Consider the following 63,103-nt stretch of genomic DNA (forward strand, 5'->3'; position numbering starts at 1 on the left):
TGAGAGTTCCAGCAACGCATGCACATCTTTCTGTGGCATCTTGGGGATAATCTGAGCATTGCAGCGGGTGGCCTCGTGACTCCAAACCTGCTTTGCTCAGGGATGTACCCTAGGGAGACAGAGGGCTCCCATGGGAGATGCCTGAGCACCCAGATGCAGGACTGCAATACGCATGGGCACTGGGATGCACGTACAGACATGTCCGGGACAAGCAGTATGCTGGCAAGTGGGCAGGAGATGGCTCTGCAAAGGGTGGGGTGGAAATGCAGGGGTGATTTTCTCCCCAGTGTCTCTCTGGGTGCTGATTTCCAGCCTTCCTGGGCAGCAGGATGACGCTGTGGAATGGATCCTTCCCCTTCTACCCTGGTGCCAGTGAGTCCTTCCCCTTTGACACCACCCAAGCTGTCATCATCTCCGTCTTCCTCTCTGTATTGGCCACCTTCATCATTATCCTGCCGGGGATCCGGGGCAGGGGGGTAAGTGGAGAGTCTAGGGGATCTCAGCCCTCTGTTCCCTGACCTGTGCATCCCACATGCCTCCTCCTTGCCAGCCTTGACAACAGGGTGGGGGGCAAACACGCCCACAGGTTCATAGTCAGGGCTCTGGGATCTCTAGCAAGCCATGGGGGTGAGCTCCAGCCCAACCCAGCATGTACCTCACGCTGGAGACAGCAAACACCACCATCCCAAATTTACAAGGTGCCCAGATCTGAACTCAGCTGGATTTCACTGTGAGCAAGCCCAAGTGATTTTGCAGGAGTGCAAAAACAGGGTGAGGCTCAAAGACCTCACTCCACCTTCCCCAAAATCCCAATAAAAGAAACTGCTCATGGGGCAGCAGCCAACCAACCCTTCTGCAAGCCCACTGCTCACGTGCCGTGCACTGGTCGCTCACTTGGCTTTGCAGTGGGGCTGGCCAAGAGGCATCTCCCCTCCAGGGAACACACTGCAAACCCCTGGCCCCTGCTTTTATGTCCAGCTGTGGCCAGCTGCCAACGTGTCCACTTGGATAAGCGTGGAAATTCCAGCTGAGAACTATTAGAGGGAGTGCCTCCATTCTCCTTCCCAGAAAGGGAACGGCACAGCTTTCCCTAATGGGCTGTTTTGACCTTCTTGTTCTGCCTGGGTCTCCCTGCAGCCTCCCCCACCCCATGGCAGGAATGCCCCAGCCATGTGTCCCCACCATGCCACCAGCCTGCAGAGCCCATGGGGTGACTCCACAGGGGAGGGACAGACCTGTTTCTCACTGGTTGGAATTTCTAAATGACATACTTAGTGTTGAAGTCCCCATGGCAAGTCTGACTGAGACCTGTCCTCCCTCCTCTGCTCACCCATTGCAGCAACTCTTCTGGTTCCTGAGGGTGGTGATGGGTCTCTTCGTGGGAGCAGTGGTCCTCAGTGAGTACCAGGGTCCTGGATGGGAAACTCAAGGATGCCCGAGACACAGGGAATGGAGGAGCAAGGTGAGGGAGGGTGAACAGACCAACCAAGTGCCAAGTCCAGCCTGCAGGATGAGTTTATGGGGAAGACTGACCCACATCTGTGTCTGGTACCTGGTTCCAGCAAGTTGTGGGAAGTGCAAGCACCCATCTCTCTCCTCTCTGAAGGCTGGAGGTCATACGCACAGACCGCCTCCAGGGCAGTCATCAAAAGCCTACCACTAACTGCCAGGGGACCCAGACAAATTGACAGGTTCTTAGAAGAGGATCAGTGCCTGGAGGGTGCCCACACATCAGCCCCACTGCCGCTAGGGCTAGGGACTGTGCTGGGTCTGGGGAGAAACCAACCCAAGTGCAGCTCTCAAGGTCACAGGTCAGGATTGGTTTTAGGGAAGGACATACAAGGCTTTTGCTCCGTGGGTCTCACAAGCCAGGCCTTCCCTTGGGATGGGGTAGACAATGCTCAGGCCATGGTGACCTGGCCTGATGAGGTCATGACAGATGCTTCCAGCACTGGATGTCTCACTGCCAGGCCATGACTAACCTTTGAAGTCTTCACAGCTGTACAGTTCACCAGGGACTGGGAAACAGGCTGGGTGACAGCAAACACCTCCTACAAGTCCTTCAGTCAGGCTGTGGTGAACGTGAATGTTGGGCTGCACATTGGCCTGGCAGGAATGAACATCACACTGGTGGGTGAGTACATGTCTCAACAGGAGGGGGTTGAGTACAAGTTTGGCAGCCGTGCACCTGGGTACTGGGGCTGTGGGCCCTCAAGCCCCCACACCAGGAAGTCTTGAAGCTGCCTCCAAGGCTGAGAAAGGTTCTTAGTCTTCATCATCTGTCAGGAAACCCAGTGAATCAGGTCAATGAGACCATCAACTACAATGAGCACTTTGCCTGGAGCTTCAAGGCAGACTATGACCACAGCTATGGTGAAGGGCTGAAGAGGGGGCTGCCCAGCCCCATCCTCTATGTGGCAGAGAAGTTCACCACACAAAGCCCCTGCAGCATGCACATGCAGTACCGCATCTCCAGCCACTACACGTCCCTCACACTGTGGTAAGTTAGAGCAAGAGGTCAGCCCTGTCTCTGATCAGTGGGGAGGTGTAAAGAACCAGGTGGAGCAGAGGGAGTTTGATGGAGCCACCTTCTTCCCTGTAAGGCCATGCCAAAGCCTTGACTGGTCTCTGCCACCCACCTGTCTGCAGAATCAGGGATGCTTATGGTTACTGGCCTGCCCCATCTCCCCAGAATCTTATTCTGTCTTCTCTGCCCTGAATTTCAAAACTGCAGTTGGAGAAAAATTATTCTTCATTTAAAGGAAAGGAGATGCAACTGTGTGGGACTTATGGTACAAGGTCCTTTCCCAAGCAAGATGCAGAGCCCCAGTAAAACCAGCCATGGCAGAGTTCCTCTTGCTCACCAAAGAGGGCAGGAGACCTGCTGGTGGGGAGCAGGAGGGACCATCAAAATGGTGCTCAGAGGCTGTCGTGGTGTAAATCTGAGACCCCTTGTGTGAGCTGTGATCGTGGAGTCTCAGAGCATCCCCATATGTCTCTGAGGTCATGGGAAAGGCACTGCAGGGAAGAGTGAGTCTTGTGACTCCTCCTACTGACGTAGGTTCCAGATCCCTGCTCATATCTCCTTTTTTATTTTCATGAAAAATAACTAGCGCTGCCCAAACATTCCTGCTATTGAGAAGGAGTATTTCAAGGCAGGGATGTTGATGTAAACTTATTTTTTGTTATTATTCTTGGAATAAGAACAATTTGTTATGCTCACCTCCCTAGTGAGCTAAACCCTAAGCCCATGCACAGGGTAGGGCTGGCAGCTGGGTCCACTCCAGGTGCTGAATCAGATGTGGGCATGGCTCTTTGTGCAGTTCTCCAAACAAAGGTCTCCTTTGTTGCCATTCTCCCTTTGAACAGATGGGAAGTGCCTGGGAACAGTTGTGGAGGACCATGAGAGTCAGAGAAAGAGTTAATTTGGAGAGACCTCCAGAGGTTACTACTCCAGTCCCCCATGAAGAGCAGGGCTGATGTCAAAGCCATATCAAAGTGCCTGGGGCTTTGTGGTTCAATACTGCATGTCCCCAGGCATGGAGATCGCTCTCCACCACTGCAGGACCTGCTCCACAGCTCCACCATTCATGCAGACAGAATTGTTTGGGTTGGAAGGGACATCCTGAGATCAGACTGTCCAGCTAGAGCTCAAGCAAGGCAGGTTGTCCAGGGCTGTCCCTCCATCAGGATGTGGAGAGAAGACCCTGAGAACAGGTTCCAGGCTTGGTTTTGTGGTCCTTTCACAGGATGGCCTTTTGCACATGGCTCATTTCCATCCTATTGTTCTCCATGCCCATCCTGCTCTACGGTGGCTGCATGCTCCTGCTCACTGCCGTGCTGATGCTCTCCTCACTGATCTTCTTCACTGCAAGGAACACTCTGAAGTGTCCCATCCTGTTTGGCCCAGCTTCCTTGAACACAGACTATGGTGGATCCTTTTGGCTGACATTAGCAACAGGTGAGTGCTCAGCTTGCTTCTGGGGCTTTTTTTCTCAATCCCTGCAGTGATGATGCTCAGTGATGCCCAACAGCGCCTCATCCTTTCTGTCTTCATGGCTGGTCACAGAAACCATGATTTTTTTCAATGACATACAGGAATTTAGGATAACGTCATCGAGACTGGGGGAAAAAGAGCTGAGCATCCAGGAGATCTGAACGGGCAAACTAATCTGTCTGGAGGTGTGCCCAGAGGAGTGTCATGAAAGTAATGAATCACAGAGTCAGGGCAAGACCTGACCTGGAAGGACCCTTGGGGGTGTCTCTCCCAGCCCTTGCCCAGAGCAGGGTTAACCTCAAAGCCACATCAGCCTTGTTCAGTCTGGTTGTGGATGTCCCCATGGCTAGAGGTTCCCTCTTCCTTTCAGGACCTGCCCCACAGCTGTCCCACTCATGGGCAGCAATTATATTTCTTTTATCAAGATGGAAGTTCCCTTGTTACAACTGTGCACCTCCAAGAAGAGACTGGCTCTTTTTCAGTAGCAGAAGATGGCAATTAGTTCCCCTATAGAATCCTCATTTTCCAACTAAACAAGCCCAGCTCCTCCAGCCTTCACCCTCACACAGTGGGCTCCAGTCCCAACTCTCTTGGCAATCTGCTTCACTTCATTGACTTCTCTTTTGTACTGGGAAGCCCAAACTGATGGCAGAGTCCAGCGTGGAAAGGGAAATAACACCTTCCCTTGACCTCCTGGCTGATGCCACATACCGTTGGCCTCCAACCCCAGATCTGGGTCTGGATGGGGCTGGGACACAGCGGGCAGGAGGTGCTAATGAGTCTCCCCACACCGTGCGTTGCAGGGCTGCTGTGCCTGCTGCTGGGACTGGGTGTCATCACCCTGAACTCCACACAGCCGGAGAAGCTGAAGCTTGTCTTTAACCTGGACAAGGGAAAGGAAGAAGAAGAGGAGAGATGGGACAAGTGCTGCCGGCCAGCCGAGCCCAGCTCCTCTGCACAGGATGTGCTGATGGTGCCCCTGGGTGAGCTTTGTGAGGTGACAGCCACCCAGCTGTAAGGTACTGGGAGGAGGCAGAGCAAAGCCTGAGGACACCCCTCCTCCCCTCCTGAATTCATGCTCCGGTCCAACCCCACCAGGAGCCCAGGTGGGAAGAGACACAAGAAACCAGGTAACAAGAATATCCACATCTGGAAAGATGTCTCGATTATGACAGTTTGCCTTTTTCTTTTTTTTTCTTTTTTTTTTTTTTTTTTTTTTTTTTTTTTTTTTTTTCTTTTTTTTTTCTGTTATTTTACTCACCAGCAGCTGTAAGAGCTTTTGGGGCGAGGAGAATCCATGCCCCATCCCTGGCTGTCTGGTTACAGGTGCTGGGCTACTGCCTTTCCCCTGAGTCCACCCCCAACAAACCCTGAGTCCTCCCTAAAACACAGAGATTAAATCAGAACAAGCTGGAGAGAAACCAAATAACTGCAGATGCACAGTTATGAACCAAAGGAGAAGTAGAGACCCCACAGTGGCACCTCCACCCTGAAGGCCCCTGAGAAGTCCCCTCTGCCCGGGGAGGCTTTTCCAACCAGCGGCCAGGGAGAGCGAGTGGAGCTGTGTTCCACCATGGTGCCCTGTATCCAGCACCTCTTCCTGGCCTGGGGTAAAGAGCGGGCTGGCAAGGAGGCCCATGATTTAGTAGGATACTGGATATTGATCTTGGAGGCCTCCTGGATTTCAGACCCATCTTGACACCGCACAGCTCAAGTTCAATGTAAGTCTGAGTTGTCCTGGGCTGTACATTGGCCTTGAAACTGCACAGTCAGAGGGTTGGTTGGCTCCTGCTTCGTACAGTGCTTACAAACCACAGCTACCAGCCTGTGAGCAGCCTGTGAGTTATTGGTGCTCTCACAGCCCTCTGAAAGGAAGACAAAACATTTTAGTGGGAGGGAAGGAGAAGATGGTAATGGAGGTGCTACTGTGCCCCAAAGAGAGGCTGTAATCAATTAGCAAGAGATGAGCATCACACCCGGTCTGGGAGTCTCGGTTTCCTCCTGCTCAGCCGTGGAAACGCATGTGTCATGGGGCACGCCATGCTGAAATCCTGCACACCCAAGGTGGGTGCAGCCGCCCACTCCTGCCTGCTAACAGCTAGCAGGTACCTTGCCCATGCAGGGAGGGAGAGGAGGGTGAGCCTTTCTGGTTTTCATCACTTTAAAACTCTGTGCAGGTTTGGGGGTTTTTGTTGGGTTTTTTGTTTGGGTTTTTTTTTTCTTTTTCTGCTTTGTGCTTGCTTATTTTCCCCTCTATCTCAATAAAATAAGTTGGACCTGGTCTTTCTGTTGTCTGCTGATAGAGGCATCCCTCTGAGGGCTGTCAGGCTGGGGATGCTCTGTTGTGATATGGCAACCATAGGGAAGGAAAGAAGTCTGAGCCCTTTTGTGGTCCTGTATGGGGCATCTGAGCACAGCTAGTCAACCCAGGGCAATGAAGTCAAGTCAACACACAGTAAATAGGGTATTGGAGCACACCAGGCAAATGAGCAGGGGAGATATGGGAGGACATTAGCTCCTGGAGTAACCCTGGGCATGTGGAAGGCTTGATGGGAACAATCCCCAGCCCAGCAGAGAGGTTTGCAGAGGGACCACCATGGCACAGGCCCCTCTGCAGAGGGGATGCTCAGACATGGCATCTTGCCCCATCCCACTCAGAATGCAAGAGCCTTCGGTGAGGACCTAGAGGACCCAACAGACATTTAAAAATAGATTGGAGCTGAACTCCTTGGGCTTAGGAGACCTCAGCCAGGATGTTCCCAGTGGCACCTACCAGGAGATGCTTCAGCCTACAGATGGACTAGGTCCTAGGTGCAACAAACCCCTTTTATTTACTGAGTTGAAATTCAGATCTCATAAACCTCTGCCTTTCCCTGGTGTGTTCCCCCTTGCAGCCCAGCCTGAGGGGCAGGGGAGTGGGCAGCTCTGCTGCCTGCTAGATGGCATGGTGGCTGCATGCCCTGGTGAAACGACTGCCTCCAGGCGTGGAGACCACAGTCCTTGCAGAGCCCCAGGCTGTGCTCTCCGAGACACATACTGTGTTTGCTCCATTGCTGGCACTGACTCTGGTTAGATGCCAGGTTCTCTGGACAATGTGAGGCCAAAAAACACCTGGGCTGAGAGCCAGGGATTTAATGGCAATTATTTTACATCTTGTTGCCCAACAACAGTCCAGGCAGGAAACTGAGCTGGGAGCTGTGGTGGACAGAGGGGGTAGGACCTGCAGCAGCACAACCCAGGGGCAATATAGCCACAGCTATAATGTTCTTAGAGTGCATGCGAAGAAGCTGCTATGACAACATGTGAGGCAAAATAATCATCCCTGAGCAATGACCCTCCTGTGTGCACCTCCCTATGGTGGCAAGGGAAGAAGTCCTCCACCTGCAAGACTCCTTGCAGGCACCCAGCCCCTGTTGCCTGACTCCTTGCTCTGCATGAAATGCAATGAGTGTAGGGGTCTCTGCACACACCATCATGTCATTGCCACTGGTCAGCTGGCCCCATGCAAGGTCTGCTGCAGAAATCCCAGCTGTCCCATGTTTGCTAGGAAGTGGGCGAGACACACAGAGATCTGGTGTCCCTGTGCTTCAAATGGATTGAATTTTTTTGATGTCTTGTTTATTTGGGTTCATGCCCCTGTGTGTCTGATGCAACAGGCCAAAGTTTTTCTTCTGGTGAGGATGCTATTGGAGGGGGAAATCATACCTAAAAGCAGGAGAGGAGGCTGGAGAGTTCCAGATGCATTGCAGAAAGGATGTGAAACCCCCAAACCTCCTGTGTTTTCAGGCCATGGGATCTCTCCCACACCAGCCCAAATAACCTGTGTCTGGTTGTAGCATCTTCCTGTGATCCCTTCAGACCTGACATGTCTGGATGCAGGAAAGATGGAGAAAGGATCCTCCATTTCCTGATGGAGTTTTGTTGGTTTAATCTTACGGCTTTTGTCCTGCTGCTCAGCTAGTCAAAGCCCTTTTGAGGCTTCTTACATCCCTACAGCATGCTGTTCCCCATGACAAGGGTTTCTCAGCGACTCACCGTGACACGTGCCAGTGAGCCCCATCCTTCCTTGGGGGCACCTCTGCCAGGGCAACTTCCCCCATAGGAAGGGTGCTGCTGGTGGGACGTTGCAAGCAGTCACCTGCAGATATGCCTCACAACCTCGTCTTAAGAAACCAGACCCCCAGAATGCCCATAGTGTTTCAAAGGAGTGTGGGTTTTTTTAAATGAAGTTTTATTGAAGATAATAATACTTGTGCATAATAAATCACATTAGTGCAACACAAATATCATGTGAAAGAAATAAGTAACAGTGAGAGACTTTTCTCAGAAAGAAAAGAGCCAAAATACTGAAATTATGTCCTTTATGATTAATTGGACTGAGCCTTCCCAGGTCTCCAGCATTCAGATATGGCTCCTTGTGCCAGCCCATGGGGACTTCATCAGGCCAGTGGGTTTGGTGCCAGAGCCCATCTTTGTTTTGTAATAATGGAGCCTGATGCACTTCATTTCTCACCTTGGATGGGTCTGACTTCTGGCCTTGGGCTTGTGCTTCGTGGTGAGCCCAGCCAGCCCAAGTGTGCTCCAGATGGATAGGGGTAACTTCATTCTCCCCTCTCTTTCCTTTCTTGTGGCACCTTTTAGGCCCACACTAAGTTACAAGTCTATCTAATAAAACCCACGTTTAAAAGTGCCAGAGAGGATAAAGGTGATATGATTATTTTCAAATCTAATTCCACATTTACTCAGTTTATTTCTGGAGTGGATTTTTTACTCCATCTTGTGCAGCATCCAGCCTGATGGAGTCTGGGTCTGAGCCTGGCTTTTCTAGGTACACCTCAAGGTCTACACTCAATGTCAGTGCTTGGGAAAGAAATGAGCAGGTTTAATCACTGGCTTTTGGATTAGTGGATGTTCCCTGTGAGAAATCTTACCTGTGAGCTCAGTTTCTGGTGTGGGAGCTGGCCTTCGGAGACTCACTGCACCAGACTGTGCCAGGGCATGGAGCAGGAAGGGTATTTCTCCTGGCACAGAGATCCCCAGGTGAGTCACTGGAGCTGTGAGCTGCTCCAATTGCAGCCTGTAGGCTCTCTGCAAAGCCAGCCTTTTTCCAGAGGACATGATCAGGGAGATACAGTCTGCAAAGGTACTTCACAGCAAGTACCCATCCCAACATGCACTCCTCAAAGGCAGTTGGTCGGGGAAATGGGTCTCTGGGGACATCAAGAAGGATTCATGTTCTGCCCTTTCAGGTCCACCTTCAGGGAAGGAGTGGAAAAACCTTTATTCTAGATGCTGTTGGGGTTGAGTTTAGAGGGTTCAGAAGGAGACAGTCCTTCGTTCACAAAATGAGGGTTGATGTACACTTCAGCCATTTCCTGGTACTCCTCTGCTTTGTCCTCGCGGAGATCAAAGAAAGTTTTCAGTAGATCCAAGTTAAAGTAGTGCAGTGCAACAACAGTGATCCCAGCCACAAAACAGAGCAAGCCTGGAAGACAATGTGCTCTCTGAGAGCATTCCTGTAAACACCAGCACACTTCCCACCCAGCATGGCACCCTGATGGGAGACAATGCCTTCTCTTATGGATGATGGCCTTCTACTCTATGAGGTGACTTCAGCTGCTGTGTTGAGCATCTCAAAACACAGGCATGGGTCTTAAAACCCAAGCAAGTGATCTCCATCTTGCATTACTGCACCTCAGGGACTAAAATTCCCTCCATCACCCTTGAGATGGGGATGGTGTTCCCCCTACTGTCAGTCCTCTCCACATCGCTACAAATCATGTGCTTTGCCAAGGCACAGGCCAGGGCTCTGGTGGGCTGCACTCCCCATGCTCTCTCACCTCCATTTCTGGGGGAAAAACGCTGGGACTCTTGCACACCCAGAGGAACAAAGTAGTGTGCCCCAGTGTAGTGTCCTTACCAGTTGCTAGTGTGAGCCAGAAAGATCCTCCATAGCCTGTGCGCAGGGTTGCAATCCCAAACTGAATTGGGCACATCGGGGAGTTCCTCACAGTGGAGAATGAGAGCAATGAAAAGATCATGAAGGCCCCTGTCACCAGGAGCATGTAGCCTCCGTAGACTAGGACAGGCATGGAGAAGAGCATGTTGGAGATGAGCCAAGTGCAAAAGGCCACCCTGGAGACAAGAGAAGATGAACAGATGAGTTGTGCTAGTGACATAGAATAGGATGCTCTATATAAGGATTTCCATGAGGGAGGAGGACTCTGGGCTCCAGGTTGCATTGCATGAGGCCTGGAAGCTCTGTGGGCAGGCTGGGGTGATCCCTACCCTCCCAGGCTGACCAGGCAGATGCGCGATGCTTACACTGCCACATCCAGAAGGCAGCAGCCCAGATTTCCTCTATGCTCAGCCCATATATACTAGCCTCAAGGAGGCCACGGTGGCCCACTCTGTATCTAGACCATCTCAGCTCCCTGACCTTCTATGTATGGGGCAGTGCAGACCCCAGAGAGCAGCACACAGGACTAGGATAATTGCAGGAGCAGGCATAAGTCATTAGCAGCAGCTCTGGACTTGGCTGAGGAGCTGGGTGACAGGGGAAGCCTTCAGCTATGGCCAGGAGCTCTTGCTCCATGGCATTGCCAGGCCCCTTTCCTAGCTTCTGCATACCTGCTGTCAAACTCAGAGCAGAGGGAATAGCACTGCTATGACCCTTTCTCCCCGCAACCCATGGTATAGGGGACTGTCTCCTGACAGCTGTGGATCAGCTCTCCCTTGGCCCAAGTGAGCAGCAACGTGTTGTTGCCCAGCAGATCCTGTTAAAGAGTCCAGATTGACCCCACAATAACAGCATCATCAGCTTTTCCTCATCTAGTCCCACTCCCAGACATTAAATGCCTTCCCAGATGGGGATGAGAGAGTTCTGCACATGCCCATGGACCTCTCTGGGCCATCAAGGACAGCAGCTCCAACTCCCTCAGAGGGGATGGAACACTGCCGTCATCACCGCATCATGGCAAGGATCTGCATCGCGTTCCTCTCTCCTGTGCCCATCCCTGGTGGAGTTGACCAGACCAGGACTTCCTATCTTCTCACTCCAAGGTGCCTACGGGGCCACTGGTTTGACTGCAGATCCCTCCATGCACATGGCTTTTCTCCTGGCAGCATGCAGTCACCATCCATCTCAGAAGAGCCCTTCCCACATCCTCGCATCTCTCCTGCCCTGCACCAGGAGAGGAGGCTCACCAGAGAGTGCCCGATGCATAGTGGCTGGAGATGCGGTACTGCCTGTGCACGCCGCAGGGGCTTTGCTTGGTGAACTTCTCTGCCACATAGAGGATGGGGCTGGGCAGCCCCCTCTTCAGCCCTTCGCTGTAGCTGTGGTCATAGTCTGCACCAAACCTCCAGGCAAAGTGCTCGTTGTAGTGGATGGTCTCGTTGATCTGACTCACCGGGTTTCCTGCCAGAGGAAGAAGACGGAGGCCCTGCTGCGTCCCAGCAGCCTGGGTGTTTCCAGCCAGGAGCACAGGCACCCCAGGGGCAGCAGGGTCCCAGGAGCCTCCATGCAGACCAAGGCCACCCACAGGGCTCTGGGAGACCTCCAGGGGCCATGGCCACTCCAGAGCTCCAGACAGGGATATCAGACTCACCCATGAGCGTGATGTTCACCCCCCCCAGGCCGACATGCAGCCCGATGTCTGCCTTCACCAGGGCACAGCTGAAGGACTTGTAGGAGGTGTTTGCCTTCACCCATCCGGTCTCCCAGTCCCCTGTGAACTGGACAGCTGCCAGCAAAAGTAAAGCTGGGGTTAAAGTGGGGCTGGTCTCAGGCTTTGCTGTGCTCCAGGTGGGGATCACAGGCAAGGGAGTGTAAGGAGGGCAGAAGAGCTGACTCAGCTACCAGGATGTGCCTCAACCAGCTCCCACGCCCTGGCGGAGCTCATGTCCTCCCCTCGCTAAGCATCCACTCCCTCGATCAGGGAGCAGGAGAGCTCAGATCCCTCCTCAGACACCCTCTCCAAGACTTCCCTGCAAGCTCCCCACCACGGCAAGCACTGCAGCCCCTGGGGACGGGGCTTGGAAATGAGCCCATTCCTCAGCCTCGGGAACAGGGGTGAGTTTCATTCCAAATATTAAGCTCCCTAGATTGCACTATTTGTGAATAGTGAAGATTGCTTTCAGATGGAGGTGGTGAAGAGCAAGCTCTGACAGTCATTTGAGCTGGGGGAAAAAGAAAAATTTGAAGCATTTCTGGTATGTTTTTTGGAACAAAGCATCCTTTTCTGAAACACTCTCACCTTGGGGTGGGCTTAATTTTCCAGAACTGAAATGAGCTGAAAGTGAAGATGATGATTTAATCTCAGGCTGAACAAGAAAACCTGCCCCAAAATAAGTTCAGCTGCTGAATCAACTTGTAAGGGCACTGACCCAGTAGCAGCTCTGCAGGAACATTTTCTAGCTGCAGGGTCGAGTGTGCCCTGCTGCTGCCAGACAGAAAACCTGATATTGGCTTTAAAACAAGTAATTCCTCGTGTGTGCCCAAGCAGTACCCAGCTGCATCTTCATAGGGAGAGCGGTGCTGGATGGCTCTCCAGTGCTGAGCCGGTTAAAGTTGTGGAGCAAGCCCTGACCTCCACCCTCTGCCATCTCCAGCCTGGCAATGTGTTTCTGTGCAGCTCTGGTGGCATCTCCCAGTGCCTGGACATCTCCAGGTGGAGGGTGACCAACACATGCTGGGCTGGTCCATGTGTCAGCCAGCAGAGTCCCATGGCCTGGCTACCTACTTCTATTGCCTGGTCAAATTGGGAGCTGAATCATTTAGGTTGTACTTCATCATCCCTCTCCAAGCAGTCTTGTAATCTGCCTTGTCCTCCTTTGATTTAGGGTGATCTCCCCATCTGGTATCTTCTTTGCCCTCAGTACATCTTTGGCTTGCATGTCCTGTCACCCTTTCTGAGCTGGAAATTCCACAATCTGGTTTCCACCACCATTTATTACATAAGATTTCCTGGTTTTACTAAATCAAAGCCTCTCCTTCATCTCCTTCTGCCTTTCTCCTTGGAAGGTCTTTAGACCCCCACCCCTACCTCTGTTTTGCCTGTGTTTTATTTTGACCTGCTCTCTTCACATCACTGCAAGGCTGATCACAGTCTGAGCTGCCCAGCCCCGCTCCCTCAGCAGCAGGCAGCTCAGCGGGGCTTGGGAAAAACAGTGGTGAGGAGGATTGCAAATGTGCTCAAGTGACTTGCGGCTGAGGTGTAGAAAAACATATATATCATACTAATTGTTGTTTAGCCTCATGTGTTGGACCAGTAGAGAGTCTGCATTTAGATAACACAGGCCTGTGATATATTTAGAGATTCCTGCCCAGCTGCGGGAAAGATCAAAGCACAGTGGTGAAAGCCTGCATGGATCCCTGAAATACAGGTGAAAACAGCAGGTTTGATGATCCTCTAGACTGAGCTCTGCGTTCCCACCGGTGTGCTTCTGCCCAGGTGCTGCTTTGGGAATCACTTGGTTCATGAGGTAACAAAAATAAATTTACTCTGTGGTTGTATTTGTGGTTTCATGGTTGTTCCTGGGTCCCACCTGTGTTGGCTCACATACATGGTCAGAGGAACATGGGGCTGTGCAGCCCACTGGAGCTCTACAGTGTAGTTACAGCCAGCAAAGCTCCCTCTTGATTCAGAAGTGACCACGGGCACCTTCGGGTGCTTTCACAGCCCCGGTGCCAGGGGTGCGGAAGCCCTCTTAGGAAGCTGTGTGACTGCTTTGCAGAGCAGGGTAGACACTGCAACCAGCCTTGGCCAGGCCACAGGTGTGACCACCAGTTCATGTTTCCCAGACCCATACCCTGCCCCAGGGTTTAATCCTGCCCCCAGACCCACCGCCAAGCGCTGCGCAGCACTTACCAACAATCACCACTCCCACGACGAGGCTGAGGAGAACCCGGAGAGTCCAGTACAGCCTCTGTGAGAGAGAGGTGGGACATCAAGCAGGGAAGAACAGCCCTGATTGCCCTTCTGCCTCACCCCAAACCAGCCAGGAGTGTCCCAGCATCCAAAATGTGGGGAGCAGATGCTTGTCCCTAGGGAGAGGGGTCACGCACCACCCGTCCACGGATGCCTGGAATGATGAGCAGGAAGCTGCAAGCGAATGTTAGGAAGACCACAATCACTATGATGGTGCTGACATCGAACAAGAAGGCCTTCCTCTGCTGCGGGTAGAAGGGGTAGACGGTGTCAAAGAGAGTCATCCTGCACCTCCAGGAGCCTGCGGGAGAGAGGCAGTCACAGCAGGGACCCTGCACTGCCCTGCCCAGCTGCCTCGAGCCTCTGCTGGCCAGCCCCAGCTCAGCTCTGCAATAACCAGCTGCGGGAAGTCCACCTCAGAACTTCCCAGAGGGACAAGGAAATGGGCAGTGCAAGGAAACGGGCAGGGTGAAATACTGCCCAGTAGAGAAACATGCCACCCAAAAGCCCTCGATAGAATAGAGGAGGTGCCTGGGGCAGGGCTCTTCCAGCCTGGAGGGATGGCGGCAGCCTGGGGAACCACCAGCCGCTGTCCTGCTGCAGCTTGAGTAGCAGCCCAAGTGCAGAAACCTGTTGAGCAGCTCCTCCCCAGACAGAGCCCGGTCTTTCCCTGCAGCAGATGCAGTCAGAGCTTTCCACTTTGTGGCACACCCTTAAAGAAGTCCATGAGCAGGCAAACACCAGTAGATGCAGCCTTCCTCCAAAATGACAAGGAACCACTGAGAACACCGGTTTCACACCAGCAAAATTATCCCCAGCCAGGAGCCACCACTGCCGAGCAGGACGGAGCCCACCATCCCCATTTCTACCCCATCTCCTCAAAGAGCCTTGTCCCCTGGAGCTGCAAAGTGCCATCTGGGAAGGGAGGACTCTTCTTTTGCTTGGTCCAGAGGGGCAGGAGCAACCACTGGGGTTGGGAGGTGGGTTCAAGGAGCGCACGAAGATCAGGAGCACGTCTCAAGGCTAAAGGACATTGAGTTACATGAGACAATGCAGTGTGTAATTCCCACAGATGGCTTCAAACTCCCACCAACACTTTAGTTGTAGAGATTACAGAGCTTCCCCATTCCTGGGTTAGATCTTTTCTATCAAAACTGATTACATGCTTAGTCCTTTTATTTTCCTTATTTAATAGCATCTCTGCATGTAACTACCCCAGGAAGTCTTCTAAAGTCAGAGAATGCTGGAGCTAATATGACTCATGACCAAATACAATTTCATTCTGTCCCTGCATGAAGGAGTTGATTTTATTCTCATTTTCTGAAAACAGTATTAATTGTATTTTTAGGTAAGATCCAACCCAGAACAATTCAGCCACAAAAAGTGTGCTCCATATCGCTAGAAGTGGGTTAGAATTACAATAAATATAATAAAACAGGGCAGCTGAAATCACTTTTCAATGCATAAAGCAACATTTGGTTTCAGAATAATTCTCTGCCCAGTAACCCAGATCATTACAGCAAACAGTTTATCAGAGACTGGGAGATTTTACAACTGGCTCACAACTGATCTGGACCTGACCTTAGCTTGACTCTCTGCTCCAGACTAACAGAGTGATCATGTTTTTCTGTAACTGTTTTGGGCTATTTCCCTGGAAAGCCAAGCCCAGGGAAGGGCAGCTCTCAAGCACCACTCCTGCTGTCATTACCTAGCAAGCAGGAGCTGTAACTGCTTCCCAACACTACAATGCTGGACTGAAGTTCAGTTGTGGGGTCCCCAGCCCAGCAAACATGCACACAAAACAGTCTGAGCAGCTGTAAGAATAAATAAATGAACAGTTTAGCCTAGGACAAGTTAAATCTTGATCTCTTGAACTCCACTGGTTTCATTACATCTTTGCCCAAATTTCATACGAGATACAATGAGGGAAGGAATGATTTTCAAGTCTGTATTCACTGAAACACAACTCTTCACAGCTTAAAACAGATCAACAGTACGTAACAATTGAAAACCCAGAACATGCTGCCTCGTTAAACCTAAATTTAACATTAAAACAGTATCAAGGGACGTTTGCATTTCCTCGACACTTTGCAACTTCTGGGAATGGTTTTATACAGAATTTCCAGAGACACAACTTTTTCTGTTGCTGTCCTCCCGATCTTGGGCCACGCGTGGGGGGACGGGAGACGTCGGGCCAAAGGTTTCTTTCCTGCGTGAGGGTCAGGGTGGGACGAGGCCATGTGTCCCCGCACCGGCACGGGAACCAGGGTGCTGGGCTGCTTGTGCCCCTGCCTGCCCGGGGGACGGGGCGCAGGGTGAGGAGGAGGTGCACGTCCCCACCCACACGGGGCACCAAGGGGCCACTGGTGTCCCTGCCTGCCCGGGGCACACACCTGCCTCTGGCACTGGGAGGTTGGGGCCACCCATGTCCCTGCCTGCGTGGAGGACTGGGGGTTCTGGGTGGTGGGGTCATGCGATGAGTGGGTTCAGTTTTGGGCCCCTCACCCCAAAAAGGCCATTGAATGACTCGAGCGTGGCCAGAGAAGGGCAACGGAGCTGGGGCAGGGTCTGGAGCACAGGTCTGCTGGGGAGCGGCTGAGGAAACTGGGGGGGTTCAGTCTGGAGAAGAGGAGGCTGAGGGGAGACCTCCTGGCCCTCTGCAACTCCCTGCCAGGAGGGGGCAGAGAGGGGGGATGAGTCTCTGGAGCCAAGGACCCAGTGCCAGGCCCAGAGGGAATGGCCTCAAGCTGCCCAGGGCAGGGTCAGGCTGGCTCTGAGGAAGGATTTCTGTGCAGAAGGGGCTGTTGGGCGTTGGGATGGGCTGCCCAGGGCAGGGGGGAGTCCCCGGGATCCCTGGGGGGGTTGAAGAGTCGGGCTGAGCCAGCGCTGAGGGATCTGGGGGAGTTGGGAACGGTCAGGGGGAGGTTAATGATGACACTGGAGGAGCTTCAAAGTCTTTTCCAACCCAGGTGATTCTGTGTCCTTACCTGAAGGGTGCGATGGAGCCACGCATATCCCTGCCTCTGGGGGAGAACAGAGCAGGCTGGAACTGTGCATGTCCCTGCCTGCACGGGCACAGGACACCGCGGGGACAGGCAGGGACCCCCTATGTCCCACTACGGGAGGGAGTCCCTGCTGAGCATAGTGGTGGCACTGAGGCATCTGGCCCCAGGGTGTCTCCAGGTGGGAAAGGTGGAGACACCAACTGGTCCCTGTGTGCGTGTTGTCTGTAGTGTGCTCAGGTTTGGGATTTTCTGGATGGCATTCAAGGCAGGGGAGATGCAGCCTGTTCTGAAACCCCAGGGCTTGCTGGCTGATGGGGCAGGTGGCAGTCCCCCAGTCTGTCCCACCAGCACTGGGGAGAGCTAGAAATAAGCTGTGACTAACAAGGACCACAGGGATTAGGCTCCAGGCTTCTCAAAGGTCTTGAAACTGCTCTCTACTGCTACGGTCACTAAGTGCTGCAGGAGGGCTGCTGCTCTCTCAGGATGCTGATGTATTCCACAGTTCCAGCTGACATGTGGCTCTGAGGAGAGATCAGGAGACATTTGGAGGCTGAAGCCCTAACCGTAGGGTAGCCAAATCTGCTGAGATCAGGTGGAGTGGATGATCCTTGCTCTGGGGGAAGCCATGTGCTTGCACTCTCTGCCGCAGTTTTTGGAGGAGTGTGAAATTCCAGGCCTTGATAGGACACAGGGGTCCTCTCTGATGGGAGAAGTCAAGGCTGGGGAAGCAGATGCTTGATTTGACTAGGTGCAAAGGAAGGGAATGACTTTCCAATGGTGGCACAGGGAATCTGTGGAGAAGGAATCTGTGTGCAGAGGCTGGAGGGCTCATCAGACCTTACAAAATTCCTGGAAAGCTTACAGGTCTGTGGGACTAATCCAAGTTTGCATAGCTTTGCCTCAGCAAGCTGCGCCATGGGCTTCCAAGGTCATTCTGGTTTCATTATGCCAAGGAACACGCCTGGGTGGTTTGCAAGATTTGGGAGGCAGGTGTGAGAGTAGGGGGCTCTTTCTGGAGAAGGCTGGAAACTGATCCTCAACACGTGGGAGAGCACACTGGGGTGTGTGAAGCTGGAACTCTCACCTGAAGCATGGGAAAGGAGCTTGTGGGACAGCTGAGTGCCACTCATGAGATGCCCATCTTCCTTGGCATGAGGTCTCTAACCCGATGTGCATGTTCCTCTTCTTGAGTGCGCCCTGTAAGGACTGCTGTGACTCAGCCTTGCCTGTTTCCAGCAATAGCCGGACAATGTTTAATAGTCAGGGGAGAAATGGTATCAATGTCTTCTTATGCCTTTACAAACCAAGTTCTGCCAGGGAGAGCTGCTCCTGAGGACATGAAATAATTTTTGAGTTTTGATGGAGAAAGGCAAACTTCTAATGCCCAGTAACTTGTATGAAGACATAAAGGCAGTGTAGAAACATGAAAGAGAAGTTCCATGTTGGTAGGTAAGGCCCTCAGAAGTCTGTGGTCCAACCTACTGCTTAGAGCAAGACAATCACTGTCACTGTATCATGTTGGCCATGGTTGAGGCTGGAAAGCCTCCAGACACCCCCCACAGTCTTGGACTGACTATGTGGGCTTTCAGTGCTGGGCTATGGAGAGATGGAAAGTGCCTCAGAGCTGGCATGAGTCAAGAACAGTTCCCATGTCTGAGGAAATGAGAGGTTTGCTCAGTGACAGAAGGAATTTTAAAACATTTTCTGCTGGAGCCCTGTGGAAAGATCCAAGGGGAAGGGGAACACATGCTGTGCTGTGACTGTGGTGATGTAATTTGAGCCTTGGCTTTGCCCCATGTTTCCTGAATGATTTTGGTGAATCTTCCGCAGCACCTTTGGGCCTCAGTGCAACTCTGTACATTTTGAGCCAGCAGGAGTTTAATCCAGCTGTGTCTGTAGGGACTCCCTCCCTACGGTGTGGGAGGTCACGTGGACCTCTGTGCACAAGCAAACCACAACTGCTGCAGGCTGCTCAGGGTGTCTCCAGCCATGCAGCCCTCCACATTGGTTTCAGCAGCAAACAAGGCTGTTCCCATGGGGAGAGTCCCATGTGGTGATGGTGGCCAGGCTCTGCCACTCCTGGCAGAGGTCCTAGGCATCTCCATGCTTCACCAATTGGCCAAACTTTGTGTTCCTCCTACGGGATGGGGCTCAGGGAGCCTCTGGTTCCCACCAGCTGCACAACACAAATCTCGTGTCCCCAAGACCATGCTCAGCAGAGGGCTGTGGGATGGAAGAGCTCTGGGGCCCCTTCCACAGGGACGTGCTCCAGGAGGGTAGGGGTGGCACTGGGTGACCAGAAACACCACCTGATGCTGCTCCCAGCTCTGAGGGTTTCAGCAGCCCCGGCTCCCATGTGCATGGAGGCAAGGCCAGATGCAATCAGTGCAGAGGTATTTCAACAGTGATTTATCATTAAATCCATTTTATGGAAAGCTAACAGAGCAGTTTGCCTCTAATAAACATTTGTTAAATCTATCTTATGGAAAGCTAACAAAGCAATTTGCCTGTCATAACTTTTTGTGAGGTGTAGAGTGCAGGTGAGCTGTTGTGATGGAGGAGGAACATGGAAATGTCACTTCTTGAGAAACAGTTTGCTTTCTAATGCAAAAGGCCAAAAGTACAGAAATCTCTGGTGGAAGGAGTTGCTCACAACTTGGCAATCAGTTTTATGAATGCAATTAATGTGAGTACAAACAACAATATTTAATTCTCAAACCACTTCTATTGCCAAGTGCCTAGTGTATCCAGTGAGTCACATTTTACAATTTGCACTGCTGGTAGTTATAAGTGAAAAATCCCCACTGCAATTCCCAGTAAATAAAAAATAAAACTTACAGAGCTGCTGGCAATGTGTAAGCCTTTCTGAAACCGTAATTTCTTTAAGTTTTGATTAAAACAATGAAAAAAAAGAAACTAAAAGCATCACATATCTTGTGCCAGAGTGATGTAGGAAAAGCTGAAACCTGCATCACCACATGTCTTGACAACACAGCTCCTCTGAAACGGTGCTGGCCTTTGGATACACACCCACAGTGCTTGGAACAAGGGACAAAGAGACAGATTTAGCAGAAAAGCCCATCTTGGAGTTAAATCCAAGTTTGGCATTCCTGTGCATGGAAAGCCAATGGCAGCACTGTAGCATTTATGTAGCCTTCACTGTTCATGGCTGGGAATGCCTCTCTTCAGTCAGATGTTGGCTGGGGTTTTAAAGGTTTGGGTCCCACTGATGAAATTTGCTCTGGATCCAGGACCTCTGTGGAAAGTGAGATGGTAAAGCATCATGAGAAAGGCTGGTCATGAAAGAATGCTAGTGACTTGACCCAGAGGTGATGAAGAGGTCTCGATCTGCAGCACTAGCACACTTTGGGATGCCTGACTGCATGCTGAGGCTGTTCCCATCGCCTTCCCAGCTGGATTTTGCTTGGGAGGGACAATGTGTGAGCGGAGGAATTACAAACTGAAACGCATCTGTTTCTGTAACAAAGAGTGTGTTTCTCTAACGGAGCTGGCAGTTTAATGTCTGCTTGCTGTGGGTGATGAGTTGTGAGACTACGGCTGGGCTACCCCAAGGCAGGGGCACTGGTCCTGCTCCAGCTGAAAGGTCTTCTCTGGCCAGTTGACAAGTGCTGGCAGAGCCTTCCCAGGGTGATGGGGCACCGCCTGCCCCCGCCACCCTCCCACCACCCAAACCAGGAGATACTGGTGATGGATGATGAGGACAGAGGGTTTTACCAGGCAGCAGAAACCACAAGAGGGAGCTGAGATGATGGTCTGTGCCTTCCCAGCCTCTGCGAGCAGCCCAGCTCCAGCTCCCTCCTTCTCCTCTCCGCTTGCAGGTCGCTGCTTCCCAAGACCCAGTGGCTGATGCAACCCGCAGAGATGATGCTGAGTTTGTCTGAGGTTCTGCTGGTGACGTGGACCTTGGGGAGTAAGTATGGCTTCAGGCAAGGGGGTCCAGGGGGAGATCCTGGATAGTTTCTGCCCCTCAGAGGAATTTCCTCTAACTCATGGGGCATTATATCAGAGATGGGTGTGATTCAGTTTGCAACGAGATAAGAAAAAACATGCAACAAAAGGTTGAACTTGAAGAGCCTGCAGGGTGGGAGACTCAGCTATTTATATGAACTGGAGGTTCTTGCTAGTATTATAACAAAAGCAATAAAAATTAACACAAAGTATACTTAATGATACACAGTGCATGGAGCAGAGCATAACTCCAATGTCAAGGCCTTTGCTGGACTCACACAGACATTGTGGGGGTTGAAAGCAAGGAGACTTCTTCTGATACAATGAGAGAGAAGGAGAAAATGAAAATCCTGTGGGAGTAGTCTGGTGGGGGCCAGAAATTTATTTGGGGACATCAGGATCAGAAGCATGAATTTCTAATTTTAGATATTGCTTATCCCTCAGAAGGAGTGAAAAACTTGTCTAAAAACCAGTTTTTACATAAAGCTCTGGGAAAAATACAGGAAAATATCACAGTATAAATGTAATTCTGTAATGGAGATGCTTGATTCATACATTTCCTTTTTTGCTGCTCACCAAGTGGGTTCGGTCTCTTCCAGGGGCCCAGGAGAGCATCTCCTGGGAGCTCCAGCGCTACGACGGCTGGTACAATAACCTGCTGCACCACAGCTGCGGCTCAGTGGGTGAGTGCCAGGCCCGGGGATGGGGATGGTGAGATGGGGTGAGCTGGCACTTTGGCACCGGGCTCACTTTACAACTCTCTCTGACTTGACCCTGAACTAGGCAGGTGGCCAGGCAATGCCACCTCCCATGGCTCTGAGAAGTGGCTGTTTGCACTCAAGGTAGTTCTCCAGAGGCACCTAAGAGCCCCCTTAGATCTGTCTGGAGGGTCAAGCAGCCCAGCTTTGTCTCCCATGTCCTGGCCTTGCCACTTTTACCTGCTACTCGGGCACCATCTTCAGGTTGTGCTGGTGCTGGATAAGACCCAGAGCAGAACTGTGCCTTTGCAGTGCCATTCAAAATACCCAAGGTAGGGAGGACCCAGCTCTTCCCAGAAGGCATTTCACTGATGGACAGGGATCCCAGAGCTGGGAAAAGGCATCTCTAGCCAAAATCAGCATGCAGTTCAAGCAGCATTTAACATAAGGTAGAGACAAAAGAGTTCATGGTCCAGGCATGCTGGACCTACTCCTTTTCTGGTCTGACCAGGACAGATATTGCGCTGTTGGGCTGCTGTGCAGCAAGTACTGGGACAGTACCTGGGATTTCCCTGTGCCAGTGGTGACCTGCTTTCTTATGCCTACAATTAGCCCATGGGCCCACCTCCAGGAGAGGGACCAGGGCAGATCAGTCAGGATCTTATCTAAAATATTAAAGATTATGAATCCTCCTATTTCCAGAAACCCAGATCAGTCACCTACATGGTGACATACGGCACGGTGGCAATTACACATCTTCCTCCAATTCCAAATGGCTCTCCAACATGACACATGCGTCATAGCCCTTTGGTTACACCAAAGCCTGTCAGGGACATCCAGTGATTCTCTGGCAAACAAGATCTCCCTCTTCCAGCACAGACAGATCAGATGTTAACATTTGGAAACAAACCTATAGTAAATAAGCCTGAAACTAAGCCTATAATTCAGGATCTTCCCTAGCTCTGGGGAGCTCCAGCAAATGAAGCCCACCACACTTGTGAAGAGCCTTTTGAAGCAAGCTCACTCATCACTGAAATGACCTCCCACCTCCATGCTTTTCAGTTATGGGACAGGCAGATGGTGCAAAGTTAGGGTGTTTCTCTTTCATCTTCTCCCTTGTCTCTCTGCCTCTCTGGCTGTTCCCTCTCCTCTTTCCTGCGGTGTTGGCAATCACCATGCTTGTGTAGGACTGCATAGTCAACATGGGCATCTTAACATCACTTCAGTTACCCACTGGAGCACCCCAGACCTCCAGCAGGCAACAGGAATGCACATGGACCAGAGAAGGACAACTGGAAGGGAACATGCCCATGGAGGATCCCTCCTAGTTTTATGAGGACTGATCCCAGTGTTGCAAGAAGTTTTGGGTGCTGGTACCAAATCTTGCATATTCTTGGCCACTATAAGCATCTATGCCATCCTCTTGCTCTCTTTTGGGACCCTCACACCCCACTATTGCAGTGTCTCCTGTCAGTTGGGTGCTGCCGGACATGTGTCCTGTTGCTTTGGTGCTGCAGGTGCCAGGCTGCTGCGTCTCCTACCAGCCAACTATGCGGACGGGGTCTACCAGGCACTGCAGGAGCCCCGCGTGCCCAACGCTCGCCAGCTCAGCAATGCCGTGGCACGTGGACCCTCTGGGCTGCCCTCCCGCAGGAACACAACTGTGCTGGCTGTCTTCTTTGGTAAGAGCTGGGGCCCAGCACTGGGTGAAGAAATGTTGGTTTCAGTGGAAAATGTTTGTTTCTCATACTCCAAGGCCATGAGTTGGAGCACTCCTCACCCACTCCTTCATATCAGACCCACACCTGAAAGATAAAGCCTTGAGTATTGCCAAACCAAAGTACTGTCCAGTCAAGAGAGTTTGCATGAATTTTCAGTGACCTTTGGCAGTTGCCCCAGATGTTGATATTTGTCATTTGGGAACTTCCTCATTTGTTTTAGTGGTAGAGTTACCCTGTTGCAAAATGCCTTACAGATGTGATAAGAGCCGTGCCATGAGTGATTGCTGGGCAAAATTGCTGCAAGTCAGAGCAGTTTTTGCTGTCGCTCAGGAGCCTGGCAGGGTCTTGGATCTCCAAGCCCAGGGATGTCTGCCTCTGGGAAACACCCTTGGCTCATTGGGAAAATGAGTTTGAACTTGTCAGAGTGGAGACAGTTAGCTCCCCATACAGCTTAAGGTTCATACACATCCCCAGACACATAAGCCATGGTGCTTAGCCCCCAGATGTACCACAGGAGGGGCAGACACTAGTGCAGCATTGTTTATCTCCTCTCTGGAAGCAGTTTTTCCCATCACACCAAAGCTTAAATGGGCAACAGCAGCCACCAGGCTCAGCATCAGTAGCAACCCTTGGCCTTGAAGGCCACAGGCAATGAGGTCAGGGAAATAGTGTCTAAATGCAGAGCCTTGGTCCTGGTGAAGTGGTGGCCAGCCGATGGTCCAGCTGCCAGTGCTCTCTGAACACTCGCTGGCTGAGTTTCTCCACCCTAGTCCCTGAATGACTCCACCCTACTCATGAGGTCTGGCGGGAACCCCTGTTCCTGTGGACTGGAGCTCAGCACATCTGGGCTCCAGCCTGAAGTGACTTTTTCAGAGTCATAGAGCAGTGAAGACAGGAAGGAAACCACTCTCGCTGCACAGGCTGGTCCCCTCAGCCCACATATGGCTCAGATGCCCACCATAACACCCTGTTCCAGGGGCTGGTGGCAGTCCTGCTGGCTGCTGACCATGTTTGGGTCTTTGGCAGGTTTCCACGTGCTCTTGGACATCGTGGGGACAGAGAAACCTGGCTGCCCTGCTGAGTTCCTGAACATCCGCATCCCATCTGGAGACCCTGTGTTTGACCCTGCAGGCACTGGAGATGTGGTCCTGCCCTTCCAGCGCATCCACTGGGCAGTGGAGACGGGGCAGAGCCCCAACAGCCCCCGGGAACAGGTAGGTGGGGTTTCCTTTGCTCTTTGACTTTCAGATAAATTCCTCTTCACCCAGCATTGGGGTCTGTGGCAGCCAAGATAGTGTTTGCTAAAATAAAAGGGGATCAGCACTGTTTCCTTAAAAATTATACATCTCTCAAGTGTTTGAACCAACTGCAAATGAACCCAAAGCACAACCTCCAAGGTACTGGTTCACACAGAGCATTTGTTGTTGCTCAAGGTCAACGCTTTTCTTGGCCAAAGAAAATGTAATTACTCTAGATCTGCCTGTGTCATCTATTTTAAATGCAAATTTTAGGATCTTGCATGGTTTTTGGAGGGTGGAAGAGGAAAAGGTAAAGCAGGAGCAACTCACAGTCTTCCTGAGCTGCCAAAGTTTTTATCACTTTAGTCCAAATGAGCAGAGATAAGGCTGTCTTTATCTGGTGAAACAAGTGATAACTGGGGCTTTTGGTGCAAGTATAATGAATGTCCATAACCAACTTATACAATTATGCCGCTTTAGAAGGTCAGGAATTACAACACATTTTGTTAGGCACCAACTCTTATCTTTAATAATGTATCACAAAACTGAACTGGTACTGTTATAAAGTTGTAAAGCTTCATTGACATTCAGTCATTTTGGAAAAAATCCCTCTTTTCCCCCAGTTTCTCTGTATTCTGCTGTGCTGAAGCTGGGTGTGTTCCCAAGCCCATGTGCTTTTTCTTTCGTGCTGGAAATCTTCCCAATCAAAATTGCTGCAGCAAAATACCCCCCTGAGCCTTTCACATGACAAACCATGATGAGACCAGATTAACAAGTCATGGTTTTAGCAGCCAGTGAGTTTTTAGACTAAAAAGGTTGTTTTCATGAAAACATTTGGCAGGGGAGATATTCAACATGCTGGCAGGGCAGTGGGACTCTCTGCTCTCAGGACAGGACTCAAGGGGACAGCTCGTGTTTCCAGTTTCCCCAGAGATAGGTTTAGTCCCCTTCCAGCCTGGTCATGCCTACGTAGGGATTCACAGATGTCTGCTTCTGGGCATAACTGAAAACAACAGGGAAAAGAAACCCAAAGTGTACATTTGAAAAACCTGTGCCTGGGATTTTCCCGTACTTGGCACTAATTCCTGCAGTTTGCATAGAGATTGTTGGTGTATATAATTGCATCCTGATAGCTCTTGTTAAAACGGGATGGGGTGGCTGCTTTACAAGACCAAAAGGGATGGGTTGGGGCTTTTCAGACCTTTTTTTTGCACCTTTCTGCCGAGACCCCAGTGCCAATTAATGCCTGTTCCCTGTGCCTGCCCTAGACCAACGAAGTGACGGGCTGGCTGGACGGCAGCTCCATCTATGGCCCCTCACACTCCTGGAGCGATGCCCTGAGGAGCTTCTCGGGGGGACAGCTGGCATCGGGGCCTGGTAGGCGCCTGCCAAGGGAGACAGATGGGAGGATCCCCATGTGGAAGGCGCTGGATCCATCCACAGGACAAGGTGGTCCCCAGGGAATCTACGGTAATGGTGGCATCCTCAATAGGTTTTCACCTGCTTGGCTCTGTCCCTGACCGTGAGCGGGGGGAGCAGGATGTCCCTAGACCCGAGCCTGGAGGGAACCACAGGAAAGGGGATGTGGTGGGTCAGGCGTCCCGTGGGAGAACAGGCAGTTTCCCAGCCCAAGGGGGTGGAAGACGCAAGCCCCAGAGAAGACTTTCCAGCAAAGACAGATGCCACATCCCCGGGAGGCAACATGTCATTTCCCAGTCAACATACAGAGACCAGCTGCTGGACCCTCTGATCTAAGGTGATCTCCTCTGGGGAAAGGGTCTGCCACCAATAAAAACCTGCTCATCTTGCTGTGAATTCCTCACCTGCCCAACCATTGGTCTGTGCTGGGGGCCTGGTGTGCTTCTCACTAGCTCACACTGCCTGTCTCCCTGGGGAGGAAGGAAGAGAAAAGGGATGAGGGGATGCTGGGCAGCAGCCACAGGGCTGGGTGTGCTCCTCTAGTCACAGGCAAAGCTAGACCCAGCGGTGGCATCCACCACTGATGGTCCTGGTGGGTCTTGCAGACCTGGGGAGCGCCTGGGGGAATGAGAACCGCTTCCTGCAGGCTGAGAGCATCGCCTGGTTTCGGTACCACAACCACCTGGCCACGGCACTGGCTCAGGAGCACCCGACCTGGTCTGATGAGGACATCTTCCAGCATGCACGCAAGCGGGTCATTGCCACTTTCCAGGTGAGGGATGGGACCTCCCAGTCTCTGCTGGGACCTCTGACACCACAGGGCCAGAGTTGGCCCTGACCCAGCTCCCCTGTGCCCTAGAGCATCGTGTTGTACGAGTGGCTGCCGACCCTGCTGGGGACACGCATCCCAGAGTACAAAGGTGAGGGGCACGGCAGATGAGGGTGTGCAGGGAGCAGGGGTGGGGGGACCAGGGGAGCCAGGGATGGGGCAGGAGGGGGAGCTCAGCCCCCTTTCCCTCCAGCCTGGCTGCTGGACCATAGCTGCTGCCCCACAGGTTACCAGCAGCACCTGGACCCCAGCCTCTCACCGGAGTTCGTGGTGGCTGCAGGGCAATTCCTGGCCACCATGTTGCCGCCAGGCATTTACAAGAGGTAGGAGCAACACATATGGAGCAGTGCCATGCCAGGGAAGGGGATGCCCAAGCTGGGGTGGTGGCCAGGGACAGTCCCTCTCCCTTCACTGCATCCTGCCCCTCACTGGGACAGCCAAGCCCTGCCAGTTCCAGGCAGTCCTGGCTGGGGGCTCTGGGTCCAGCTCTTCTCTGCTGTTCCAGAGGCCCCAAGTGCCAGTTCCAGAAAGTGCCTGGCCCCAATGGTTCATTCCCAGCGGTTCGGCTCTGCAACAGCTACTGGAGCAGAGAGGTATGGGGAAGGGAATGAAGGGTCCTGAGGATTGGCCAGGGGGGCTTCATTCCTTGCTTTATGTTATAGAGGACCCCACAGGGGTGTGAAAGGGGAATTGGGTGCAGAGCATGACAGCCTACCGAGGCAGGTGAGGTCGTCCCCATCCAGATATCCCCAGATGCTGCCTTCAGCTGCAGCAGGCTCAGACCTCAAGGTTGAGCTGACATAAAGAAAATGAGCCTGGAAGTAGTCCCCAGTCCCCTTATGGCCAAGGTCTGGACACCTATGGGTACCAGTTCAGGGTTGTAGGGCTGCTCCATGTCCTCAGTCCTGGGAGGAATCACCTGTTCTTCCCATCTCCCCTCAGAGCACTGGGCTGCAGCAGGCAGAGGATGTGGATGTGGACAACCTCCTGCTGGGGATGACCTCACAGATTGCAGAGCAGGAGGACAACATTGTGGTTGAAGATCTCCAAGGTCTGCACTTCCTTGCATGTCAGTGGGGGACCCTCTCTCCTGGGCTACATAGGGGCCAAGGTGGGGAGGCAGGTCCCATCACCACCACCATCAGCACCCAACCACATGCTCAACCTTATTAATGGAGATGCAGAGAAGCTGCAGGGCATGTTAAGCATGTCCATGGGACTGTCCTGGCAAGGGCATAGAGATGATTTCCATGTTCAGCATGGCCCATGGCAGAGGGATGAGGCCAGCCCAGCAGCTATGGCAGCAGGTGTTGCTCTTCCAGCTCTGCCTTGCCATCACCACAGCTCTGAATTCACTCACAGATTACTGGTATGGGCCCTTGAAGTACTCCCGCACTGACTACGTGGCCAGCTGGCTCCAGCGCGGTCGAGACCTTGGCTTGCCAACCTATAACCAAGCCCGGGAGCGATTTGGGTTGGAGCCTCTCCAGAACTGGTCGGACCTTGCCCCACACCTGGAGCAACAGGTAACAGGGAACTGGTCTGGGCACAGAAACTGTATGTGTCAAAGGATGTTGGGGCAGTTCAGGCAGTAATTGGCTTCTCCAGCAACATAGGAAGATGGACATCAGTGCACATCCCGACCTAGCTTATTTTCATGCCTGCAGGGCTGTTGCATTGGGGTAACCGTGTAATTACATGACAGGAATATCCTGCCCCAGTGTTGAGCTCCCATGCCGCAGGGTGCTCTGCTCCTCCTGGAGCTGAAATGCTCTGGGAGTAATGTTTAGTTACTCAAGACCAAGCCATGAGCTCAAGGCTGCGTGGGGCTGAGCATCTTCCCAGCCCATGGATGTGTGACGCCTGGAAAATGCACATTCCTCACTCCTGCTGAAGCTTGCCAAGAATTTCTGATGCCCTGGCAGAATTTCCTTTGCTCACATGTGTGCTGTGGGGATTTCTGGCCAGGTTCTGGAGAAGATCGCTGCCCTGTATGCCAACAACACAGCTGGGCTGGAGCTGCTCCCTGGAGGCATGCTGGAGACTGACAGCTCCCTCTTCAGTGTCATCATCCTGGACCAGTTTGTGCGCCTGCGTGATGGTGACAGGTTTTGGTTTGAAAACACCAAGAATGGGTAAATGCCTCTTCCCCACCTGGCAAGCTGCCCACTGCTCTGCAAGTCCCAGTAAAACACAAAAACTGGGGCTGAAGGAAATAACATCCTTCAGCTTCCTTAGTTCCTAAAACAGTGCAGGGAGTACAGCCCTCCTGCTGCTGGCCAGTGACACTTGGGGCCACCACTTGGCCCCATGTCTTCTTCCCCAGGCTGTTCACAGTGGAGGAAACCAGGGAGATCCGTAACACCACCTTCCATGATGTCCTGGCTGCTGTCACCTATGCAGACCCCACGGACCTCCAACCTCATGTATTCGTCTGGAGTGAAGGTGAGTGCTTCATGCATCAGCAGGGCGCAGGGAGTGAACAGCATCAGCAAGTTAGGGAGGAAAACAGACCCATCTCAGTGACACAGCCAGTGACTCAGTGACACAGGGCTGGCAGTTTCTCAAGCCTGACACCTGCTATGCCCCTAAGCCAGCAAAATGTGTGCAAAATACAAGGGCTGCTTGTAAGCAAGGTGGGCAGTGCTGATCTTGAAATTGGCTTGAAGTCCAGGCGTATGGAAGTCCTGGAAGGATCTCTGGGTACAAAAATGCAGTTGATGTCCTGGAAGGTCCTGCTGGGGTTAAAACTTGGCCTTTGCCTACCCCACGCTGTCATGTTTCTCACTGATGTGTCCTCTAGCTCATTTGATATACAATCACACACAGGTCAGCAGGGAAAATGGATTAATGACCCTGAAATATGACAAAGTTTGCAGTTAAGTTTTGTGTACTGTAACTACATAATGCTACCTATTTCTGCCTTCAATTGCATCAACCTCTGAATATGTCCTGGGTGCTGCACTGCGAAGCCCGCTCCTGCCCGGCTGCTCTGCCGATGGGGTTGTTAGTTAACCAACGCTGTCAGAAGGGCTGGCCAGGCTTTTCTGCAGATGTGGTTGCAGCAGCAGCATGAGCTGCACCAGCCAACTTTCAGCCTGGGTCAGGGCTTGTGTCCCAGCATGTTTTGGTTTCCCAGCAGGCTAGGAGCAGCCTAGTCCTGTGCTGATATGCACTCCTCACCCTGCTGCCCTCCTGTGCTGTCCCTGAAATGAGCTTTCCCCTCCCTGCCAAGACCCAGACAGAGTACTGCTGCCGTGCTCAGGGTGAGGTGTGGCCAAACACAGCACTATGCCTTTTCCTCTTGGGACCTTGCCACGCTCTTCCCATTTACGGAAAGCATTTTATTTGGTGCACGTTCTGGCCCTTGCAAGTTGTTTTTGTTCCTTTGGCATATGCTCCATGCAATTGCACCAGGAAGACTCCCTGGATTTGCATCATCCTGATGAACAAAGGCTCTAAGCCCCAATTTGCCATGGCCTGGGGTGCTTCTTGCTCAGCCCCTCCCATTGGGAGAGGTGATAGTGCTGAACTGCCAGAGCACTCGAGTCCAGTTCTGTGCTTGGTTTGTTGTGGCAGGTAAAGGTTAAGTCCAAAACCAAGGCTTTTCCCCTAAGATCTGGAGTTTAACTTGAGCATCCCAGTTTTGCAGCGCTCCCTGGGTCACTCATCAATCACCCACCAGCATCTTAATGCAGATGTTCCTGGGGACTATGGAGGTGAGATGGTAAAAAGTCCATGACACCTACAGCCCATCTCCCCTCACGCAGGGGATCCATGCCCCCAGCCCCAGCAGCTGACAGCTCAACACCTGCCCAGCTGCACACCCATGATGGTTCTGGACTACTTTGAAGGCAGCGGCGCAGGCTTCGGGATCATCATCGTTGTCCTCTGCTGTCTTCCTTTAGGTTTGCCACTCTTTCTTTACTCATCTCCTCTTCTACCAGGGAAAGGGGCTGAATGCCCATGGACGAAGCACCTCCCAGGTGCCGAGTCTTGGTCACCCCCGAGGTCCTTGAGGTGGCAGGGTCCTTGGGCACCAGGAGGGGGCAGGGCTTTCATGGAGCAGCCCTGATTTAAATAAATCCATGCGGCATTGAACTGGGGGCGAGGGGGAAGAAATAAACCCATGTCTGCCCAGTCACACGGGTGATGCTGCCAAAGTGGGAAGGAGTTTTGTGATACTTCATGCCTCCTTCTCCCATGTATCCCCAGTGACTCTGTTTGTTGCCTGGATTGTTGCTGTTTTCCGCAAGAGAGATTTCAAGAAGCTGCAGAAGAAGCAGAGCACCAGTGTGAGGAGAGAGGTGACCGGCGAGGCGATACACGGTGAGGTGGCACTGTCAGTCCTGCAGTGGTGTTTGATGATGCTGCTGGAGTCAGGGCACATACCAAGGCAAGGCTGGGCTTGAAGCTCATATCCATACTGGATGTAAGGAGAAACTGTTTCCCCAGGAGGATAGTCAAGCAGTTGAGCAGGTAGCCCAGAGAGGTTGTGTAGTCTCCATCCTATCCGAGACCTGACCAGATAAAGCCTTGAGCAGACTGGCCTGACACTGTAGCTGGTCCTACTTTGAGCAGAAGGTTGGGCAAGAGACCCTTCCAACCTGAGTCATCCTATGACCTTCTAATTCCAACCCTCTCCAGTTCACACCTTACCCGAAGGAAACCTATGTAGGGTAATTGCACCAGTACCTCCAGGACAGGGACTGTATCTCCTTGCTCTGGACACTGGAAAAATCCTACCTCCTGCTCAATGGTCTGTACCCCTCTTAAGCTCTGAAGTTGGGAGATCATCGTTTTTCCCTTAACATGTGTCTGGTCCTGAAATCACTCCCAAACCACATCTCAGTGAAGGAGGTGCTGGGATGAATAGGAGTCCAGGTGCACCTTTCCAGCTGAGTCCTGTGCTTTCACCCATCAGCCATGGAGTGGCACGGTCCCAAGACAGACAGCTCTCACGTCTACATTCAGCTCCAAGCAGACAAAGTGCTCAAAGTGCTGGATTGGAGAGGGTCTGTGCTCCGGAGCATCAGCCTGAAAGCCCACCAAAGGGTGGAGGTGATCCTCTCCAGCAACAAAGGGAACAAAGCTCTGCTCCTGAAGAGCCCCAAGGAGTATGACCTGGTGAGTACCATGACGCCTGGGGTATGATTCCTTCCCCTGGACCCTCCACAGTCCTCTGCCACTGGTCACATACGCCCTGTACCACTCAGTCCTGGGCACTGGGAGCAGTGTATGTCCCTGAAGGGTGGCTGTGGCCTCCTGAGAACCACCAGGTCCAGCTCATACCAAGGAGTGACCACTGTGGTGAAGAGCAGAAGCACTTACATCCCATCTGAGCCTCTGCTGCTCACAGCCATTCTTTTGGGTCTTTTGCAGGTGCTGCTTTTCAGTGAAGAGGCAGAGAGGAGCAGCTTTATTGGGAAGCTAAGAGGCTACTTGGAGGAGAGCAACCTTGATCTGCACATATCTGAGATGAAGGAGCAGAGCCTGATGAAATGGGCAGTCACCCAGGAGCAAAGAAAACAAATTCTGGAGACTTTCTTCAGGCACCTGTTTGCTCAGGTACGTAGAGGTGTGGCAGGCTCTGATGCATGGAGGAAGGTATTTCTGTATTGATTAAGCAATGAATGTTGCTGCCATTGCTCTCCGTAAGAGCTGGCGAGCCATGCACAAGGAAGCTGCCCATACTTTCAAGACCAAGGGACATTTTCCCTTGTGGAAGACAAAGTTCTGCTGTGGTGATACAAGTGTCTAAAGTTGCAAAGAGACTTTTGGATGATGAAACTGAGGTCTCCATAGTGGTCACTGGTGTTCAGTGTGTAGAAAAGACAGAGGACTTCCCCCCTGTGTAGGAGAGATATGGGACTTCCTCATTCACATTGTGTAGGAGAGACATGGGACTTCCCCATGGTATCTGCCATGAGTTTTGTGCCAGGGGAGACACCGGTCTTTGTGCAAGAGGTCAGGCAAGTGAGCACCAGCCTTCTGCTCTGCCAGCACTCATGGGATTTCTTTTGTGGGACACAACCTGCAGGTGCTGGAAATCGACAGGTCCAATGCCGGAGAGCTCAACTTTGAATCTTCACAGAAGGCAAAGGAGTCTCTAACATGTGAACTGAGCAGGGCTGAGTTTGCCGAGGCCCTGGGGCTCAAAGCCCACTCCATGTTTGTGGACTCCATGTTCTCACTGGCCGACAAAGACGGCAATGGCTACATCTCCTTCCGGGAATTCCTGGACATCTTGGTGGTCTTCATGAAAGGTGGGAGCTGGAACTGGTTAGTGTCTTCATCTGTTGCCCTCAGACCTGTTTCTAGGCTCTGGCAACGCCATCAGCAGAGTGAAGGACAAGATCCATCCAGCAGGTCAATCCGTAGACACTCCTACAGATTAAAATTCCTTTCACTTAGGACAGCTTCAACTTGAGTTATGGGGCAGTGACAATGTAATTATATTTTCTGAAAGACTGTTCATGAGAGGAGCTATCTTTTGTCACCATAGAGAAGTCTGCCCTGTTTCCTGAACAGACTATGCATCCTGTCCTTGAGAGCTGATAATAACTGTATCTGATATCATACGCGATCCTCCCTAAATGACCACTTGGAAAGGTGGATTCATAGATGGAGGTGGTGAACACCAGATTCAGTCAAAGCAGCTCTCAAAAGAATCATTGCTATGCAAAAGCACATTTTGAGTTTGTAAAATAATACATAAGAAAGAATGTGTATCTACCTGATTTTTCACCTTACACTTGAGAAAGTCAAGTGGAAGGGCAGCACACTGTTCACATTTAGTCGATATTCAAGCTGCAATCAGCAGCATGCTTTCAGTCTTTTCAGAGCTGAGTGAGGCTTCACTGTTGCAGGTCCAGACTCTCAAAGACAATGTTTGACAGCATCTTTGTTGATGAAAATAGGATCTTGTTCTTACTTCACCTCTCTTCCTCTCCACCAGGGTCCCCAGAGGAGAAGTCCAAGGTGATGTTCAGGATGTATGACATAGATGAGAATGGGTTCCTCTCCAAGGAGGAGTTTCTGAGGATGCTCAGGTACTTCTCATCTGTCTAGATGTTTTCACAATGTCTGTAAACACAGATGTCTTCAAAAGCAGCTCCCAATTTCTATGCTTCACTCTGCAGGTGTGTTGTGTGAGAGCCTATGGGCTCAACACTCACTACTCATTTCTCCCATGAAACTGGTCTGGGGCTCTGCCTTGTGTTATTTGAAGGACTCAATCTGTTGTCCTCTGAAGTTCCCATCTCGCCTTCTTGCTCCAGGTCCTTCATTGAGATCTCCAACAACTGCCTGTCAAGAGACCAGGCAGAGCAGGTGACCGAGTCCATGTTTCGGGCCTCAGGGTTTCAGGACAGGGATGAGCTGACATGGGAGGATTTCCACTACATGCTGCGGGACCATGACAGTGAGCTTCGTTTCACCCAGCTCTGCATCAAAGGTCAGTGGGCAGGAGCATGGGGTGACCCCAGGCCCTGCAGGGCTGGAGGTGATGGGCAGCACCCAATACGTAGATCTCACATCTTGTCCCATCAATCTCTCCAACCCAACTGCAGTAATGGGGATTCAGCTGTCACTCCATGCGTGACAACTTTGGGTCAGCTCAGAGTCTTTCCCCACCACACTCCCACCCAGGGGAGATGCCTAAACCTTGTCCGCTGCATCTCATACACACTGAATGGCTGTTTGTCCTTTTGGTTTCTCAAAGGTGTTCCAGAGGTGCTCAAGCAAAACCTGCACAACCGTGTCTCCTTCATAAAAAAGAAAGAGCTGAAAGGGTAAGCTGTCCTCCTTAGTCTTGCTGCTGCTTCTGTTTCTTCTTCTCCTGCCCTGATGCACTTCCATTCTTCACCTCAGTCCCTCCAAGAAAACCTCTCACCAGGTGTTCACACGCGCAGTGCTGGGGGAGGGGGGTGACAGTGCTGGGACATGCCTGTCAGCAAGCTGGACGGTGTGGAGGGGCTGTTGCCCTTCTCCCCTGGCACCCAGGCAGGCAGAGCAGAGGAACTGCCTCCTGCAGAGCTCCTGTGGCATCCACTATGTGGGGATGGGAGCCCTATCTTGGTTGTCAGAGGGGCAGGTTATCTTGAGGTGAATCCAGCCTGTGTGCCATGCAACTAAAGTTAATGCAAGTGGGTTTGAAGGAAAGAGCTGGACACCTTCTCAGCTGAGCCCGAGATGGAAAGTGGAGAACTGGAGAAAATTTTGGTAAGCCCTTCCTGAAAGTATATCTTTGAGCTAGACATAACTCTTTCCAACAGAACCATCTCAGAGGAGGAGAAAGACCGAAACCTGGACACCACAAGCCATTATGTGGAGCGAGAAGGGCAAGAGCTGCGGAAGAGACCAGGCAGAAAGTCAGTATGTGCTCTCCTCTCCAGATGTGCTCAGCCTGTTTGATATTTCTCATGTTTCTGTGTCAGACTGGGCATCCATCTGGTTGAACGGCACTGCAGCAGGGAGCCAGCACCCCCATGATGGGGTGCAATGTAGGGAGGGGATGAGAGGTTGTCCCTGCAGGAGATGCCCCAGCCCAGGCAGGCACATGAGAGCCTCTCACTGGCTGCAGAGCTACGGGAACAGCCCTGTCTTGGGGACAGGGCCATAGCCGAGTCTGGGTTATGTGCATCTATTGAAAAAAAAAAATGAAGTGGCCAAGTCCAGAGCCTGGGATAGTGATTTTTAGAGTGTATGCCTTGTCTGCAGAGAGGGCCTTTGCCTGGCAGATCCTGACTGCACTCCTTTGCCCCTTGGGATGCTGCTGGTTCACCCCTGGGCTGCTTGCAAGAGCTGCAGGAGAACACTCTGGTCCTCACTGCTGTGGCAGCAGCAAGTATTTCTACAAAGAAGCCGTTAAGTGGCTGTTACAGCCGGAATATCCTAATTTGCCTTAATAGCTCTAAGGACCTTCCCCTACCCCAGGATCAGTTTGGAGGACTGAATATTACTATGAAAATTATCTTTTACAGTTCTTATCTACAGTTTCATTTATGAGTCATTATCTGCACACTTGTTCCCAGCTTTCAAAAGCATGTAGACTGTGGGATGACCTGAGATCAACTGCTGACACTGTACTCTGCAGGTCACTGCTGTCACGGGTGTGCAGAGGTGGTGACAAGTACAGGAAGGAAGACCCAAATCTGGGCATCACAGCCATATCTGGCTGGCTAAACCTCAAAATGACCCCAGCCCTCTTGTATTTGCCAGGGTGAATCAGTACCAGCTGCATTTATACACTGAAGCGCAACGGAAGAAGTACCAGCAGAACAAAGTTCAGCAGAAGATCCAGGAGTTCAAGCGGTTTGTTGAGAATTACCGGCGCCATATCATCTGTGTGGTCCTCTTCTCTGCCATCACCGCCGGCGTGTTCGTGGAGCGAGCCTACTGTGAGTGCCCATCCTGCCCTACTCCCCAGACGTGCAGGGTGTGTGGGCTTGCCTCCTCAAAGCTGCTGGTTGCATGGGGCGTGCTGGGGTGTGAAAGGTCCCGGCACAGCTTTGGGCAACAATGTTGGTCCTGCTCTGGAATAACAGAGGTTGGAAGGGACCTCTGGAAGAGTGTGGTCCAATGCCCTGCTCAGAGCAAGGCCAATGTCAAAGCTGAATCAGGCTGCTGGAGGCCTTGTCTAGAGAAGGTTTGAAGGGCTCCAACTTTGGAGATCCCACCACCTTGTTGGGCCTGTGCTAGTTTTTGACAGTTCTCCCTGTGAAGTGTTTTTATTTTACATAAAACTTGAATTTCCTTCAGTGAAACTTGTGCTGTTGCTTCTCATCTTTTCACTGTGCACCTCTGAGAAAGAGTTTGGCTCTTTCCCCTCTGTAACCCATTAAGTGGTTGCAGACAACCACAAGGTCTTCCCTCACCCATCTCCTCCAGCCTGAACAAGCCCATTTCCCTCAGCCTTTCCCCTATATGACATGATCCAGCTTCCACCCACTCTGGTGGCCTCCACCGGACTCATTCCAGTTTCCTAATGCCTCTCATACTGGGATGCCCAACTGAGGACACAGTACCAAGGTGCAGTTTCACAGTGCCTGACAGAGGAGGACAATCTTCTCCCTTGACCTCCAAGAAGACTGTGTCACCCAGCAGTTCTGGGAGGGTCTGACACAGAGAATCCTGCCCTCGTCCTCACACAGCCCCATCCCTCGTGACCTTTTCTGGGTGGACCCACACAAGTAGCTGTCCCCTTGTTGCAGGAAGGGTCATGGCCCTCAGCACTGCGCACTTTGACACCCCCTACACTCTCTCTCCCCAGACTATGCCTTCGCATCCCCCAGCACTGGAATCGCACAGACCACCTTTGTGGGGATCATCATCTCCCGGGGATCAGCTGCCAGCATCTCCTTCATGTACTCCTACATCCTGCTTACCATGTGCCGCAACCTCATCACCGTCCTGCGGGAGACCTTCCTCAATCACTACATCCCCTTCGATGCTGCTGTGGACTTCCACCGCTGGGTTGCCATGGCAGCCCTGATTTTCTCAGGTAGGTGAGCTGCTGGGGGATGTACTGCCAAGCAGGAGGACCACCCCATCATGGCACAGCAGGACCAGGCAGAAGCTTGAAGACCTGTGTGAAACCTGCAGACATAGAGACTTTGCACAAGAGAAGAGGAGGAATTGTGGGGTCCCTGGGAGCATCAGTAGCGTCTGCTGCGTCTCCATCCACAGCAACAGTGATGCATTTCTCTCCTGGTTTCTGTCTCTTACAGTGCTCCACACTGCAGGTCACATAGTGAATGTCTACATCTTCTCAGTCACGCCTCTCAGCATCTTGTCCTGCCTCTTTCCCAGTGTCTTTGTGAATGATGGGTAGGTGCAACTTATAGCACAGTTCAGAGAGAGTGTCCCGGGCACAGACAGGAATGAAAGTGGAAGCCAGGAGTTTGGTCTGGTACAATATCTTGTCCCTCTTCAGGTCACAACTCCCACAGAAGTATTACTGGTGGTTCTTCCAGACTATTCCAGGTGAGACCACCTGCATGCCTGTGTGCAGGAAGGGCAGTCCTCTGCCCAGCCCAGGTGGAGCCTCTGTGGGGCTGCCCTGATCCTGACAGACCTCCTAACCCCTTCTCTCACAGGCATGACAGGAGTGCTGCTGCTTGTGATCCTGGCCGTGATGTATGTGTTTGCTACCCACCACTTCCGACGAGTCAGCTTCCAGGGCTTCTGGATCACCCACCACCTCTACGTGCTGCTCTATGTCCTGGTAAAGCATTTGAGATGGGAGGGAGCGTGGTGCAAATGCACTGCCAGCCTCTGGGTCAGAAATAGCTGGGGAGGTCCCACGGGAGGTGGTGGCTCCAATCCCGGCTCCCCACTGCTGCTGAGCTCTCACCAGAGCAGCCACAGAGGGATGGCTTGCCGTGCTGAGCACTGTGCTGATGAGGGCTGCTACTGCCCAGGTCATCATCCACGGCAGCTACGCACTGATCCAGCAGCCCCGCTTCTACATCTACTTCATCATCCCAGCTCTCATCTACAGTGCGGATAAACTGCTCAGCCTGAGCAGGAAGAAGGTGGAGATCAGCGTGATGAAAGCCGAGCTCCTGCCCTCAGGTACAATACCCCTGGACATGCATCACCAGCTCAGCCCAGGCTCTTTGCAAGAGCATCGGGGGCTGCAGCAATGGAGGAGCCTCCGCTGCTCAGTGTCTCCACTTTAACGAAGTCCCCATCCCCATTCATTCCCCCCAAGGTGTCACCCACCTCCAGTTCCAGCGGCCGCAGGACTTTGACTACAAGTCCGGGCAGTGGGTGCGCATTGCCTGCGTGGCCCTGGGCACCACTGAGTACCACCCCTTCACCCTGACCTCTGCACCACATGAGGACACGCTGAGCCTGCACATCCGGGCCGTGGGGCCCTGGACCACTCGCCTGCGGGAGCTCTACTCCCCAGAGAGCCTGACCCTCGTTGGCAAGCTGCCCAAGGTGAGCCCCGCACTGCTCCTCTGGGTACAGGGACCGCCAAGCCCCAGAACATCTCAGCAATGGGCTGTGCCCAGCCCGAGGTGCTTCTCCAGCCTTGAAGACAGACAGGACCTGGGCATGTGGAGGGAGGAGATGTTCTGCTGATGGCTGGCTCCCTTCCAGCTTTATCTGGATGGCCCCTTTGGGGAAGGCCACCAGGAGTGGAACAAGTTCGAGGTGTCAGTGCTGGTGGGAGGAGGCATCGGTGTGACACCCTTTGCATCCATCCTCAAGGACCTGGTCTTCAAGTCATCCATAAGCTCCAAGCTGCTGTGTAAGAAGGTAAGAGGAAGCATCTGAGAGACAAGAGCCCTCCTGAGATGCTTCCTGCTGCTGGTGGCCTCTTTGGGAGTAAAATCTATAAGCCATCTGGGAAGGAGCCCCATGGACATGGATAAGGGTGCTGGCTCCACTCTGAACTTCATCCCCATGTGCCACAGATTTACTTCATCTGGGTGACGCGCACACAGCGGCAGTTTGAGTGGCTGGCTGATATCATCCGTGAGGTGGAGGAGGCAGACAGGAATGATTTAGTCTCTGTGCACATCTACATCACACAGCTGGCTGAGAAGTTTGATCTGCGTACCACCATGCTGGTGAGCCTGGCCACCCACCAGGGAGGCTGCCATGCTGCGCTGGGCCATGCGGGGCCATCTGACATGCACTGATCTCTCTTCCAGTACATCTGCGAGCGGCACTTCCAGAAGGTGCTGAACAAGAGCCTGTTCACAGGGCTGCGCTCCATCACCCATTTTGGGCGTCCTCCCTTCATACCCTTTTTCAACTCACTGCAGGAGGTGCACCCCGAGGTCAGTGCCTGGCTGGGGACAGGAGGAGGGGCACCCACCAACCAGTGTGGGGGACTGGTCCCAGCCTGTCCTCGAGGCCCTGGAGACCTTGGTGGCATCCATACCAAGGGCAGGGCAGAAGGGGCATGAACCCCACTTTCCCTCTGGAGCCAGGATGAGCTGCAAGAGTCAGCAACACCCCACACCAGCCAAATATCCCCAGTACCGCAACACATAAGAGACAGGGAGGGAGCAGGGGAAGCTGGTACTGCTGGGTTTGACCCCTTTGGCTCCCTCCTTCCCCAGGTGCAGAAGATCGGGGTGTTCAGCTGTGGCCCACCTGGGATGACAAAGAGCGTGGAAAAGGCTTGTCAGCAACTGAACAAGAAAGACCAGACCTACTTTGCCCATCACTATGAGAATTTCTGACCCTACCCCATGCCGTTTCACCCCCGAGCTGCAGCCTTCACTGGAAGTGTGTGTGCAGCCCCAGCACCTGCACAGCAATGCTTCGGGTGGCCACAGGCCTGGGCTCCCACCACTACTGTTGGGCTGCCATGTCCCAATCCAGAAAACCCAGTGTTCGAGTTAAACTTACCTCTGCCACCTTAATCCTGCAAGACAGAGCTCGTGCTCTGCTGAGTAGCTTGGGGAATATCTCTGAAGAGCTTAGGGGAATAGCTTGGTGCATGCACAACCTGAATTCACAGCACTTTGCCCCAAGACCCGGGTGGCACGCATATGGGGGTGAGGAGCCAGAGACCGCCTCACCATCCTTTCTCCTTGGAACAAGCTCAGCTTTCCTAACACACTCATTTGTGTCTGCTTGCCTTCCCGAGGTTGCATGGGGCCTTAGTTGTGTTTGTGTTGGCTTCTTTCATCAGTGTCACCATTCTTCGGTCATGGATCATTTGTGCTTGTTTTAACTAATGCCTGGCTTTGCATTGCTGGGCTGTTGCTCTCGCAGACTGTAACTGGGTTTAAATAAAGCAGACTGAAGTTTTAAAACACTTTCTTGCCTCCTGTAGTTGGGTATCGGTTACCTGGAGACATGCAATACTCGTGGCAGAGTGCTGGCCTTGCTCCTGTTACAAAGTATTTACATCAGCCCCCAGGAAATGGGTTAAACAGGAGTGAGCTTCCCCTGTGCTGGTGAGGTGGAGGAGGCCTTGCAGATCTAAGCCCAGGCACAGCCCCTAGATTGTGTCCTACCAGACCCATCACCCCCAGCAATGCGCCCCCAGTGGCAATGTCCCCACCAAAACCTGGTGCAGGAGCAAATTTCAGCTGAGGAGACCAAAGAGGTTGAGTCGTGGGAATAGCTTCAGCCCCTGGGCTGTTACACAAGCCCCCCTGGACCACAGGGAGTAGGTGTCCATTTCCCAGTCACAGCAGGGTCCTGCAATTGCCAGCAGTCCCCCAGCCATGCCCATGGGCCTTCCCCCAGCACTGGAGCCGGGGGGCAGGAAAGCCCCAGGACTCAAAGAAGCCCCAGCTCAGCCCCACAGCTGACCGCCGAGCAGCCTTCCCCTCCCGTGGCCATTGCACACCCTTCAGCACGGTGCACTTTGGCAGTTCCTGCATGGACTCTGCTACCACCACATTTGATTACGGGGCCAGGCTCCCAGGCAGGTTTCACACTGACACATTAACAACCTGGTTTACTCTGAGCAGTACTCTGCTTTTCTTTCTGGCTATGGAAAGTTCCCCTGGGTTATATCTTAGCCCTGTAAAATACAGCACGGACTTGCAGACTTCCGCCTCTGCCAAGACTAACTTGGCCACCTCTGCAATAAATACAAGCTGAGGATTTGCAAGCAGTTAGGTTGTTTAAGGTTCCATGGTCCTGTCACCATCAAGCTCAGCTGCAGCCTGGCAAAACCCAACAGCGCAACAGCTGAGGGGTCTGCACAGTCCCCAGGGCCCAAAGTCACAGACCCCTTCAAACCACCCACCCAACACTTTAACAGACACAGACACATCAAGTAGGTGACATTTACTGAGGAAGGTTCAGTACCCAGCCCAAGAAAGGGACTGATCTCTCAGTACAAAAATTAACATGACTGTAATCAGATCAGATTTTGTTATCTTCAACCTGCTACCTCATTAGTACCTCATTCATGGCTCACAAACTCAGCAGGAAGGCCAGATATCCCCCCCAAATTACGGTTCGTTCACAGTGGCAAAACCTTTGAGTGATGCTGTCCCCTTAGTTCTCACCTGTGCTCCCATCCATGCTAAAAGCGAGCTGTGCCCCAAAACAGCAGCCCCTCCGTGGGAGTGACATAAGGACAGGGCTCCCTGCGGTCCCAGCCACAGACAGGGCTGTTTCCCTGGGAGCACATGGCAGCCTGCCCTGCGGTGCTCCTTCTGTTCCACGAGGAGCTGCTGGGGGGTCCCAGCTGGTGCCCAGACTAGCTTCTTCAGAAAAGCTCTGAGCTTTGGGTCTGCAGCGTGCTATTTGCAAAGAGCATGGAGAGAATGATCTGAATGTGTAGATGCTTCCGGTAGAGGTGGGCTGGCCAGGCTTTGTTCCACAGGCTGTTACAGTCCCCGAGCATGCCCGAGGGAAGGTGCAACTGGAGGGCCGAGTGTTTACCTAGAGCCACCCCACAGCCAGGGACTGCCACGCGGGAAGAGCTGCGGCAAACAGAGCCCTGGGGCAGTGCTGGGGCAGGAAGGTGGAGTGCCAGCATCTCCACCCTCCCCTCTCCCATGCGGCTGGCAACATCCTCCCCCAAATCCCACGGCCACGCAGGCAGCTCTGCCTGGTGTGTGCAAAGACACCCAGGCTCTTCTGCATATGAGGCCAGCGAAGAAGAGCCAGCTGTGTGAACCATCTCTAACCAAACAAACAGCAACGTTTTGATTCAACTATTCCCTATTGGTTCTCCATTTGTAGTTAATACCTGTCAATACTCTAATGGTGTATCCCTCAGTGCCACTCACCCTCATTATTGTTTGATTTTCTAGCCCTATTAGAAAGTGGTGCCTGCATAAGGTGACTGTGTAAACATGCAACAGCCATACATCAGCCTCCTGTGGCCTCATGCTTCATCTCAGGCAGGCAGTGTAAGGGGCGAGAGAGCCAGGCACCGATGCATCTCAGGGGTTGTGGTCGCTGGGGTCACACTTCAGCATGACTTTGACCCCCTCACCCCTCTTGGTGGTCTTGAACGCCTCAAGAGCCTTTTCCAGGGGGAAGCGGTGCGTAACCAAGGGCTTGACATTAATCCGCTTGGATGCGAGCAGAGCAATTGCCACAGGCCACCTGCAAGGGAAACAGAGAGCAGATGTGAGTAGTCACCAGTTCGGAGCTTCAAGGAAAGAGCACGGAGGAGCCTGGTTTCACTAGAGTCATTTCCTTAGCCAGGCAACCAAGGGGACGTTTGCCCACAATCTTCTGGAGGGGGAACCTCAAGCACCAGGCATAGGAGATGCGACAAGCCAACTGTTTTGGGCTGCCCAGCACCAAGACAGGCACTGCTACACACATCAGTTGGCTGTGCTTCACCTGCAAAAGGCTGAGTAACGATTGCAGGAAACAACTGTACTTCTGAAGCAGCAAATGAAAAACAAAACTGCCGTGCGCCATTCTACTCTCGCCCAGCCTCCCTGCCTGCAGACTGATCACTGCTGGCGTTCAAACTCACAGACTCGGTACAGGGAGAAGAAAAAGCCTCAGTCAGCTTCAAGTCTCTTTGGCAGAGACTCACTAGATTGCCTTGCTGTTCCATTTGAATGGACAAATGAGACTGATGAGGATACAAAGGAATGCAGAAGCTAATCTAAATCCCAAACTGCTACTTAAAGACACTTCTCCTTTTAAGGAGCTTGACTACATCTCATAAATCCTTCCTGGCAAACAATCTCTACAAACTAAGTGAAGTTTCTTGCTCCACTAGCAAGAAACTACAGCTCTGAGAAGAGCAAGAACCAGGCTGTAAAGGTGCAGTGCTGGATCTCAAGCCTTGTCTCCTGCCTTCAGGATAATGCCAGCTTTCAGCACACTCACAGACCTGCCTGTCCACCAGCCATGCAGTTCAGCTCTCTGGAGAGAGCACATACGCCCTCAGCCTGGTTCAAGACATATCTTCAGCTCCAGCAAAATGATGAAAACTAAACAAGGCTCTTGCTCATCCCAGCAGTCGCTGATATCCAACAAAACTGACAACGTGATTTCCTTCCATGACGAGCAAGGAGAGCAGAGCTGGGTAGAGCTTGGAATAGGATGTGGCACTTGGAATTTTGACTTTTTGCCCAGAATTAAGATTCCCCATATCCTGTGCCTCAAAATGGACAATATAGCAGTTAGGAAGGTGGATGCCAGGAGGCAGTCAGCTTTTCACAAAGCAGTGTGTCAGGTCAGGGCCCGGCCACACTGCTGCTTAGAGATCTCCCAGCACAAAGGGTGGAAGCAGCTAAAAGCTGTGTGCTCCTCCCCGCCATGCCATGAGTCAGCACACTTGTGGACAAGCCACTCTCTCCCAAAACACCCCCAGCACCTGGCCTTTCCCTTCTACAGGGCATAAGAGTTGAAGGCACAAATGTTAAATTATGATTTTTCTTTCCATTTTGGCCTGATTGCTTGCAGCAGAGTAAGGGTTTATTGTATCTCTTCCTTTCTTTGCACCAAATGCTGCATGAAATGGGACAGTGGGACAACCCAGCTGGGCTACTTTGTTGTTCTCAAGTTTGCACTGCAGGTCTCATTCAGGAGCCAAGGCATGAAACACAGGACACATGGGTCAGACTGTCTGCACTGCAGCACTGGCATTTGGAGTCACATAAGGGTTAACGAACTGTAAGGAAAACGAGACTTTTCCACATCCTCTCTCCTTGTGGAAAGCAAGTATTTCTTAAGGACAGACTTGGAGACACATCAGCCCAGGCTACACAAGACTCACGTGTTGCAGTAACGGAATATCCCCCGGATATCCACCTCCCGCACAGCGGCATTCACAATGGGCACAGTGACCATATCGGGCCCCAGCCCCACCAGCACCAAGGTCCCACCAGAACGAGTGGCCTGGAGAACAAACACATAAATACGTTCTGTTTTGCAAAATACAGTCACCAGAGCCTGTGCAGCAGTCTGTAAAAACCATAAAGCCATACTTTGTGGCTGTAATGGACGGCCCAGGGCACAGCGGAGAAGCCAGGGGAGAGGCAGGATGCTGTCAGGAGCCCATAAGTGTGAAACACACAATAAACAAGGCTTAAAAAGCAATCTTTCAAAAACCTCTGAAGGATTTTAGTATCTAAATCTCATTCTGAAAAATGGCCAGCACTTACGAGTACAAAAAGTACTTTCAGATTTCAATGAGAGAGATTTAAAACTAAGAGCCTCATGCTCCACTGGAATTTCTCTTTGTGCAGCTTGTCCCATTTGTCTTCAGTCCTTGTGAAACTCTGCACTACCTTCTGTTAAGTAGTTCATGACAGCAAAATATCCCCTCCTTAACTGTTTTCTTCACCTGCTAGAATTAATTTTCTTAATTATTCTCCTTATTTGGTCATAACTTCAACTTAATGGAAGATGCTGTCCTACTTGCACCAGCTCCCTGACACTGCTGTGTAGCCATGCTTGGGTTTTGGACTCTTACTCTAGTCTCCTGGTAAGTGGTAAAGCACCTGACCATCAAATCAGACAATTATCCCCATACTGCCTGCAAAGACGTTAACTCTTGAACTGTCTCTCTTAGTTTGTCATCTAACGAGAACCTTCTCTCCCTCACACCAAGCCCACTGAAATGAAGCACTCTGGGAGTGAAAGAGCCATCATTCACTGTGGCGTCTCAGAAACAGAAAAGCCAATGCCATCACTGCTCTACCCTGGGGACGGGTGGTACTCACATAAATGCCAGCCTGGATGCAGGCTTGCACTCCCGTACACTCCACAGTTATCTCAGGCATACAGCCAAGCAGACTTTCCACTTTGGAGGCCACCTCCTGCGGGGTCTCGTTCTTCACCTGAATGGTGAAATCTGCCCCCATCTCCTTGGCTTTTTGCAGGCGAGAGGCAGATAAATCTGGGGAAAGACGAAACGAGTCAAGAACTGGAGCATTATGTGAAACAAAAGGGGAGAAAGAACTTGAGCCTGCAATCTGCTTCCTAGCCCCACCTAACTCAACAGAGCCACCTCGTCTGGTGGCCAGGTGTCAACTTCCCAGGAGAGAAGACAACATTTGTAACATGGTAGGACAATGGGGGAAACTGCAGCCTGCTAGTACCTTCTCAGGAATGTATGTAGACCACCTAAACCAAAGGGCTTCCCACCCCTGATGCCAGTGGGCCATCATCAAGGAGTCCTGATGGAAGCACAGATGTCTGGGGTCTGAACACATGTTCACAGGGCAGAACACAACCAGTAGAGCAAAAGGTCTCTGTCCCTCATGTTCACACAGCCTTCAGAGAGGAGGCAGGGAGGAGACCGGATCACTTTTCTGGGCAGGCAGAGAAGGATGAGTGATGAGGACAACTTAAAGACACAGGAGGTGCCAAAGGCTTTCCAGCTGCAGAAGAGGGTGTGCTTCACAGAATCACAGAATCATTTGGGTTGGAAAAGACCTTGAAGCTCCTCCAGTCCAACCATGAACCTCACCCTGACCGTTCCCAACTACACCAGATCCCTCAGCGCTGGCTCAGCCCGACTCTTCAACCCTTCCAGGGATCCCGGGGACTCCCCCCCTGCCCTGGGCAGCCCATCCCAACGCCCAACAGCCCCTTCTGCAAAGAAATCTTTCCTCAGAGCCAGCCTGACCCTGACCTGGGCAGCTTGAGGCCATTCCCTCTGGGCCTGGCTCTGGGTCCTTAGCTCCAGAGACTCATCCCCCCTCTCTGCACCCTCCTGTCAGGGAGTTGCAGAGGGCCAGGAGGTCTCCCCTCAGCCTCCTCTTCTCCAGACTGAACCCCCCAGTTCCCTCAGCCGCTCCCCAGCAGACCTGTGCTCCAGACCCTGCCCCAGCTCCGTTGCCCTTCTCTGGCCACGCTCGAGTCATTCAATGGCCTTTTTGGGGTGAGGGGCCCAAAACTGAACACAGGAATGGAGGTGCGGCCTCACCAGTGCTGAGCACAAGGCTCAGATCCCTTCCCTGTCCATGCTGGCCACGCTATTGCTGACACAAGCCAGGATGCCATTGGCCTTCTTGGCCACCTGAGCACACTGCTGGCTCCTGTTCAGCCGGCTGGCAATCAACACCCCCAGGTCCCTCTCTGACTGGCAGCTCTCCAGCCACTCCTCCCCAAGCCTGTAGCGCTGCTGGGGGTTGTTGTGGCCCAAGTGCAGCCCTGGGCATTTGGCCTTATTGAAACTCCCCCAGTTGGCCTCAGCCCATCGCTCCAGCCTGGCCAGGTCTCTCCGTAAGTCTCTCGAAGAGCTTAAAAGCATAAACTCACAGCTGAAATCCACACCATGCAAAGCAATGTCTGAGTGAAGGAACAGCTGCCACTACTAGACTCAAGAGGTGTCTTCTAATACCATCAGTCTGTAGATCTCTCGGTTTCTCTTTGGTACTGCAGGAATACTAAGAGCATGCCAAGACAAACTAGAAGGTCAAGCTTAACACAAAGGGCACATCGATGCTACAGTCAGGAACCTGAGCAGGAACAGCCATGGCCCAGCACTGGTGCGCTGCTGTCCCATCGCTGCAGAGCAGAGGAACCTCAGTGCAGGCAAAGACAAAAGGCAGCAGGAGGGCAGGACAGACAGAACAGTGCTGAGCTACAGCACTGTTTGAACAGCACCATTGTGTCTTACCAAAGCTGCCACTAAGCCTGCACTACCCAGTGTCTCTCTGGCAATGACTCTTTCATGAAGCAGCTTCACCAACTAATGCAGGACCGTAATCCAGTAGTGAAAACAGACTGTAAAAAAACACGTTATACACACACTCAGCAAGTTAACCTAGGGATGGGCCTATAATGAGGCAAAAAAGCACCACTCGCTTTTGCATTTTCCTTCTGTGGCTCTCAAGATTAGTTCCTATTGCTCACACCCTCAAGGATACCTCTCAAAGGGCACTAGGCAGAGGCAAGGTTGCTCTGACCTTGTTCCCTGATGGCTCAAAAATCACGTGGCTATGGACAGCACGGCACCAAGAAGTCTTTCTGACAGGAGACATCAGGCTCAGAGGATCATTAAAGCGGCCAACTGACTTCTAATAATACCAGATGAGAGCAGATCATGAGCTCTCTGAGGGCTTCCTCAGTGAACCCCAGCAGACTTTTTCAGCTGAGTGAACTGCAGAATGCATTAGTTGTCAACACTTAGTGCGTCCCTGCTGTTACAGACCTCTCCCATCCTTTTACCCTCCTTGTAACAGCACTTGGAGGCTGTTGAGCATCTCTCAAGCAATTTCTTCACAGATGAATAAGCAAGCAAGCCCATAAAAAAAAGGGGAGTGGATCTAGGAATATGGTGGATCTCAGATACTCCATTAACAGAGCAACAAAGCTGGTGATCATAAATGTCTGCGAGGGCATGGCTGTAATCTGGTACTCTGTCCAGAGGGATCATGGAATTCTAGAATGGTTTGGGTTGGAAGAGACCTTGGAAGAGATCATTCAATTCCAGCCCCCCTGCCATGGGCAGGGACATCTTCCACTAGCCCAGGTTGCTCAAAGCTCCGTCCAACCTGGCCAACACTTTCCAAGGATGGGGTAGCCACGGCTTCTCTGGGCAACTTGTGCCAGTGTCTCATCACCCTCACAGTAAAGAATTTCTTCCTTATATCTAACCTAGATCTACCCTCTTTCAGTTTAAAACCGTTGCCCCTCATCCCTCATAGACTCCCTGATCAAGAGTCCCTCCCACCTTTCCTGTAGCCCCTTTAGGTCCTGGGAGGCTGCTCTAAGATCTCCCTGGAGTCTTCTCCAGCTGAATCGCCCCAACTCTCTCAGCCTGTCCCCATAAGGGAGGTGCTCCAGCCCCCCGATTGTCTTCATGGCCTCCTTTGGACTTCCTCGAGTAGGTCTGCCTCCTTTTGCTGGGGCCCCTTGAGCTGGACCCAGCACTGCAGGGGGGGTCTCATGAGAGCAGAGTAGAGGGGGAGAATCCCCTCCCTGTACCTGCTGGCCATGCTTCTCTTGATGCAGCCCAGGACACAATTGGCTTTCTGGGCTGCGAGCACACACTGCTGACACATACTCAGTTTTCCATCTACTAATATCCCAGAGTCCTTCTCCTTTAGGCTGCTCTCAATCCACTCATCACCCAGCCTGAATTTGTGTTTGGGATCACCCCAACTGATGTGCACTTGGCCTTGCTGAACTTCATGAGGTTTGCATGGGCCCACCTCTTGACAGCACTGTAAATACCTTCTGAAGATCCATAAAATGGTTTGTGCCATGGTGTGAGCTGCCCTGGCAGGTAGCCACACTGTCTCTTCTCTTCCACGTCTCCTGGAAAGAAGCCACCCATCCTTCTCCAGGCACCACTGGTGACCAGGACATACCTGGAGGTAAGGAGGTGGACAGCAGAGAAGAGTGGCATTTCCCAGGAAGAAACAACCTCTTTGCCTTACACTGGTCTACAGGGGCCTGTGTGCTGGCACTGGAAAAGACATCTGGACCAAAGGTGGAAACTGAGCTGTAACCAAGGTTTCCTAGAGCCAAAACTGAGGGGTGAGCAATGTCACCTGCTAGAGGGCCTAGGCTTAAAGACTTAGAAAATGATGCCTTTGCCAGGGGCATGCTCCTCTCCAGGACACACAGCGCACCCATCCGCCACAAAGAGGGAAATACCCCTCTCACCAGCGCACTGTCTTCAGAGAAGTCAGAGATGGGGGTGGGGGAAAATATCAAGGGAAAAGAGAAAGAGGCCAGTGCTCCGACACGAGCTGTTCTGATTCAGTCCCAGCGCTGGGAGGAAGCCAGGCCAGAGAAGCTACCCTGCCCGTCACACAGCAAATGTGACATTATCTACTGCCAGGGCAGTGATGGATGTGCCCCCACCAGCAGCGGGAGGGCTTGGGATGCCAAGTGCAGGCACACACACCAAGGTGAGCACCCAGGAGACCTGTGCATGGAGTTTCAGTAAGGGATAACAAAGGGTAGTAAAATGCAGATGAAGGAGGAAAAGCCAAGGCTTAAAAGTAAGGGCAGCACCACCCTCAAGCCTCGATGTGGGCTCTTGTTCCTGTGGCGTTAGTTGTGTCTCTCCCTCCCCAGCTCTCAGCATTGGGCCTCAGGCTGCGTGTAGTCGTGCTTGACCCTCTGCTAGCTGAGCTGCACTCAGAGACCTCCCATGAAGCAAGAGCATGGGCATGTGCATTTCTGAGGCACCTGAAGTGCTAAGGAACACTCCTGCCTGGCATGGCTGATGTCTCTCAAATCTCAATGTACAGCAAGGAGACCACAGAGGCTCAACAGTGCTCCCAGCAATGGACCAAACTCTCCATGAAGTTTAGTCTCAAAACACCAGCTAGCAGTAGCCACAGTGGATTCAGCCATTTATAGTCCCTGCCCAGTCACCAACACATTTCATACTGTCTCTTTGGCAGAAATGCACCCAGAGGCAGTGTCCTGGAGTAACAGGCCCTGCCAGCCAGTGCATTTCAAAGCTGCCATAAAAATCACTCTCAGGCAGCAAAAAACCCTTTCCTATAGTTGGCCTCTGGCTTGCTGAACTGCTCGGGAAGGAAGCCCTTGTGTCAGAGGCAGGATGCAGCAGCAATACGTCAGACTGGGTCAGGGCTGTGATAAGCTGGCCTAGGTGAATCACTGCTAAACACTTGCTGACAGACCTGCAGGTTATCAAATGAGAAAGTTACAGTATTGTTTAGGCTCCAGAAACTTGTGAGTCTTGAGAAGGACCAAGTCGTTTGGATTTTAAACCTTACTGTGGCTGAAACCCACACAACTCTTGGAAAACTGGTCAATTATACAATTAAAGGGTTGCAGCTTGCCTCTAGTCAGAAACTTGTTTTCACTTCCCAGCCACTGGAGCTAATTAAAATTGTGGCTGCCAGACTAAGGGTAGCCCATTCTCATATCTCTGCTCCCACGGAAGTTATCAAATTACACTTAAGCTTCTCATAATGCTTTATGAGCCAACTTAACAGGCAAATATTCTTGAAGCTCTCACACTTTCTATCTTGATCTTCTTTCACAAAGGAGTTGAACTCTGTCCAGTTATTCACCTTCCCTGACCTTGACTTCCAGAATTTCTGGAGGCACTGGTACCCAGGACTTCAGATTTATACAGCACAAGGGGAATGGTTTTACTTAAGCAGGAATTCCTAAGTGCACCTTTAGTGACAGACAGAGTAAGGCAGACAGCCATATGAATACCCAGACTGTCACTTCACTTGCTGGGGAATAAGGCTGCTTTTTCACATGCCTCTGAGGAGAAAAGCAGCTTTTCAGAGCAACAGCAATGTTGGCAGCAAGGCAGAAGGACAGGAGAAGGTTGCCCATAAATATCAATCACACCCACTCAACAGCAGAGCGGAGAAAGCCACAGACATTAGGAAGAGTAGGTGAGGACCCACAAACCAAACTGATCTGCTGCACCCAACTGCAGTCCATTAAATATATCAACCCCTGCCCCCACAAGGGAGAACACTAGTCTGCCAGGAACAAAGCAATTCAGGGAGAAGAGCAAAGGTTATAAGAAGCACTAATACCTTTTATCAGGCAAGCTGCTGTATCTGGGAGGAAAGGCAAGCTTTGGCACACACAGGCCTTTGGAAGGGCAGGGCTGAGCGTTAGTCTCTAGCTACAGTGCCAGCTGCTTGCTGCCCAGGAGTCCCAGGGAAGGGACCCAATCCCTTGGCAGAGGTGTAACTTCCCAAAATTCTTTGACTCCAGGTGTGCCAAAGACACTCACTGCAGAAGCTGTAGGAGGTGAGCTCTCCCCAGGTCAGGAAAAAGCTCTTCTAGATGTTTCTATATTTGTGTGCAGCTTGTCAAAACAAACATAAACATTTAAAGCCTTAAGTGCTGAACAGACAAAGCCCTTCACAGAAAAACACATCATAAAAACTCCAGGCAATGGATTCAAAGAAGCTGGTAGCAAAGTACAAGAGGGCCTTTGTGGGCAGACAGTTGCCTCATAGGTGATGGTTCCTAAAGTCTATACAAAAAGCAGTTCCTTGAGAAGGGCAGCAAAATCCCCAGCGGCAACAAGCCAAACTAAATCCATTCCTCAGCTCATGTCATGTACAAATACTCAACTAGAGACAGCACCTCCATGGGTGCTCTGAGCATCTCAGCCAAACACCTTTAAGGTGGGAGATGTCTACAAGTCAGGATCATTACCTAGGTCAAGATGTAAAGATAAGAAGGGGTTAATTCCATGTAGCCAAGTTTGCTGACCCTACAATCGAGGTACCAAGAACTTCCTATGGCCACCTGGAGCCCTGTGCCACATGCTACACAGACCTACTTGCCAGAGGTCCCCAGGAACAGTCTACAGGCAAAGGCGACATCAGCTCCCAGTGTTACTGGGAAGAATGCACCCAGGCAGGACTGGGGATGGGGTGGCAGGCTGAACCAGCTGCCCCAGCCCCACCAACCCCTGCCAGCTCACCAAGCCCTTCCCCACCCAAGGACCTGGTCACCCACCAGCCCCTGCACCAGCTCAGCCCAGCAGCAAGGTTCCTCATACGTGATTCAAGAGGCAGAGCTGCTCTTCCTGCTACAGCAAACATCATCCTCAGATGACAACACTGCAAAATCTGAGGCCCGGACTGATCATGTTCACCAAGCACACACCTGCAGGGTGGGGTCAGCAGAACAAAAAATGCCCTGGACTTGGCAGCAAGTGGATTTAGGGAGGAGAAGGCAAGAATCTGCCTGTGGTTTTGACATGAGCTACTACTAAAGGATGCTTCCCCAAAGGCAAGAGGGTGGGACCTGAATTTTGTCTCTCAGACTGAAAAAGGAAACACGGTAATCAGAGAGGTCAAAACCACACCTGGCCTGAAGTGTGGGTGGTGGTGTAACAGCCTTCTGAAAGGTCCAGTTTTGGACCTTGGCCCAAAACCACTGCAGCAACCTGTGTTCGTCGTCTAGTTGTACCTGTAACTGCTCCTCCCAGTCATCACCACTCAGAAGGATCAAAGAGTAGCAGCAGAAGCTGGAAATGCCACTTCCAGGCTCTGTTCAAACCCCAGGTGGAAATTTCAACCAGTGAACCAATCCTGAGGTTACTCCAGCTCTCCGTTCTATGTGTAGCAAGCTGTGGGCAGTTATGTAAGGAAGGCCCATTTCCAAAATACAGGGACCCTGAAAAGGCCATTTCAGTCACTGTGGATAATCAGTGGAAAATTAACCCCCCAGCAGAAAGAAGGGCAGCAAAGGACTGGAGAGGCACAATGTGGCTGCATCCAGAAAAGACTGTGCAACCACTGTGTCCAGGACACCACCTAGCACTACAGGAGGAAGGAAAAAAGCCTGCTCGGAGCAAACCTCCAAGAATAGCTCCAAAGAGGGTAAAAAACATGCCATGTTGCCTGGTCTGCATGCCTAGGTGAGGATGAGAAGCAGATATCAAGGTCTCTAAGCACTACAGGGAAGATGAAACCTGATCCTCAAGGCTTGATCTATGAGCCAATGGCAAAACACAAAGCTGAGGCCAGAAGAGCTCAAAATGAAAAAAAAAACAAAAACCCAAACCCAAAAAAAACAGTGATCTGAGGCACCAGGAGCAAGTGGAGCTTCTGCATCTCAGTGCTTTGTCATACAGATACATCGCCCCTTCCCAAAAGACCTGTTCAAGGTCTGAAAAAGGTCTCTAGGCTTGATCCAAGGACCACTCATTAGCCTCTGGTTTATTATCTTCAAAGCTACTCCACCTGCACAACTTGGCTGTGCTAGGAAGCAGAAGTCACTACCCTGGTCTGCTAACCTAGCAGAGAAGCACCAGTTGCAACCTGCATCTTCTTATAGATCCCCAAAAATGCAGAAATCGAGTCTTGTCTTGGGGAATGAGGTGTTTATTAGGATTCCCTCCAGACAGGCACACATTCCTACTCCACTCATGAACAGACTTTCCATTGTGCTTGGGCTGCCTTCCCCAACAGGTACCTTGAAGGAATAATCTGGAACTAGTCAAATTGTTGTATCATGGAAAATAGGCACACTCTTAAGGGTTAAAAGGACTCACCTGTAATTACCACAGCTGCTGCACCCATCATCTTAGCAACAAGCACATTAACAAGGCCAATTGGTCCTGGGTACAAAGGGGAGAAAGAGAATATATGCAACTGCCAGACAGCATCAGCCACAGGGTCTGAGCATGCCCAGAGCTCAGCTTTAGCTCCTAGGCTAAAGGAGGCTCTGACTGAATTTCCAGGGGGGCAGCTCTGGGATCATGGCATAACCATGATCCCAGGGTAGTGAGAGCAGCTACTGCTACATGAGGGGCTCTGCAAGAACACCCTCAGCTCTGCTCCCTCAAGCAGACAGGCTCAGCATGCCCAGACACCACACTGGGCATTTGGGCTGCTCCAAACGCAGCACCGTAGTGCAGCATGGGCAAGGCCAGCCTCAAGCTCCCCCTTGACATCCCTGAAACTCTGCCACAACCTATGCTTACAGCAGAGCCTAGAAGCACAGCTTGCACCCTGCCCAGCCCCCTCCATGCCACTGCAGGCAGGGAACCCAAGGACTGAGTATGTTCACTGTACCAGAGCCAGACACAAAGACTTTGCTTCCCAGAGTGACTCCCGCTCTTTTGCAGGCATGGATTCCCACAGAAAGGGGCTCGATAAGGGCTCCTTCTTCAAAGGTGACATTATCTGGAAGCCTGAAAGAAACAGACACAAGCAACAGTCACCAAAGAGGTTTATGAGGGTGATGAGGAAATCCACGACACTTGAAGACCAAACATGGGTCTAAATCACAGTGGCAAAATATACTCTCACCCTTGGTCTCAGAAATGCAGGGCTGGAACCCATTTCAAGAGGTTATACTGCCTCTTTCCCTCCTCTAAAGCAGCATCAAGTGCTCCTATCAGTGAGGCTTGCCCAAGCACCAAACACAGGGACCCACAAAACTCCCCATATCATCTCTCCAGTACTTGGTGAGTCAACCTGAAAATTCACTTTGCCACTCCTTCCCTTCGGAATGAACCCCACAGCTGTGTATGCATCACTGTGAAAGCTGCCCTATGGCTGAGACCCACCCCTGAGCTTCCAGACCCCTCATCTAGGTTGAATCATTCAGCTCCACGTTTTACAAAACATCTTGCTGCCAATGGTGATGCCACATAAAGCAAAAGCAGCCAGATCCAGGCCTCCCCATCACGCCCTGGATGTCCTCCCCTGATGCACCAAGTGTTTGCACCAGTGGTCCCAGCACGCACCCTCCTAGTAGTCAGGGAAAATGTGTTCCGTGGGTATCAAACACCTTTTGGGCAGAAACAGCACAGTAATGCAGCTAGAATAAGTGATGGAAAAAAGCAGAGGGGGGTGAAACCCTTCTGAACTACTGACAGAAATAAATCTCAGCCCCACAATACAGCCCTCCAGAAAACCACCAGTGTGGGCTCTCACACAGAGGGTGCTGGGAGCTGTGTCTGCAGGGAAGGTCTTTCTGACAGCCCTGGGAAGCACACGGTCAGATCTCAGCCAAGCCAACACAAAGCCAAAGTAATGGAAATGACACTTGTGGGAAGACAGCAGCAAGATATCTGTATGTCCCTTAACTGCAGGAGGCATTAAAAGGCTGACTCCGGGAGTTCAGTTGTCTCAGAGTCTGGCATCACATTTGCTCCTACTGGGTCTGGGCACTGCCCCCATCAATGGGGAGGGCAGCTCTGCAGCACGATCCACCTCCATCAAATTACACAGAGCCTGCTTGCCAGCAGAAGGACAGACAATATCTGCCCAAACATGCGAGAGCCCAATAAGCTCAGCCATCATCTTTTTTTTTAGCAAATCTGTGCTGGCAGAGCAACTTCATGTCAGGGAATGTGCTCTGCATCAGGTGGCCACAGCATTGCTGATTTGAAACTGAGAGCAGGCTTTGCACTTCAAAGCTTTAAATAAAAAAACAAAACAAAACAAAACGTAGCCAAAGTATTATTTACTCAAATTGGAGAAAAAAGCAAAACCCTGGAAGAAGACAGCTACAAACCAGTGACTTCCTCCCATGCAAAAACTTGTGATGTTGTCAGAAAACGTTATTTTAACACACAGAAAATCAGTGACAGTGGGTCTGGACAGTGAGAAATTAGTCCCATCCAGACCAGCATTTCATCCTGACAGCAGCTGCTTGGGATCTGTTTTGAAAGAAGCTTCCTGCCTGAGGACTCTCATGAGAAGAGCATTTAAGTGCCTCCTTCCGACTGATGTGATCTTGAACATTTCCTCTGCAGACACCAAAGGTCAAGCCCAAGGACATTCCTGCTCATGGCAGTACCAGCTCCATACAGACTGAGAAAGAACAAGCTCCACAGATAGACCAATCTCAGAGGGCCCCTACCTTGGACTATTTTTAAGTCTTTGTATAAATGCACATATGTGGGTATAACTTGCAGAGGTTTATTTGGGTTTCTAGCGTATTTGCCACAGTACTTAAGCACAGACTTGCTTTTAAATGTGTCAGTCCTGCCACAATTAAGAACACACTCAAGTTTGCTAACTGGCTATGAAAACAGATGTGTAATGCTGGCAGATTAGTGGGGCCAGAGTCACACAAAAAAGCAGTTTAGCAGGGACACTGCTTTCTGTTCCTGTTCTACTCTAAGTAGGATGATTTTGTTTTAAATGACAGAGTAAGGTGTCAGCAGCAATGTGGTGTTTCCTGAAAATCAGAAATAAAGCAAGCTCAGCTCCAAGAATCAAAGACATTCAGGCACTGTCCTAAGAATGCAAGGATATAAAAAGACAGCAGAAAAGAAGCCAAGAGCAGGAAGCAAACGGGAAAAGGAAAATATTTAAAGGGTAAAACAGTGGTGACAGCCCAGGAAACATGCAAGAAATATTTATTTATGTCTGGCACCAGAGGTGCTAAACTACACCTGCCTGACAAACCCTTTGCAAAGTGGCTGCCATCCAAGCCTTATGCATGTTATTTATGGATCAAAACGCAATAAAACCTGTTGTGTTCAAGTAAAGAGTGCTCACCGGAATACTCAAAAGGGCCAAGAGGCAATTGCTTCAGCTAATCCCCCCCCCAGGGAGTATGTATTTGTCTGCAAAGGAAGCACCGACTAACTTGTAGCAGTAGCTGGCACTGTGCTTGTAGTAGCGGCACAAGTTCCCATTATCGGGAGGTGTCGCACAGAAGAAGATGGTTGGAGACAGGTTATAGCGGCCAGTTTTACAGAACTCATCCATTTCTCTTGGGACGCCAGGCTCGATGGCCACTCGATCACCTGCCAGGGTGAAAGCAGACTGGGTTACTCAGGAAGCAGGTGGGCACACAGGTACAAGTAGCACCAAACAACCATGGAAGACAGCATGAAAGCCTGGCACAAGAGAAGCATGAGGGACATCTGCTAACTGAGAAAGATCACGCTGCACACACCAGGCAAGCTCTTAACACTTCCTTTGCAGCAGCCTCAGCACCAAGAGATTCACAGTTACGTGAAAAGAGCTGGTGCTTCAGAGGTACAGACAGGGAGCAGATAAGCTCAGTCACATATAAACCTCTCTCCAGCTGCCTTGCACTCAACCTTATCAGATAAAAAGGCAGCCCTCACCCCAGGCAGTCACACAGTGACCAGACTTTTTTCCTGTAGTATCTGCAGTAATAGGAAGAGGAAATAATTAGGACAAAGCAGGTGAGCTCTGCTGGCCACCACACTGTCAGCTGGCAAGGGCTGTTCCTTGGGAAGGAAGCTTATGGTGCAGAAGCACACTCAGGAGTCAGGCAGGAATTATCAGGGAACACAGACATTTTGATGCTGTGATGGAGTAGCTTAGACTGCTGGAAGAACACATGCTGCAAGACAAAGAGTAATTATTTAACTGCAATCACAAGGCAGGATGGACTGAAATAAATGACCACAATACAACTTGCAAGTACGCAAGGGATACAAGACAACCCATTTTATTTGGCAAAGGAAGCCAATCAAAGCCAAATCTCTCAGCAGAACTCTCCACCAACAGGCTTTCAGTCAGACATGGTGACAAGCAGGAGGATGGACTGCAATAAATAGCCATCTAGCCCACTGCACCGCCTCTGATATGGCCAACGAGGGACATCTGGGGGTGAGAGGAGCACATAATGAATGTTCTCCCAGCCTCCCATTACATTCAGCTGTGGGGCCTCCCAAGCTGCATGTGGTTTCTTTGCATTCAGTAATCCTCAACAATTTCTCCTCTACCTTCCACCATATAAACTTTTAGTACCCACATCATCCTTGCAAAGGAGGCCTGCAGGTCTGCTACAACTTAGGTGAGTGCTGCACTTGGCTGCCACTGTCCCTTGCTCTTGTATTGGAGGAACCAGAGAAGAGACAACCTTTATGTGCCCTCCCCCTGCCCTCCACAAGCCTTCAGACCTGTGTCACATGTCCTGGAGTTGTCTCTCCAGCTCCTAGCTCAAGTTTCTTAGTCATTCATCATAGAGATACCACTCCCCATCTCATCATCTCCTTGTCCTCTGAAACTTATTCACTTCTTTTATATCCCTTTGGAATGGAAGAGACCAGAACTGCATTGCAGAGCTCCAGATGTGCACTGATGTCCTCTGACTGAGTGTCTGTCCCTTTCGTAACACCATTTTTCACCATTACTTGAGCCAACATTCCCATGAACTGTGTCAGAGCCAAAGGTCTCACTCTTCAGCAGTGATGGTCAGCCCATCATATTAGATATGAAGCTGGGTTTGTTTCTTCTGTCGTGGACATCACTTTATGTTTATCTGTACTGAATTTCACCTGCATCTTATTGCCCAGGCACCCTTAAGGTCTCTCTGTAACTCTTGTTAGCTCTCCCATGTCCTCTCCACCCTGCCTAAGTTGCTATCATCAGCAAACTTTGCAAATTTCACCACTTGGCGCATTTTCTAGGACATTCATGAGCACAGCAAACTGTAGAGGTCACACCATGAGGTCTGGTACAGCTGGTCCAATGACCTCTTTCCACTGCGAGAGGCCATTTACTCCTTCAAGAATACACATAGCAAAGAAACATTAACAGCAGGTTGCTGGCAAGACCAACATACGTGGTTTCTGAAACTTTATCTAGCGTCTTCAAAAGGCACCTCGTACAAGCATACACTGCTCTGCATTAAAATAAAGTCAGAGCAGCTGAAGATATTCCAGGATAAAGCATGCCTAAGAAATACCATAAACTACAGTGGCCAAGCTGGGTCATTAACAGCAGCACACTTCTGAAGTAGGTGGTCACACTGTGCAATTCACAACTCAGAACACCAGATAGATTTACCTAACAAAAAACCAGCCTGTTATCAACACACTCTCAGGAACTGCCTAGCAGGAAAACAAATAAAAAGAGAGTTTTGATTCCAATTACCTGGTTTCAGATGAGTCACCCCTGATCCCACTTTGACAACAGTCCCAGAAGCTTCATGTCCCAACACCATGGGGTCCTTCACGACAAAATCCCCAATTCGACCATGCTGCCAGTAGTGAACGTCAGACCCACAGATTCCAACAGAATGCATCCGCAGGAGGACCTCTGCCAGAAAAGGACAAAAGGTTCCTTGTAGAAAAATGTATCTTCTTGGGCACTGGGAGAGCAATATGAGTCACCCCACAACAAAGGCCAAGCAGCATTGAAACATCCCAATTTTCTAGCATAAAATAAATGTACTAGAACTGCACATGCTTACATTAGGATGGATGGCATATTTGTGAGACATCTGCTGAAATACAAAACTATACAAGGATTTATAAATCAGGAAAGCTTAAAATATGGTAAGACCCCTGTCAACAAAAGCTAATACAGTCTAAAAGGGACATGACTATTACTCTATTACTATAAAATAGCAAGTCCATTTAATTTTTCCTTCTCCCTCAGCTACATTTTCAGCCCTGGAGAATTAGTGTATCAAATTTCTATCAGACCATATGCCTAGCCTATTAATACTTAGACATGCAATAGGATCACCTGACATGCCCCAAGAGCTGTTTAATGTGAAACATGAGCTGATGAAACAGGAATCAAAAAAAGTCAGATGAAGGAGCGCATCTGTAACTGCTCCAGCTCTTCAAGTGGAAATGCAGCATTCTGTTTCAGCCACAAATTCTTTTTTTGATTGTTTTATACTTTCTCAGAAATATTTTATCTCTTTACAATATCAAGGAGCTACAAAAGAGAATGAGAAAAGAAAGGTTAGTAAAGAAAGCAGACAGAAGTAGTCATCTCTAGACCTACCATTGGGACCTGGTTCTGGGACTGGACGGTTTTCCTATGGACAAAAAGACAAAAAAAGACATTCAGCTGCTTGTACATAGCCATGGGAATACGTTGTAGAAAGTCAGCCTAGGTTAGCTCAGGTAAACCTGTAAGCAGATCAGGTTTTTGGTTCTGTCTGCTCAATAAGACATTGCTGAGCAATGAGGAGGGATATAAATGTGCAGCCCACACTTCCTCCCTAAGATCACCTCATTTTGCCTCCACAGTGCAGTAATGTGGGCATCCGTTACGAGTGAGCACACAGCCAGCTTGTAAATACGCTCCCCAAATTATTTTGCAGTAATTTCCCCCTCCCTGCCCAGACAAGAGCCACATACTAAACTTTCCTGCCCTGGAATGGCCTCAAGTTTCAGCTGAATTCTTCATTCCACTCACTGACTGACAAAAAAATTCACCTTCTGTAACCAGGAAGATTCTGAATCACCTATTTCTATAAACCATTAATATTGTAGCATTTATTATTATTAAAAAAATATTTTTACTACATAATAATAACTCAAGGTATAAATAAATTGTAAACATTACTGTAAATCACATTTAAAGTCACATCCCTTTGTAACTGGCACAGCACCTCATTATGGGATGAATGATAAAACCAGAATTATAAAAGCAGTCACTTGGCCCCAAGTCACCCTTCCACCCAAAAGTTCTGCAGGACTTTTGCCTTCACTGAACTCCCTCAGCTGCCTCAAGAGAAAGGAGTAATTTTGCTGGGTTTTACAACATCAAGACAGCACAATACCCACCTAGCCCCACCTCTAGTATCATGTCTCTAAGAAAAGCCACATGAAAGTAGTTAGTGCTAACAATGAATTCTTCATAATCCATCTGCTGCTCAAATTTGCATGTATCTTAGACCCCTTTACCCACACCCCAAAATTGGGCATAAGACCTTTCAGCAGACCTCCTATTCACAGTTCCTTTTCAAAAATTTGGTGCATATACGTTAGCAATCCCACAGTTGGTTATTTCTCCTTGCAAGAGCGTCTTCAGTTAGCATGAAAATTGATCTCTGGATCTGAGAGATGAGCAGCTGTTTTATAGCAGTCCTCCACATAATGAGCTTCACCAGTTAAAGCTGCTGTGTAGCAACAAACATGAGATTTTCTACTGCACTGTTGCAGAGAAAGAGGGGTATCCCTTCCTGCTTTTGCGGAGCACTGTTGTGTGTTTTAGCTAATTAAAACACATCCTCAATCCCAGCATATTCTTCACCAATCTAAACATCACAAAAAAAGAAATTCTGGAAACAAATTCTCAGTGCTGGTCTGTTAAAATACCTGCTGAATAATCAGTGCTGTAATCGGGCAAATTCTGTTGGCTGGAATGCAAATCAAAGTACAACTCAAACTGTACTCAAAAAGTACTGGAATTTTCAGTCTTCAGAACTGTATCTGCATTTTCTCTACGTGGAGTGTTTGTTTCATCCCACTAAGGACACTTTAAAAGTAATGCTCTGGGCTGTAAGTTGATCTAGATGTAATCTCTTATACAGTAAGCATGCAATCTGGTAACACGTCAGAGATACAGACCATCTCAGCTATCTCGAAGGGACTGAACAGAACAGTCCATGGTAAGAGATAAAGCAAGCCAACTTCTAGCTGAAAATGTGTATATGGCATTCCTCAGTCCAGAAAAAAACGCTTTTTTTTCAGTAACGGCTCTGTCAAAGAATAGGTATGTTGGTGGAAAGTGAATCCTCCAGCCTGATTTGTAGAAAACAGGGAGTGACCAAACTGTAAGACCCCAAACTATTTCAGGACGCATGTTCTGCTTGCTCTTGTTCACTGAGAGGTTCAGGTGTAACTGAGAATATGAAGTAAATGCAGCAAATGCTTTCTGTGAAAGGAAACATATAAAGAGGTACATGCATAAAAAGCAATAAATCCTCAATGGGCAGCGAATGGGAGCCTGTGTCAACCAATTCAGAGTCAAGAAAAATTAAGCCAACACATTTTTGCGTAACACAGGTCAGTTATGGTGACTCCCCACAGGAAACATGGCCACAAGATTCAAGAAGAGTGTGAGAATTATGAGGAAGATGATCTCACCTAACTTTAGGTATCAGTAATGCAGATAACAAGCTCAGAGCTCACTGCCTAGACTCCTCACATGATCAGTGGGGCAACACAATGTGCCATTCACATCATGGCAAAGAAACTTTGGAGAAGCCCAGGAGGACGGCACCCCAAGGGGCTGCCAGCAAGGCCAGGGGAGCACGGACAACCACCTCCCATGACTCCAGCAGCAGGAATACACCAAGAAAAACTCACACATCTGTGTGTAACACAGTTTAGAGGCCAGCAACACAGGATGAAGCCAGTATCCAAAGTCTCATACACCTTTCTAAATGACAGAGTTTTGGAAGTGTGTTCTTGGACTAGAGGGACCTCACAGTGGTGATGCCTTTTATTTCTAGTAAATCAGGCTGCATGTGCTTCTAGTGAAGCTGTAGTTATACCAAAGGTGGCTGGGAGCCACACAGGAATTACCCACACGAACACTGCTTAGCCTTTGGCACCTGTCACTTGAGCTGTGCAGGAATGGTAAAAAATCAACCGCTTCCCTGATAATCATCCTCCAAATAAGCTGCTGCAGGTATCTACAGTCTGTGTGTTTGTAAGAGCCCTCCTGACAGAACTGTTTGTACAGAAAACTGCCTGTCAGCGTTCGTCCATGTAAATCATCCATCCCCTATATGGCACTTGCCAAACTGGCAAGCAGGAATCTCCAGCAATGATTCAGCACCCAGGCACATCAAGCATTCAGAGTCAGAGATGCAGAATCAAGTCTGAAAATCAGGCCCCCGACTCCAGCACAAGCACAGGCGCGACCCGTGCGGGCGCTCCCTTTGCGCCCTCCTTCCCGCTTCTCACTTGGGCTCCCACCAGCCTGAAGCAGCAACACCTCGCCCCCCGCTTCTGCCTCCTGGGCAGGTCTTGTTCACGGGGCTGTCCGCCGAACAGCACCTGCTCCCGTCGCCTCCTGCCCGCAAAGAGGGGCTCGGGCAGCCGTTAGCCACGGGCAGCCCCGAGCTTTGGGGCTCTCCATGCCCCTCTTGCCCCACGGCTCAGCCCCCCCGAGCACGGGGGCTGTCGCTGCCCTTCCCCGCTCCCAGCCCGGGGCCAGTTCAGCTCACTGACCCGGCACCGGCCGGGGGGGCGGCGTGGGGACGGGAC

At 51.1% G+C, this 63,103-nt stretch overlaps 4 protein-coding genes across 5 annotated transcripts; 2 read left to right on the forward strand and 2 right to left on the reverse strand.

Moving 5' to 3' along the window:
• Positions 1 to 329: 329 nt before the first annotated feature.
• LOC113484097 (dual oxidase maturation factor 1-like) lies at positions 330 to 5,015 on the forward strand. The gene is made up of 6 exons (XM_026856253.1): positions 330 to 476; positions 1,340 to 1,397; positions 2,000 to 2,134; positions 2,287 to 2,500; positions 3,750 to 3,961; positions 4,801 to 5,015. Exons 1-6 carry the CDS (start codon positions 330 to 332, stop codon positions 5,013 to 5,015), a joined length of 981 nt encoding a protein of 326 aa, XP_026712054.1.
• A 4,267-nt stretch (positions 5,016 to 9,282) lies between these two features.
• Positions 9,283 to 14,213, reverse strand: LOC113484114 (dual oxidase maturation factor 1-like). Its single transcript, XM_026856275.1, has 6 exons — positions 14,067 to 14,213; positions 13,870 to 13,927; positions 11,608 to 11,742; positions 11,204 to 11,417; positions 9,918 to 10,132; positions 9,283 to 9,482 (listed from the first exon to the last, which is right to left on the reverse strand). The coding sequence occupies exons 1-6, from the start codon at positions 14,211 to 14,213 to the stop codon at positions 9,283 to 9,285; spliced, it is 969 nt and encodes a 322-aa protein (XP_026712076.1).
• A 6,573-nt stretch (positions 14,214 to 20,786) lies between these two features.
• LOC113483989 (dual oxidase 2-like) lies at positions 20,787 to 40,550 on the forward strand. 2 transcript variants are annotated; one of them, XM_026856068.1, is made up of 33 exons: positions 20,787 to 20,865; positions 21,503 to 21,586; positions 23,119 to 23,283; positions 24,349 to 24,536; positions 25,829 to 26,030; positions 26,585 to 26,751; positions 26,839 to 26,899; positions 27,035 to 27,131; positions 27,314 to 27,401; positions 27,751 to 27,859; positions 28,171 to 28,334; positions 28,777 to 28,943; positions 29,135 to 29,253; positions 30,579 to 30,716; positions 31,024 to 31,137; positions 31,733 to 31,935; positions 32,191 to 32,376; positions 32,849 to 33,074; positions 33,767 to 33,860; positions 34,089 to 34,264; positions 34,532 to 34,601; positions 35,085 to 35,180; positions 36,031 to 36,209; positions 37,082 to 37,312; positions 37,539 to 37,638; positions 37,745 to 37,794; positions 37,908 to 38,035; positions 38,232 to 38,385; positions 38,525 to 38,757; positions 38,920 to 39,078; positions 39,237 to 39,392; positions 39,477 to 39,605; positions 39,891 to 40,550. In XM_026856068.1, the coding sequence occupies exons 1-33, from the start codon at positions 20,802 to 20,804 to the stop codon at positions 40,011 to 40,013; spliced, it is 4,620 nt and encodes a 1,539-aa protein (XP_026711869.1). In that variant the 5' UTR covers positions 20,787 to 20,801; the 3' UTR covers positions 40,014 to 40,550. The 2 variants fall into 2 exon arrangements, with proteins under 2 accessions (XP_026711869.1, XP_026711868.1); XM_026856067.1 differs by having other exon boundaries at positions 20,817 to 20,865; positions 34,532 to 34,592.
• Positions 40,551 to 41,565: 1,015 nt separating this feature from the next.
• Positions 41,566 to 60,707, reverse strand: SORD (sorbitol dehydrogenase). The gene is made up of 9 exons (XM_026856335.1): positions 60,681 to 60,707; positions 59,883 to 59,916; positions 59,019 to 59,183; positions 56,752 to 56,911; positions 54,219 to 54,337; positions 53,696 to 53,761; positions 45,441 to 45,616; positions 44,492 to 44,613; positions 41,566 to 42,855 (listed from the first exon to the last, which is right to left on the reverse strand). Exons 1-9 carry the CDS (start codon positions 60,690 to 60,692, stop codon positions 42,690 to 42,692), a joined length of 1,020 nt encoding a protein of 339 aa, XP_026712136.1. The 5' UTR covers positions 60,693 to 60,707; the 3' UTR covers positions 41,566 to 42,689.
• Positions 60,708 to 63,103: the final 2,396 nt, after the last annotated feature.

This window comes from Athene cunicularia (genome assembly GCF_003259725.1).
Source record: "Athene cunicularia isolate RWA chromosome 10 unlocalized genomic scaffold, athCun1 chr10_part1, whole genome shotgun sequence".
Taxonomy (NCBI): domain Eukaryota; kingdom Metazoa; phylum Chordata; class Aves; order Strigiformes; family Strigidae; genus Athene; species Athene cunicularia.

Excerpts from the sequence above, each read along its gene's own strand:
- LOC113483989 (XM_026856068.1), top strand. The coding sequence starts at position 20,802 with ATGCAACCCGCAGAGATGATGCTGAGTTTGTCTGAGGTTCTGCTGGTG. Across the intron at positions 28,335-28,776 it reads CCCCACACCTGGAGCAACAG|GTTCTGGAGAAGATCGCTGC; the intron begins GTAACAGGGAAC and ends ATTTCTGGCCAG. Across the intron at positions 37,639-37,744 it reads AGTGTCTTTGTGAATGATGG|GTCACAACTCCCACAGAAGT; the intron begins GTAGGTGCAACT and ends GTCCCTCTTCAG.
- LOC113484097 (XM_026856253.1), top strand. The coding sequence starts at position 330 with ATGACGCTGTGGAATGGATCCTTCCCCTTCTACCCTGGTGCCAGTGAG. Across the intron at positions 477-1,339 it reads CGGGGATCCGGGGCAGGGGG|CAACTCTTCTGGTTCCTGAG; the intron begins GTAAGTGGAGAG and ends CACCCATTGCAG. Across the intron at positions 2,135-2,286 it reads AATGAACATCACACTGGTGG|GAAACCCAGTGAATCAGGTC; the intron begins GTGAGTACATGT and ends ATCATCTGTCAG.
- LOC113484114 (XM_026856275.1), bottom strand. The coding sequence starts at position 14,213 with ATGACTCTCTTTGACACCGTCTACCCCTTCTACCCGCAGCAGAGGAAG. Across the intron at positions 11,743-13,869 it reads CGTGGGAGTGGTGATTGTTG|CTGTCCAGTTCACAGGGGAC; the intron begins GTAAGTGCTGCG and ends TTTTGCTGGCAG. Across the intron at positions 9,483-9,917 it reads CTGGCTCACACTAGCAACTG|GCTTGCTCTGTTTTGTGGCT; the intron begins GTAAGGACACTA and ends ATTGTCTTCCAG.
- SORD (XM_026856335.1), bottom strand. Across the intron at positions 56,912-59,018 it reads GGTGACTCATCTGAAACCAG|GTGATCGAGTGGCCATCGAG; the intron begins GTAATTGGAATC and ends TCACCCTGGCAG. Across the intron at positions 42,856-44,491 it reads ATATTCCGTTACTGCAACAC|GTGGCCTGTGGCAATTGCTC; the intron begins GTGAGTCTTGTG and ends TTTCCCTTGCAG.